The sequence below is a fragment of the Pyrus communis genome, chromosome 11, assembly GCF_041283825.1.
Source record: "Pyrus communis isolate YQ-2024b chromosome 11, ASM4128382v1, whole genome shotgun sequence".
Lineage (NCBI taxonomy): Eukaryota > Viridiplantae > Streptophyta > Magnoliopsida > Rosales > Rosaceae > Pyrus > Pyrus communis.
The window spans coordinates 25,426,630-25,498,718 of record NC_142575.1 but is presented as its reverse complement, the minus strand read 5'-3'; the positions used below and the strand labels follow the sequence as shown (position 1 = coordinate 25,498,718).

Below are 72,089 nucleotides of genomic sequence, written 5' to 3'. Positions count from 1 at the left end.
CCATCACCACAAAACCCATTATTTTCTTATCACCAAATCAAGCAAAATCATCAACTAGTAGTAGTAGTAATCATCATTCTCCAACACCAAAGCTATCTCTCTCCTCACTCACTCACTCGCTTCCTCATAAAGCTTAACAAAAAATATGAACATAAATAAAGCCCCCAGATCAGGGAAAGAAGCAATTAAAGGTACAAAATTACTCATGCCACTCAACCCAAATGACCGAAAAAAAAAAAAAAGGATTCTTAATAAAACACTCCTGGTACTGTTCATTTTTAACGAAAATGACATTTTTACTCTAAAAAGTCACTCTTGATACTATTCACTTACACCACCTTTTTGTCATTTTGATTAAAACTCAAAGTTTTCAAACATTTTTCATTAGTTTTCCTAAAAATAAAAAAATAAAATAAAATAAAATAAATCTTTCTCTACCACTACTCCTGCTGGTCTTCTTATAGAGGCAAGTGGTGAAAACTCCCAAATTTTTTTTTATATTACTTTTTTAAGGAAAATTATGGATTTGTGTGTGCGGGTTACCAGATAGCTAGTGACAGCAAGTTTAGATCTGGGCGATTGTCATGCCCCGAATCCGAAGTCGGTAATAAAAACTCGAACCTGAATCTGAAACGTGAGTTAAAAACTAAAGGGGTGTTTGTTTGCCCTCGCTAAGTCTCACTGGATTGGACTAGACTAAGGGTTAGTCTAGTCCCGTGTTTGGTACCCGCTGGGACTAACTTTAATGGCACTAACCTTCACTCACCTCAACTAACCATGGGATTAGCTGGTCTTAGCGAAACCCCTCAAAAACTATGGGATTGCTAGTCCCGTTTTCAAAACTGTATGCATGTTGTATGAAAGCTGCAAGTCTGCAAGCATGCTTCTGGGCAACTCCATTTGCCCTCCCATGCCCAGATACCCAAACCCACTCACAACCTAAATCTCAAAATCTAACCACCAAAATCCGAAGAAAAAAAAAAACACAATAAGATCAACAATCTCAATAGAAAAATTCTACCTTATTTTCGAAAATTCCCATAAAGGTTCCTTTTCTCTAGAAAATTCCGAAGAGAAATGGATAGAGAAGGGGAGAGAGTTGGGGACAAAGAGAGATTAAGAGACAGAGAGGGAGGAGAAGGTAGCTTTGGGGACGATTTTGCAGGAAACTTGGTTTTGAAGCTTTTTGTAGGAAAAAGATGGGAGGAAAGGAAGTATTGGGGACGGAACCAAAGAGGAGCAAAAGTAAAGAACTCTCTAGAGAGAGGTAGAAGTGTGTGTTTGAATTTTTAGGGAAAAAAAAAGTTGAATTAATAATAAAATATTAGTAGATATATATTAAATAATATAATATTTTAATTTGTTATTTTTATCCAGTTTTTTAGTCCGAGACTGCACCAAACGCTTTACTAAGTTAGTCAAGTTTAGTTTAGTCTAAGCCAGTCCAGCTTAGTCCTTGAAGCTAGTCCAATCCGATATAGTCTGGTGTAACAAACGCACCCTACATAAATAAAATAAAACTGAAATAATGGAGAAAAATAAAATTCTTCTTATAAAAAGAAATCCAGAATTCTTTACAAGGCTAAAAATATATAATTACAATTCTAGCCTCACATCTAATTTGTTCTCATCCTATCTACCCTCTTAGATTGTTTAGTTCATAAACCTACATAACAATAGAGGGGTGAGCTTCAACAGTTTAGTAGAGATATAACTTTATCACAGTAAATTGACAATATTAAATTAAGTGTCATGAAATCATATAGCCAAATATCAAATCATTATTGATAATAATGCATGAATGCAATGCAATACTCTTCATCTCTACCCGTTAATTTATATAATAAAACACGCGGACCTGCGCATCCTATACCGTGCGTTTTACCTCTGCAGTGGTGGTTCGAATGTTCTAATATACAAATTAACCCCCTGTAACTCAATCATCCAAATTTCCCCTTTTGTTAGTCATCTTGCCAAAACCCTTCGTCGCCAATCCCAAATTACCCAAAAGAAACTGTGCATTGCGGGCTCCCCTGAGACTTGGTACCTACTAAGAGTTTGGCTCAACTACACAAAAGATATTTCCAACCACCCTCATTTCTAGAATTCCTTCTTCAACACCAAACTTCCAACTATTCTCACACGAGTGATGCACAAATAATCTTATTTCATATTCCACATATATCTCCATTGAACAACATTCCAACAACAGTTCACAATCACAACTCTATGAACATTCGAATCAAGCAATGATACACTTATAACCAATTATCATCCAATCTCAATCAGTTGATCAAGATTAACAATAATATAATACTACACAAAATTTAATATGATCAATTTCAGTTAAGGTCTGCCGTATTTCCCCTACCTGGATTCCAAAGTATTACTCCAGGTTATTAACACAAGAATCGACCACCTTGATAAAGTCCTATTCACATGTATAAGCAAATCACTAAATGCACAACCACAACTCTAATTCTATTTGAATAATTACTTGTGACTACTAATTCAACACAAATAGATACAAATACTTCTAAGAAATAAATAAGATGTGTCTGTATAGTTGATAAAGGATCAGTACATCAAAATACTGCTTTATCCGAAGTAGATATATGTAGCTCATATAATCATTCCAACTCTAAACATAAGGTGGTTTATTAATACAGTAGACATATACGCAAATAGCTTGAAAACGTTAACCATAAGTTGGGTTCTAACTCCAATACATATATGCATATATAGTCTTTGTGATGAAAATATGGATAGTGGAATGTATATATTACCAATTGCAACTTCAACCAGATGCTTTACTTGAAAGATGCATAGATGGTGTAGATATAAAACCAGTTGCATATACATTATCCTTTAAAATCGAAAACATGCTTTCTTTTGAAATTAATCAATTCATAAACTGATGAGCTGATGTCATATTTATACAACTGTTTGCACAACAGCTCTTCTAATAAAATATGCAGTAGAAATGGTATCCATATAAGCATAACAGTCTTTTGCATTCAACCAACAACTTTTATACATGGCAGATTAAAGAAAGCATATGCATAAAACTAGCCCTAAATATTAGTGGCTATATATATAAGGAATAAATTTACTCCACTGCAACAATCCATCATATCATACAAAATCCATGTTATGATCAGGACTAGTGGACAAAACACACAATGAATCACAACATAAGAAGAGACCAACTACGACTTTGGTAAATTGGTAGTTAATCGAATTCGAATTGAACATCATACCTATTTCAGACACCGAATACTCCTTCGGTAAAGTAGCATACGAGAACAAGCAGTGGCTTACTGATTATACAACACCTCCCTCTCTTGCATTTTCATCTGTCCCTAAGAGTTGCCTTCTCAATACCACAGCCTCATAAACAACTTAGCACTTTGTATTTTCCAGCAAATTAATCTCTCCCTCTGTGCTTCTACATCTTTCTCTGTAAACATTCCCTCTTTTATCCAGTTATCACTTCTCTCTCGCTCTCGCAGACCGCACCGCTCTATATCCCTGGGTTTCTACTTATAGTCATGCAAAGTCGGCAGATTCTTAGATAGGAATGAACTAAAAGCCCTTTAGTTGGCTATGGTTTTTGGTCCAATTAGAATAGAACAAAACATGCAGCTTAATAAAATAATGTAAAAGGAAAAGAAAATGAATAATATGAATATATAGTTTAAATACTACTGTAATGGTGTTCTGGACTCATTTGGTTCAAAATAATAGTAAATTAGAGTATAGAAAAATGAAATAAAGGAATTAACGATTAAATAAGAAGTAATACAAAACTTTCTGAAATTAATAAGCATACACAACACATAATTATATATGATTATTTTTGAAAATACGGGTCCTTATAGCAAATGTGCTCAACATGTGCAGTCAAAGCTTCAATCACATAAATGTCTGATATATTTTTTTTGGGTTATTGATATTCAAAGTAATTTTGCTCTCTTTAACTCTGCATGCGTGTGTATGAGTGTGGGCGCGCTGAGTATGAAGGGATTTGAGGTTATAGAGGCAGAGAATAGCAGAGAGATCTAGAAAGAAAGAGGAATGTTAAACGGGGTTGTGGGCGCGCCAAGCGTTGAAAGATTTAAGGGTAAATTGGAAATTCAATGTTTGGGCCATTTTAATTGGACTGATTCAATATTGGGCTTTGTCATAACCATTAAATAAAGTTATTACATGATTTTTAATTAATATTCAAAGTTTTTAAACTCTTATCATTAGTTTTTAAGTCTAGTTAATAGAAGCCTAAATAATAAAATAACAAGTCACCTCCTAACTCAAAGTAATCGCTACCCGCTTTAGAATCTTGTCATGTGTATGAAAAAGCTAACTACGGTTACTATTTCATTTAATTAGTTATTGTGAGAAAGAGAAAAATGATTTACTAATTAAGAAAATAACTTACCTTTTAATCTTTTCTTAATATGGCAAAATTGATTGATATTTTAATAGTCAAATATCCCTTACATATCTCCTCCATCATACGTTCGAAAAGAATAATCTTGCAGTTCCATATCATGACTTTAATTATATACGTCGTATCAGGACTAGCTCCAATCCCAACATTAAAGTACTGGAAAAACTCATTTAAGCGATCAATATCTCTAATATTCTTTATCACAATAGATTTATAGCTTAATAATTAAAATTATGTTATTCGTTCATGTAAGGTGTCAACCCTAGTTTCATTCTTACAAATATTGCTTTTATTAAGGGAATAAAATTCACTTTGAACTTTGTTACTTTCTGCTTATTTAAAATCGTGTTGGATGCACATAATAGCAAAATTTTGGAAATCATTAAGATTATTTTTGTATATGGTTATGCAATTTTAATAGTATTATTCTTAGGCTAATGTTTCGTATGTTCTCGTGGTCCGTGCTGCAATTTAATTTTTATTTTCTCAAAATGGAATAAAAAATATTTGGAATCCTGAATCAAATGATGCATCTCTTTAGGAAAAAAAAAAACATAGAAAAGAGAGGACCAACTCTATGTTTGGATGAGAAACTCTCAACATATCAAGTAAGTGAGGAACGCTAGACTCAATTATTTGGAAAAAAAAAAAAAAAAAAAAAGAAAAAGCTCTAAAAATGCCAGTAAACCTAAGCACTACAAAGTTACTAATTATACATGCAATACAAAGACACTAGTCAATTCAAGGATCTTTCAAATGCATTGTATCTCGCCATTTTCAAGTTTCCCTTTCTAATCCTTGTAGTGCATTCCTAGAGAGTATAGTCAAGTTTTAAGAAATTTTAAGGTCCTTCATCCAAACATAGTAATGATAGTCTTATCATATATTTATACCATCTTTCTAATAGATATAGGATCCACATACGTTGGTGGGTCCGACCTCTATTAAAAAGATGATACAAATATATAATAAATGTAGCACTACGCATATAAATACGGCAGCCACACGTAGGCAATTTAGATCGATGACGTAGAGCCTAGAGCATTTGCATATGTGTCCTACAATTTAATGACATGTTTAGCAGGAATAGAGGACTTAAGGAATCCTGGAACGTAGAAATAAGAGAAGTAAAGAATGAGTATCGGATGAGCAACTCCTCTTCTTAATCTCCATTAAAAAAAAAAATAAAAAAAAAATAAAAAAATAAAAAATAAAAAAAAACCCTCCACTACTTAATCTCGTTCCTGGATTAGTGTTTTATTACTAGTTCTAATTTTGAGTTCAGACCCACGTACATTTTGATTCCTAACTTATGTGTTAATAAGCATGGAATAATTAGAAATTGAAATAATTTTCATCCTTCTCATTTGCATTCCAAGTAAATAAACATGTCACTAGGATCAGCAAACGAAAATACGTAAGTTGTCTATTCCAATATGTCAAAAAAAGGCATAGACGCTAGTAACGGAAGTTTTTTCAAGAATGCCTCCACAGGAATCCTAGAGCAAATCAGACGAACCCTAAATGATATTGGGAGATGGAATTGATTTAAATGAAGGAGGTTTAAGGTTCTAGACTAAAACCAGTTGATAACATTTTATCGAGGGTTTTGTAATAGCAATCCATCACAAATATTCAGATCAAAATAGAATTGTGTATTTTCTCATTGAAATTATTCAAGTTACATTATACAGCAAAACCAAAGAAACTCGGAACATTACATAAAAAACTGGTTTAAGTCCTTCAAGAAATTTGTAACAGCAGACTTAGGCTGTTCTTCCTTTGGTTGGCGGAAGCCTCTTTGGCATCCGCCAACCAAAAAGCATACTGCTTTTCTAAGCCTTCTCTATAACTGTGGCTGCCCATGGTCCTTTTACTTTTACGAAGACGGTTCTTTGGTTTGCTCATTCATGGCAGCAGCATTAAAGCTTCAAGTGCTTGATGGCGGTTTGAACATCCTTATCCCCTCTGCCACTGCAGTTAAGCACGACTTTGGCCCCGTCAGGGAGAGTAGGGCACAGCTTCTCTAAGTACGCCAGCGCATGAGAAGTCTCCAGAGCTGGAATTATCCCCTCCAGTCTAGATAATCGTTTAAAAGCTGCATAGACGAAGAAAAAAAATTATTTTGTACAAAGGTGAAAAGAAATCCATTTGAACCAAGACAATCGAAAGACGGAGACTTCCTTCTACCAGAAATATAGTTAAAATATGAAGAATAAGGGATAATGAGTGAATGGTAGAAGCATTATAGGATTATGTCATGATGTAACCAAGGACTATGCGTTAAGCTTCAAACGGAAGGCAAAGATAAGTATGGTCAAAGGACTTACGACAACGAGCATCACAAGGACACTGCTACTATGAAACAATGGCAAACATCAAAGCTTATTTGAGGTCTCCACTTCTTTGCAGTGTCAATACATTAAACTTAAGATGGAATGGCAACCAAGGACAAAACACATCAATGCTCGATATGTAAAACATATATTCATCTATAAATAACAACATGATGCATAACAGGAATACTTCCCCACACTGAACAACCAATTAAGAACAGTCAAATGATAAAATAAATCCAAGGTATACCTTCTAATGCTTCTTCATCAGTAATGCTATAGTATTCAGCCCGTCCCATGTCTTTCAGAAAACTATGCTCCGGACCAACTCCAGGGTAATCCAGGCTAAATGCCACACAAAAACCATACAATTAATAAATTACAAGTCGTACAAAAATTGATAGACAAAAAATCCAATTAATTGTCATACCCTGCACTTATAGAATGAGGCTCAATAATCTGTCCATCATCATCCTGTAACAGGTAACTCATAGCTCCATGCAAGACCCCGACTTCCCCTTTGGTCAAAGTTGCAGCATGCTTCCCACTGTCCAATCCAAAGCCTGCCGCCTCCACCCCAATCAGCCGGACATCTTTATCGTCAACAAACTCATGGAAGAGTCCCATGGCATTTGAACCTCCACCAACACAAGCTACCAACACATCTGGTTTCCCTCCCCACTTTTCCAGCGCTTGTTTTCTTGTTTCTCTACCAATCACCTTGTGAAAATCCCGAACCATCATAGGGTATGGATGTGGACCAGCAACAGAGCCCAAAATATAGTGAGTTGTCTCTACATTAGTCACCCAGTCCCTTATTGCTTCTGAAGTAGCATCCTTCAATGTGGCTGTCCCAGAATGGACTGGTCTAACCTGTATTTCAAAACAGGAAAAGAAATTGCAGTTCAAAGGATTAATAAGACCAATATATCTGGCTTATGTAAAGATTTACAGTTTACACCTTATCGCAAAATGTTCAGATTCTCAAGAAAACGAATAAACAAATTTAAAAGTACTCGTCATCAGTGTTAAATTCAGTTATTTGTGCTATAAAATGAATATACATTTTCTGTATACAGAGAAGATAAAATTTGTATGATGTTCATGTTCTGATCAGCAACCCTATCTTGCTAAATCACGCCAGACAAGATATAATGTGTGATAAATTTCATTACTTGTAAATATGAGAGCTTTAAGGTAAAATATATATGCACAGACAAGATATTAACTACAAACACTACATATTAATAGTATGGAACATTCCACAGAAAGATCAAGAAACATATGCACAATCTGTCGCCTGTCGGTCCATTCCAGTTTTGTAAAACATTCAATGTTCGGCTTATAAATGTAGGCTAAATTAAATAATTGAAATTACATTGCTTAAAAGAAGTTGCAGAATCATGACAAACCTCAGCCCCTAGAAGCCGCATTCTGAAAACATTGAGGGATTGCCTTTCCATATCTTGGGCACCCATGTAGATGATACACTGCAATCCAAACCGAGCACAAACTGTGGCAGTGGCAACGCCATGTTGTCCTGCTCCAGTTTCAGCAATAATACGTTTCTTGCCCAATTTCTTAGCAAGCAATGCCTGGGCAACGGCATTGTTGATCTTATGAGCCCCAGTATGGTTAAGATCTTCCCTCTTCAGGTAAACGTGAGGCCCTTCGCCATTGGGGCGTTTGTAGTGCTCAGTCAGCCGCTCCGCAAAGTAGAGCGGAGTCTCCCTGCCAACATAGTCCTTCAAAATTCCATTCAATTCGTTCTGCAATATCACGCATTCTTCGTCAGTAAAAATACTGTATAATTCCCAAAGCATAAATATATCTTCGTCCCAATTTTAATACTTAGTGTATGCATCCTACAATATATCGGATCGAAGAAAAAAATGTGAAAGATAAGAAAATCATCAATCACAACAATCTTTGTTAATTAGTCCTAAATTGTTCCTACAGACGCCACACAACAACAAAAAATCGCAAACATTTGAATAAAACAAACCGTAAACAGAAGAACAACTGCTACAAATTGAAATTCTCTAACAAATTGGATGCAACAATGAGAATTTCCAAATCCCAAAAGTTGAACAGAGCCAGGTACTCCACAATCGAGTTTCTCCATCCACAATGCCTTCCCAGTTCGATTCATTCTTGAAAAACATTGCGGAAACTTGATTCAAATAGCTCTATTTCATTCATTCCTCTCACAATTTTTTCTCTCGAAAACATTTCCAATGCGAACAAGCGCTTAAATTTACTTCTCCAACCATAACTTACAGAATCGAATTTCGAACCAATTCATACAAAATTCTCAAAAAACAAAAAACAAAAATTCACATTCATTTATAAAAAGAAAAGAAAAACAGGAACGGAAGAAGCAAACTTGACAGGACCTGAAAGCCTTCGTCATCAGCGAGAGCGTGAAACGCGGCCTCGAGCTCGGTGAGCGCGTGCATTAAGGTCTCGGGGACGTACTTGCCGCCATACTTTCCGAACCGGCCGAACGAATCGGGGCGAGGCAGAACCGGGAAGGCGCCGTTGTCGTTCTTCTCGTCCATCCGAATAGCGGCAGAATCCCGGGTGAGAGTGCAGGAGATGGAAGTAGGGGCAGCGGTGGCGCGGGAGGTAAATTTGTAGAACTTGAAGGGTAGTTGGGTGGAGGAGGAGTAGGGTTTTGCGAGCGGCAGGGCGATTAGGCAGTGGGTTTTGCAAGTAGTGGAGGCGCTACCGGAGGCTGCTGCTGCCATTAATGAGGTTTCGGAAGTGACGCCCACACAATTGAGACAGAGAGAGACTTCGGTTTTTTTTTTATATTTGGAGTACAGTTTTCAGAGAAACGTCCGAGTCTTTTAGTACGATTTTTATAGCCGCTCGGACAAAAGGTAAAACCAATCTGCAGATTCTCTGCCGAAATTTCTTGAAGGATATCGAAAATTTTGCAAAAATGCTCTGTTTACTATTTATTAGTATTTGCCTAAGTTGTGTATGAACATATTTTTTTAGAAAATGAAAATGAGACGCAACATATTTTTTTAGAAAATGAGAATGAGAAAGGTAGAGAGGGAGAGAACGTGGAAGATTTTTGTTTTTGGTTTTTTGTTTTTAAATTTAAATATTGAAAGTATTTTAACATCATTTGTATATGATATTTCAATAAAAAATAGTAAAATTTGGACGTGAAATTACATTATTGTTCATCATTTTTTTTGTGTGATAGAAAACTAATTTGTTTTTTCACCCTTCTTTAGTTGACAAAAAAATGTTTCATTAATTAGTAGAGAATTGGGGTGTGATATTCACACACTATTTTTTACTTCACACACAATCTTTTAATTTTAACCGTTCAAATCACATGAATTGAAGAAAATCAAAAGATAAAATCAATAAAAGGTGTGTGAGAAGTAAAATGAGTGGTGGATATCACACCCCTTTGTACTATTTTTTGTACTCTCTCTATTAGAGATGAGACTTGAATATGTTGGTAGGTCCTACTTCTATTAGAGTGATAGTAAAAATTAGGATAAATATCAGTTTACTACTTTCATGTTTTGTGGTTTTCAACATTTAGTATATGAAGCTTTTTTCGTCCCAGAGTCATACCTAAAGTGTTAATTTTGGAATAGTCTCATACATCCGTTAGTCAAACTGTTAAGTCTCCCGTTAACTGATGACATGTCACTCATGTGGACAATGATTGGATGCCATGTGTCATTAAAAAAATTTAAAATATTAAATTAAGTAATTAATTTTAAAATATATATAAATAAATAAATAAAAACCAGAACATCTTCGTCTTCCCCACCCGACACCTCTTCATCCCCTCCACCCCCTCTACCCCTTACCCATCGACACCATTCCCTTCCTTGATACCCACCCTTACCACCAAGCCTTTTCTCCTTCCCCAGAAACCCAACCCCTTCCCTTCCCCCAAAATCCCAGGTGCTGTGATGGGGTTTGACGAATGTCCAAATTAGTACAACGGTTGAGGAATGGAGCGAAGGCCATCCCCACCGCGCCAACATCGAAGACTGTGGAGGTTCCGGCGGTACCTGGGATCTTCCCCAATTCCTTGATCCTGGAGCTCAAAGTTTGCCTTGTACTCACTTGCCGTGCCAAATTTTCCTCCACAAACTTCTCCTCTACAGCTTAAGTCTTCAAAATCATAGCTTTGGGTGGTCGACCCCTCCCTTGTCTGCAACCTTAATTTTTTTTATTTGTTCTATGTAAGCAACCAAAACCCGCTCTCTTTAGAAAATGAGAGATGTCTCTCATTTCTCACACATTTTTTAAACCTTCACAGGCAAATGAGAGATGGCTCTCAGTGCTCAAATTTCTCTCAACCCTTCTCTCTAGAACATTAGAAAGGATTCTCATTTCTCCAATCTCACGCCCAGTGCCCAGCATTGCAAACCTTCCATCTCATAGCAGCTTTGTCTTCCTTTCTAAATGTTGCATCCGTTCGCAACCAAAACCACGCAACATACACACCCCCATGTCTCTCTAACCCATCATGAATTCGAGCTCAGACTGTCATCACCGTCATTCCTTGAGCAAAGATATGCTTAGAGATTGGACTTCCATTCATGCAGATCGAAACCATGTCGCATATGCAATGGTAATCATCTCCCACTCTGTGCAATTACATGTTTCTTAGCTTGCGAAAAATCCCCGAGAGCTTTTTTTTTTTTCTTGTGATTCGCCCGTGTAGAAGTTCACATTGATGTTCTTATGTGTTAGGTACTTGAGATCCGCAAAGAGACTGATGATATACATACATATAGTCCCCAAACTCACAGATCTGCAAATTAAAAGGTATAAACCGCAACTATGTTGACTGATTGAACTGTGATCTGCAAATTAAAAGCTCACACTGAAAGTTCCATTTTTGGCAGAGAAGAAAGGAAGGGAAAAAGTTTTTGAGTTTTGAAATGCTTTTTAGAGTGAAGGAGGAGATCGCGAGCTCGAGGTCCCAGGCATGGGCTATCACACCCCAGTCCCGAAATATTTATTTTCGGGAAATAGTTCCAATGATAGGCCTAATTCACATTTTCCTGTTTGATTTATTATACGTTCACACAATTTATAACTAGAATTTAAATTTACAAAACATAAGATTTCCTTTTATAATAAAATTCCAAACTCCTTTCTTAGTTCAATTTCTCAATCAAAGCTTTGTCTCATTTATTTAATCTCACTTATTGTATGGTTGCATCTAACGTCTCGTTAGACTGCCTACGTACCCTAAACAGGGATCAAGTCATTCGTAGTTCACATATACAAAAATTCAAACCAAATTCAAATATATTCATTTAATCCAACATATACCACAATCGTATTAATATTCAAACCATAGTAGTTAGGTCTCAAAAGCATAACGAGAATAACGAAATTCACATAAAAATACAATGTCGGCTCCCTGGCCGTGCGCCGCCGCACCCGTCACTGCGGGTGGCGGTTGGCTGCCCTGACTCGCCGGAAAATTCAATTATTTCTAAAAATTACCAAATTTTACAAGTAAATAGATCTCAGTGAGGGGAACAATTTTTATACCTGTGACCAAGTCCAATTTGGGTGGGAAACACCTGAAAACTGCCTTGAATCGCCGGAAACCCTTGAATTTAGGTGTGTTCGATTTGACCTCAAACGAACCCTAACGCCCCCAAACTTGTTTGCGCTTTGTTTCTGAGCTCAAGAGGGTACTAAAGGTGGTGGTGATTGAGCAAAAACGTTTCAGATTTGGTGGATCTCCACCTAAGGCCGACGTACCCATTGTGGATATTTTCCTCAAAATTGAACTCCCCCTCGTCGGTTTAAGTGTAAAAATGGAAGAGGGATCGATTGGTCTTGGAGTGTGGGTCATTTTGACACCATTGCCGTCATCAAAGGTGCTCGGAAACGAAAAATTTGGCCGTGTCGGGTCGGCGAGCTGAGGGAGGGTTCGGTTCTCCCTTTCTTTTCTCCCTCATTTCCCCTCCTTTTCTTTCCTCCCTCATTGGCCAGTTCTTCCCTCCTTTTCTATCTTTTCTCTTCTCTCCTTCTCATCCTAGCCGTTCATTTCTTTCTTCCCTTTTTTTTTTCCTTTCATCTTAGCCACACACGTGCCATATCACATGGCTCTAGATTTTATGGAGCCTTCCAAAAAAGTTTAAAATTACCAATTTATCCCTAACTTTAAACGTTAAACTTCTTCGTTATAACTCCGTTTCACGAACGATTTGCGCCCACACGTTCGTGAGATCGAGCTCTATTCAAAAATATAAATTATGATCTCAAATGGTTCATGGATTTTAAATAATAAATTTTCAAACTTCAAACTTCGTACATTATAATAATTTCTAGAATTAAAACTTTAAAAATTTCCCAATTTCTATTTTCATAACCATAAATCGATTTATTTTTTTTTTATCTTCTCCTCATATTCATATATTTAAATTTTCAGGGTATTACATGGGCATTGAGGATCTCCACAAACAAATCGAAGTCTTCGAGGCTTGTGATCGCTTGGAAATACGCTAACTTGTTCACATCGACCATCTCTGCACGCAGGTTAGGGCTTTCCTTGAGAGCCGTGTAGGGGATGAAAGGAATGGAAGGGTGTCGGATGGGGAAGACGAAGGTGTTTTGCTTTATTTATTTATTTATTTATTTATTATTTTAATAATTTAAATTTTTTAATGACATGTGGCGCCCAGTCGTTGTCCACATGAGCGCCACACCATCAGTTAAGGGGAGACTTAACAGTTTGATTAACGAATGTACGAGACTGTCCCAAAATTAACACTTTAGGTATGACTTTAGGACAAAAAAAACTTCATATACTAAATATTGAAAACCACGAAACATGAGGATAGTAAATTGATATTTACCCTAAAAATTATTATACAAATAGCAAAGACAGTAAATGTAGCACTTCGACGAAATTGAATGAATTCCAAAAAATTCACCACTTTTTTCATTTTTTATTTTTTTGAGTTGTCAAATATTTCTCTCAAAATATCAAACATGTTGAAGATATTTCAAACACTAAGTATATTGTTAGATAGAGAGGTTTTTAGCATTTAATTCCCCCCACCCCAAATGATAAAGATGCTAAGATTTACTAAAACGTGTGTCATGTACATTGGATGTGTTATGTATTCACATTGCTAAAATTAAAATTTACATTCACTTTGTGTAGCACCCGCAACATAAATATGACACCCATTGAATGTACAATAATTGTCATTCATGAAATTTGAACTTGAAAACAAGCATTAGACAATTAATATCATAATTTTTACGTTTGTTATTTTGAAAATTTTCAGTAAAAAGGTAATAGTTTTTGGTAGTTGTGGTGTTGAATGTTGTAGTCATATTTAGAATATAAATGTGATTGTGTAAATCCTAGTGTATCTAGGGATATCTTTGAATATTCCCCTTAATAGTTAACATCCTATTAGAGTTGTAATCCTAAAAGGGTAGGGATTTAAACTACCCAGTCTGAAATTGAGGTGCGATGAATTATAGATCTTCAGAGCATTGCTCAAAGCATGCCAAATGCTTTTAATGATCTACCTAAGGTGACAAGATCACATATACCTGTTGCAAACGCACTTGCAAGGATAGACATACCTCGCGTACATCGTAATCCTGCCTGGTAAGGCTGGATCGTCCCCAAAGGTGGGGGGGGGGGGGGAGGACGCACCTTTCACGCAGCCCGGAAGCGTGGCAGATCCCTTGGTTCAAAGGATTCATAACCCCGAAAAAGGAATTGGCATGAACTAGTGACCCTAGTTTGAATCCGACCATTACTCACTCATCTGTTCCAACGCATGAAGTTATTCTAGATTATGGTGATGTCTTAGATGAGACAACTCGACCTCCCAAGAATCACGAGATTTCGGTCCACTACGCAATATTGGATGAGGTTTGGAATCGGAATGAGATGATCGTCAACGATGTATTTGTGTACACAGTAACTACTGACATCATGCTTAGCGATGACATTGAACCACATTTCGTTGATGAATGCATACATAGAACGAATTTGTCAAACTGGAAATAAGCAATCCAGGTCAAACTCGATTTGGTTGCAAAACGTAAGGTGTTTGGACCTATAGCTCCTACCGCACCACATGTGAAGTTAGTGGGCTACAAGTGGGGTTTTCGTGAGGAAACGTAATGAAAATAATGAAATAGTGCGATACAAAGCATGCCTCGTAGTGCAAGGCTTCTCTTAGTGCCCTGGGATTGATTACAAGGAGACGTATTCCCCCGTAATGGACGTTGTAACGTTTCACTACCTAATCAGTTTGGTAGTTTCTGAAAAATTGAATATGCAGCTTATGGACGTGGTAATCGTGTAGCTCTATGGGGATCTAGATATGGAAATATACATGAAAGTCCTAGAAGGACTTCATTGACTGGTTCAAATAGTTCTAGACCACGGAACACTCTCTCGATTAGATTAAGGAGATCACTCTACGGATTGAAACAATCCAGGCTGATGTGGTATAATCATCTGAGTGAATATTTGACAAGTCAGGGTTATGTGAACAACGAATTATGGCCATGCAGTTTATGTCGATGACATGAACCTTATCGAAACTCCGACAGAGCTTGAGGAAATTGCCGTTCACTTGAAATCAGAATTTGGGAAGAACGATCTTGGGAAAACTCGATATTGTCTAAGCTGGAGATCGAGCATTGTTCGGATGAAATCCTAGTACATCAATCAAACTACACCTAAAAGGTGTTGTGACGTTTTAATGAGGACAAAGTGAAGCCTTCGAGTACTTCTATGGTCGTTCGGACTCTATATACTATACGAGATCCCTTCCATCTAAAGGAGGATGAAGAAGATATTTGGGAGCCTGAAGTTCCATACCTAAGTGCAATTAGGGCTTTATTGTACTTGGCTCAATGCACTAGACCTGACACCTCATTCGCTGTTAATCTTTTGGCTAGATATAACAATGCGCCCACACGCAGACATTAAATGGTGTTAAAGACATTTTCCGCTACCTCAAGGGTATGACGGATTTGGGCTTGTTCTACACCCACGAATCCTCGAGAGGTGCTGCCCCCTTCGGTACTCAGGTTGATTCCCGCCTTATTGGTTACGTAGATGCTGGATATCTGTCTGACCCACATGGGGCATGTTCTCAAATGGGCTATGTCTTTACCTTTGGAGACACCGCTATATCTTGGAGGTCTACCAAGAAAATGCTAATTGCAACTTCTTCAAACCATGCTGAGATTCTTGACCTACATGAAGCATCGCGTTAGTGTTTTTGGTTAAGAGCAATCATGGAACATATTCGAAGCACTAGTGATCTTACTTCCATCGTTGACTTTCCTACGACGATCTTTGAAGACAATGCAGCATGTATCGAGCAATTAAAGAAGGGATACATCAAGGGAGACAACACCAAGCACATAGCGCCAAAGTTCTTTTATTCTCACTAGCAACAACAGCATCAGAACATTGAAGTCAATTAAATCCGTTCCCAGGACAACCTGGCCGATCTCTTTACCAAGTCATTGCCCAAGTTTACTTTTTAGAAGCTTGTCTAAGGAATTGATATGCGTAAATTATCTGAGTTGAATCGCTTGTAGTTCTCTACTTGGAAGTTATGTCTAACTCAGGGGGAGTATCCAGAAGCATACTCACTTGATCTTAATGTACTCATTTTTTTACGATTAGGAGCATTTTTCCCACTGAGTTTTTGCTACCCTACGAGGTTTTGATGAGGCACCCATCCTGGGATGATCATACTCCAATGAATTAACCACTTTCGTCCTGTTTGACGTTTGTTTTAGATATTATGCATACTTCTCACTTTTCTTCTTAGTCTATAAGTTTTTCTCCCACCTTGGGTTTTATCATAACGAGGTTTTGTGAGTTTTACTACCAATGCATACTTTCTTTAAATTTGAGACTCACATTCGCCCGTTGTGCTGCCAACTTCATCAACTGTTCTACCTTATATGCTGAAGATCTGATGCGATGTTTTGTTTGAGTATTTACACACTCAAGGGGGATTGTTGCAATCATATTTAGAATAGAAATGTGATTGTGTAAACCCTAATGTATATCTTTGAATATTCCCCTTAGTAGTTAATATCATATTAAAGTTGTAATCCTAAAAGAATAAGGATTTAACCTATCCTACTACTATAAATAAAAGCACAATTGAGTGATACAACACATACCTTACAATTAAATCTCTCTCTTATTTATGCCGGCCTCCCCCTATAATAGTTTAGTTAAATAGGCCTACAACACTGAAGCGTTTTTTCTTCTTTTGATTAATTTTTTTAAAGGCTGTGAGATTTATTAGCTTATTGAGAGCAAATAAAAAATGAAATTTATGTCTTGAAAAACAACGAAAAAAGGTTACTGTGACAGAAAAAGAATTGGGAAAGTTAACCAAAAATAAGAAGAGGGGAGCAGATCCAGTTTTTACCAAAACAAGATCATGAACTGAGCCCTAAGAAAAAAATTAAATTAAAAATTACTTAAAGAAAGAAATATCCAAACACAAAGTTAAAAATTACTTAAAAAAAAGAAAGTGATTTCCGCGCTTCCCTCCATTTTTGGCCTCAATGGTCACGGTCTTCAAACAAAATTCCAATTTGTACTTCAGTCACCCTTTAGTATACTCCACGACTGCGGCAACATATCATGCATCCTTTCTAGTAACATCCTTGTAAAATCTACTCATGTCCACACATCTGATTTGCCAAAAACTATATGAGGTCCATACGTTATACATTCCGCATGTTAGAAAAGTAGGTACGTCGCAAATTGTAGCCGTCAATCCATCGAGTTTTCGTGCAGCAGAACATACTCTCGGCTGCAAGAACCAAATTATAAGGATGATGTCAAAAAATGTGACATAAATATTAGCTGTACAGAATTGATTACAAATCATATCAAACGAACGAACAAATTTGAAGAGAGATATACAAAAGTTTTGCCCAATCAACCAACATAACCAAGGAAATCATCTTTCAGGCTTGAAAATAAAGCCAACCAAGAAATTCGAATCACTTGGGACTTATAGCAGTTGTGTTTACTTGCAAACACGTAAGTGTGAATATTTGACTGTTCTTGTGTTTCAAACTAGTTTTCTAGAGCTCTGGTTTGTCACCATGCGTGTCATTCTTAAACTGATTTCAATTAGTTTGACCGTTCATGAGAATTATAGTTGTTTCCTAATCGCCATACCCACCATCTACAAATAATAGAATGGGAAGGGGAATGGAATATACTCCAAAGTAACCCACTCCACGAAACAAATGCAACGTTGTAGCCAACTCCAATTACGAGATGATCTAACAACTTCACGAATCATTCAGTATGTTACAAGTTTTGAATTTAACAAGCATTACACAGACACACAGCGCATACTGAACCAAACAAAACTTATTGAGTTAAATTGGCTTATAAAACCAATTATTTCAACTTAATCCAAAAATAGTAACCTCCTAAATCAAACAAATTCAATTCAGTCATCCAACTGCAAGTATCGCTACAGCAATCAGTCAAGAAGAAAAAATTAAAACCAACATAAAGATAAGATAATATCTGGGAGACAACAATCTAAGCATTGCAAAGCTCTTATTAGATTATGATTAGTGACATACCTACTATTACCAAATTTGATTGTATCCTTTTCCATGAGTTCATAATATCGTTGAGGTTCGATTGCATTTTCCTGCAACGGCAAAGCAAATGTTAATACAAGTTCCTGCAAATACAGTAAAACCAAGCTTTCTCTATGCAACATAAATGCAAAAACTATTATTAATAGTAAAACAATATAATCTATTGAGCCACTTACATTGAGAAAAGTTTTATTTGTGCTTCCAAGATCCATCAAGTAAGGCCTATGGTGGTGCACACAAGAAGTTAGATATGAGATTTGAAAAATTCACTCTCAAATTAATGGAATTAACCGCAAGGTAACTTTGTCTTACCTTACTTCCTTTGATAACATACCATCTGGTTGCTCCTTTTCAACTTGGCTGGTATGACAAGAAAAATAAAATAAGATATTAGTTGCTAACCAAGAATGTAAATGACAAATATAGGACTGCAAAATTCTAGATTTACCGGTATTGTATAACAGCATGTTGCTTGCTGCAGGATGGGTGATCTGTAGGTATGTCTGCCACCCTTCTTTCCCTCCCAAAAAGGTAACAGCTTTGACGATGTATGTAAAGGGGGTCTGCAAATCATATATAAACATCTCAGAACCGAACCATAATTCAAGGAGAACTTTTTTTATCAACATAAAAAAAAATCCCCAAAGACATGGACGCAGAAAACCCAGCAGAGAATATGGAAAAGCCCACCTTGGGAATGGTAACCACTACACACCAATATGCTCACCTAAGTAATGGAACTTGACTGGTCTACTCAGTAATACAAAGTCAATAAAGTTTAAACAAAATATTGTGTTAAGAGCAATAAGATGCAAAAGCATCAAGAAAAACAGTTATCAGTATATTATATAGATTTATATTTTTCTCTTTTGGACAGAAAACTAGCATTGTCTCAAAATATAAAATAAACTTCGAGGAGTAGTAAACACAACAATGTACAACCACCATATGTGCAAAACTTGCAATTTATTACATTTTAACGAAAAGTCTGAAACAATCAAATATTTCTTGAACTGTCCAATATTCATTACTCACACCATTGCACCCAAGTCAATCACTGATTGGAACTTTAAAGATGTTTCTATTACAAGGAAAATAATTACTACAGGCTGCTGGTCTCATATTTCAATGTTATCTGGAAAGTTAAATGTGTGATAGAAGATACTGTATGGATATTAAGAACACACGACATCTACCTCCTCTTGAGCAAGAGCAATTATCCTTCTTCACATAGAACTAGTTCTCCCTACAAGCCTATGGCCCCTTGATTAAAAAAAATGAAGATTGATGCCTCATGGTGGGTTTGCAGCCTGGATCTTAAGAAAATCAGAAAATCATTACTTTTCCCAAAAAGATTACTTTAATGAGACATGACACATTCGCTCTTTTGAAGCATTGCACATTTAAAAAGAAGAAACCCGTCAGTACTTAACAGCTCCCTCATTATCACTAGTCATAACCTCTAAGTGTGTCACCACTAACAAAGCACATGAAGGTTGCAAACAAGGCACAAGAACAAGTAGATAATTTACCTTTCAAAACTTCACCACCCTTGAAAACATAAAGCCGCCATCTCACAGTAGGTTTTCGTCCTTCTGGAGGCTCGGTGAATAATAGCGTTACACCTGACAAAGTAATAACCACATAAAAAAAGATAAATTTCGTTTTATTTGTTATAATAACAAACAAATAGAAATGCAAAATCTCTACAATTTCTATGTGCAAAATTTAGAGACACAAATATTTGTAAATAGGATATAAGTAATAAGAAAATTTGGCATCCTTGTTATGTCAGGGGCTGTCATTTAATTTCTCACTGAGACATATAGGTTCCCATATAAGTGATTTGGTTGTTATTTAGTTTCCTAGTGTGACCAACTTGTACTCTACTAAGCCCTTTATGGGTTCTGAACTTCTAATTAGTGGATCTGTTTCTTCCCATTTTCAACACAAATATTTTCAAAACCATAAGATAGAAAAGTTCAAATTTCTGTATCAAACCCCAGAGAAATGGAGATCTCACCATTGACTCTATTGGTTTCCGCAGCAAGCTTCCCAGATAGCTCAAATGAAGGTTTTTGCTGCAAGTAGTAAAAAGAACAAAAGGTAAATACAACTGCAACTTTCCACACAATCAATCAAATAATATGCACTAAAATGATACTTGGAATTAAAAGAAGTAGGGTTATCTAACACAGCTTGCAACTGGAGCTCAAAATATTTAGCATGAATAATAGAAAGTAAAAGATAGTTATGATTCAAGAAAGAATGCTATTTATGCATTACTTACCTTTTGCTTTGCTTCCAAGGCTTCCTCTGCAGCCTTCATCATTGCTACTGCATCATTCTCAGCATCCCTGCCCAAGAAAGCAACCAACCGCTCATCAAAATCTACACCCAGGCTTACTGACATCAAAATGCGAGCACTCAGTCTTTGAAAAAAATTGAATCAACAACGTCTAAAGTGTAGAACCTATGTTTAAGTGAAATCTAGCCTAGAAAATTGACATACATGAAGGTTCACCCTTTTAAAATTAACAAACATTGGCTTCATATTTCTTCCATCGACCCCTGTATCTTATTTATTATTAAGAAACTGACATGTTTTATTACTTTTACTACATCATGAAGGTTTACTCTTGTTAATTAAGAACGTATTGCTTTATTCACCTTTATCTCTTCTCAATCACCAAAACTAATAAGTAGAATGACTAAAAATACCAAAGTGCAATAAACAGAACATGAAAAGTTTTAACAGATCAACTCACCCTTGCTCAGCTCCTCTTGAATTTGGCACCTGAAGATATTTACCTCTGGTTAGATACTTTACATAAGAATCAATGCAAACCGAAGCAGAAATCAATTAAAAGCATCACAAGATATTATTCCACAATTAATGCCAAATAAATTAATGATTTTCTTTGTCAAACTAAAGTAATTAATGACTAACTGACTAATCTTTTGTGCTCTGCTTCATTAAAATAAGTCTTAAGACATACTGCCACTTCCACTTTTACACTCCTTGGTATGAGTTAATGGGTGGGTTAAAAAAAGAGATTAAATGTTTTGAAATGGAAGTTACTGAAACATAAACCTATGCAAAAGAACCTCTGCCAATCTAGAAGCATCTTACTGAAAAAAAAATGAAATTAAAGAAGTAAAAATCTTCAAAGACGGAATAAAACTATCAGGGGAGGGGGGCTTAAGACATTTGAAGGTGTGGATATCACCAGACACCTCATCACGAATTCTGGTATTGGCAGCTTGTTGAGGTGAATGAGATCTATGTCTGTTCTTGTGGTGCCGATCTAATGGAGACGTAGACCGCCCATGTCTTGATCTTGAAGACCTGTGATCAGCACTGTCTTTTCCTGACTTTCTCTCCACTCTGTCACTCTCAGTTTCCCTATCTGAACCCTTTTCCCTTTGCATACTTCTAACACTTCCTCTGCCATGATTCCTTTCACGTTCTTTCTCAATTACTTTCTCCTCACCTCTAGTATCACCAGCAGGTTGAGGTGAGGAAGATCGATGCTTACTCCTGCGCTGTCGATCTGACGGTGAAGTATCATCTCTTCCCGACCGTCTCTCCTTTCTATTGCTCCCAACATCTCTCACTGAACCCCCTTCCTTCTGTAAATCCCTATCAGCTCCCCTCCCATTGTTCTTTTCAGGTTCTCTCTCAGCCTCTCTTTCAGCTTGAGCTCTTCTTAACCGTCTTGTTCGGGGAGAAGGAGAGCGACCAGGATGAGACGGGGACCTTGCATGCTTCGGAGACTTAGGGTGACTCGAATGTTTCTCTCTTGCTGGAGGACTACCCCTGTGGGACCTCCTATGTCGAGTAGGTGATCTTTCTATTTGAGATGGAATCTTCCTAGATGGGCTCCTCCTACGACAAGGAGACCCATGCTCTCCAACAGGAGATTCTTCTGAATGATTTGAAACGCTACGCCCCATCAATCAACTCGCAAATGCACAAGCGAAGAATTCACCTGACTACGAAAAATTGACGCACAAAGTAGAAATTCAGATAAAACAACAACACCACATTGCAAAAGCTCAAGGTCATGTACTGGTCTATTGTGCATCTATATCCCCATCACCCAACATTTGTTAGTGGAAATGCTAAATAAACAAATACAAAAATCAACCATAAATTATATTCTACACAGAATTTTCAAATGGTGAAAATTTCAAATTACTAGTGCACAATGCCATATGCAACGGAAGAAAAGAAGTGCTCAGCAAGTACTAGCACACAGGGTACACAAAAGAGAAACAATTTCACATAAACAAAATATCAAGACTGGAACTTTCAGTAGAGACATTTTATCAAACAGTTGGTGTGCACATTAGAGTTTATGATACAACGTCAGCGAACAGAAAATCAAATATGCAGGATACAGAAATGGAAGGTACGATTTGGGCAACATATTTTTTGAATTTCCCAACGGAGAACCAGAGAAAAGGTAGGGTTTTGCTATCAAACTTGTAAAAGGATTTTCCTGAAGGAAAAATGAAAAGGGGAAAATCTACCAACCCGAGAGAGAGAGAGAAAGAGGCAGAGTAGTGCTTTCACCGTCGACGGCAATGGCGAGGCTGAAGCTTCTCAACGGAACGGTTGTCAGTGAAAAGCCTCGGCGTAAACCACTATCAATTGGAAACTGTGGAGAAGGAGATTGTATGATAACGATTAAATTTAAACCAGAAACCGGTGGAGCATCGGAATTCGGAAGTGAGTGGGAGAGTATGAGATCGTGCTAGCCGAGCCCTAATGAATATTATTGTATGCTGATTTATCTCTTTCTTTTTTCTTTTCATCCGCAATCGATATTATCTAAACTATCCTATAGTGGGTTAAGTTTTACATATATTAATAATAATGTTATTTAAATTCGTGTTTAACAAGAATCAAACCTAAGATCTTACAAGTAAATCTTACATTACAAATGAAAAAAATATCACTATACCGTAATATTAACTGACATTTTTTCTTTTCTTTTTATACTGTCCTTTTGATCCCATGTGACAATAGAATTTCTATATTTTAAACTTTATTTTTTTTCAAAAAATATTAATAATTATTAAAATAATAGAGAGTTTTGAGTTTAAGGCAACGTTTGGTACTCGAGAAAAGAAGCTTGACAATGGGAAACTGTTGCATTTCCCATGATTGGTGACTGATAGAAAACTAGGGGAAAGTGAAACCCTCCTCCCTCTTTGGTATTTGAGTAAATTATAGCAATGATCTTTTAATTTTAGCTTAATTAGAACAATAGTTTATCAACTAAAAATTCATTACTATTGATCCCTCAACTTATTCAAACATGCAGTTATGGTACTCAGCTAAAAATGCATTACTATTGGTCCCTCAACTTTAATCCAACCGGAGAAATGGCTCCTCAACTTTAATCTAATTGGAGCAATGGTCCCTTAACTTTAACCTAATTGTAGCAATGATCATTCCAACATAACTCATTTTGACAAAATTATGATCAAGTTGACAAAAATAACCATAATTTAGAGAGACCCCAATTGTAGCAATGGTCATTCCAACATAATTTAGAGGGACCCTAATTGTAGCAATGGTCCTTCCAATATAACTTATTTTGACATAATTCTAACAAAGTTAACGAAAAAGACCATAGCTACACATTTAGATGAGTTAAGGGATCAATAGTAATGCATTTTTAATTGAAGGATCATTGTTCCAATTTGATTAAAATTGAAAAATTATTGCTACAATTTACTTTCTTTGAGGAATAAAAAGGCATTAATTGTCCTTTTTTTTCTTTTTATGACAAAGATATCCTGTTAACATTGACGAATGGTAATTATATCCGCAAAAAGTAGTATTTTTCAACCTAATTTTTCATCGTAACCAACAGAGGAAAGAAATTTTGCATTTTCCTTCCCCGAGGAAGAGACATGGGAAATCATTTGCTGTGAGTTCATTTTCGCGTACTCAATGCGGCCTAATTATGAAATTTTAGATAAGGGGTTTCCATAAAAAAAAAAATGAAGAGATCAAAGGGTCTAGTGGTCTTCTTATTGAAAGCGTTTTAATCTAGATCAATGTAGCTCCAAATCTAAATCGTACCAATTTGTGATTGAGCCAGCATTAGAGTATGTCAAGTTGATGTTATTTTAAAAGCATTTTCAACTATTTATCTATTTGTTACAATTGATTGACTAAAAGATTTTAGTTTTAACTGGATTTTATTTTTTATTTTTTATAGAGATGACCTCTACAAAGTTATTTGTAATATGAACAGTTTCAATCATAAGCACGAAGTTCTGTAAAAAATCCATAAAGTATTTTGAGGACGAAGTTCTTCTCAACTTTAAGGAGCCAATACCTTCTCTTTTAAATTTAAATACCAAAGCTTCAATTGACTTAAACTTTAGACACCATTACTCCAATTTTCTCTATATAAATTAATGAGTTGGGATTTTACTTTATTTTTTGAGAAGTTAATGAGTTGGGATTTAGATTTTCTAGAAGAAAATGAGGGGGAGAAATTAAGAGCAGGGATAGAAAGATCTAGGTGTTGGATTCTGTTTAAATGAATTAACGGTCTGAGGTCTATCAACCAATATTTTCCGAAGTTTTTTTCAACAAGCGATATAAATTAAATAATTAATACGCTCCATAGTTTGATTAAACTTATGTCTGCATATTTTCCAAGTTTGATAAACCTATTTTGTTATGTATTTACCAATATTAGATCGATGTCAACCATTAAGGGGTGGTTTAGTTGTTGGAGACGAATTTCAGGCCTGTATTTCATCGCGGCAGGTTTTGTGTTTGATTTTTTACACTGGTGAATCACACGATGGTGCCCAGAAAAGGTTTAAATGTCTCTGTGAGTTTTTCCAGCCGCCGGAAGTGTGGACTGCCGTTGCGAAGCCACTAGTTGATTCCCTTTAATAAAGAAAAATAATAATTAGGTCGACGTCAAAATTACTAGCCTAACAATCCAGTATCCATTGCAGTCCACTTTGTTGCCCTTCCAAAAATCAACGAATTGAGTTGAGTCATTTAATTAATGCTGTTAAATTTTAGTGTTTAACTAAAATGTTTTGGCTAAACGAATTTTGATTTGGTTCATTGTGAAGATGGATTTTTAGTGTAACTTAAAAATGAACACTCCTAATCATGAGACTACATGATAGGATGGGAAATTTGGCTAACATTCCTCCCTTGTCTATCCAACTCGTAGTCTCCAAGTTTATGCTGTCCAAATGAAAAAGGTCTCCAAATTTTTTTTGTTTTGCATTTGCCATTTAGCGAAAACTAGCTTCTTATTTTATTTTAAAATTTAATAAAAAATCATCGTTTAGACAACATGCATGATTTAAATTAAAATGCACAGTCGCAAAAATTTTGTAGCAAAGATGATTAAAAGCACTCACTCTAGCAACCAATGTCCCAAATTTGAATCTCTCTCTCAATTATAGCACGAAATAAAAAAAAATCACTGTCCATAATTCATTGATGCAAGCATGTGATAATATAGGCTTATGTATGATGAATTTCACATGTTTATCTTATTATTTAGCATGAAAGACCGTTAAATCAGTAAAATAAAAAACACGCGAGACAGACTTATGAATGATCAATTTTAAGTGTTTATCTAATTGTTTTAGCACGAAAGACCGTTAAATTCGTTATCCATCCAAATTCAAATAATAGTTATTTTTGTGACAGCCGTTATGAATATAAAGAACTTGTCATATAAACTTGGATTAATTAGTTTCTATTATTATTGAACGTTTCCTAATCTTCCTCCAATTACTTTGTTTTTTTCAACATACAAATCACCTAGACAACACATTACACACCCCATTGAACCCAACTCACGGTGTCTCCTGTCTCCATATAACCCCCCCCTCCTCCGTCGTCTTCCAGCATCAAACAGGCACACAACTTGAGCCAACCCGAATCGGTGCCTCAAACGATCCTCTCCTATAAGATCATCCCAGTCCCTTCCAACTTTTTTCAGTGCAATCCCGCCACCCTAAAAGCCAAAAACACAACCATGGACCGCCTCTCAAACCTCCCTAATCACATCCTCTCAGACATACTCTCCTTCGTGCCCTTCAAAGAAGCGGCAAAAACCTCCACCTTGTCCAAGCATTGGCACCACCAATGGCAGTCAACCCGAAACCTCGACTTCAACCACCTTTACTTCGCCAACCGTGATTCTAACGGAGATGTCCAACTCCAACCACAAATCTTCATCGATTTCGTCCAACAATTTATTGCAAACAACAAAAGTCCCATCATGGACAAACTGTCCCTCACATTTTCTCAGCCGGGAGACTTCCAAGAAATGGTGGAAAAATGCATCACATTTTCTGTCGACCGCAAAGTCAAACACCTGAAGCTTGATTTCTCCGACCCCACATGGGATGAAAACGACCTCGATGGCCTGGCACATCCAATGTTCGATTTGCCTCAGTCCTTTAACAACCATCAAGTTCTTGAATCCGTGACTCTCTTTTCTTGCAAATTTGACGTTTTCGGATTCAAGAATTTCGGGTTGCTGAAGAGCATTTCGTTGGGTTGGATCGAACTCAAAGTTTCTACTGTCAAGGCTTTGCTGGCCAACTGTGCGTGTCTCGAGAGTTTGAGCGTGAAGAGTTGCTGGGACATGGACAGCCTTTCTGTTTGTGGGAAGGACTTGAAGTTGTCAAGTTTGGTTGTTGAAAAGTGCCATTTTCTGGATCCGTCCTTTGAAATCGAGGCTCCAAATCTCAAATATATGAAGTATTGTGGCACTGTGGTTTTATTTACTGTGAATGGAACTAGCTTGGAGGAGGCAGACCTTGATTTTGGACCTGAGTTTGAATGTGACGAATCGTTGGGAGATTCTCTCTATCAATCACTCAATGGAATTTGCCCTACGAGGGCTTTGACCGTTTGCACTTACATGCTTCAGGTAATTCATTTCACTCTTCAACTTTTTAATTTTACATCTGTATAATATATGGTGATAACCCTAAACCCTAAATAGGAAAAAGCTATATAGTGTTCATCATTTATCTAAATAAGTTATATTTGCGTTTGTGTGGAATTTGATTAAATTTTTGTAAGATTGCAACTTGGTCGAAGGAGAAAAGAGTGTCCCAAAATAACATTATGACTTAAGGCTATAAATATAAAATCTTTTTTCTTTAACCGTGAGTATGCTTCTCTCCTAATTAATTAAAGGTTGGTTTTATAGTTAATTTGTGGATTTTGCAGGTTATTCCCATGGGAGAGGAACCAACTGGTATGGAACCTAGGTTGAATGTTACACACTTGACCTTAAGAACTGCCATGCACAACTATGAACAAGGTGGCATCCGGTTTTTCTTGAATAGTTGTCCTCGCTTGGAGACTCTTACAATCGACATAGACCGATCACGCAGAATATGCAATGTGAGTACTCGTTGACTAATTACTAACGAATCCTTTTAATTAACTGCTTAACACTAACTAATATTGTGTAATTCTTATGTTTGTTGCATCCATCTCTTCAGGAATATAGACCCCCATTCGAGGATAAGTTTGAGGATTTGTGGAGGAGCAGCGCGATAATTTTCCAGTGCATAACTCAAACTTTGAGGAAAGTTGAGATCAAGAGCTTCAAGGGGACGCCAAATGAAGTCTATATGATGCTTTATCTTGTCAACCATGCTCGTGTGATGGAGAAGCTCACTGTGATCACCTCAAGTGAAGAAAGCAATAACCGCGGCCCAGAAACTTTTCGAAGTATAGCTGAGCAAATGTACGGTTTTAGAAAAGCATCGGAGAATCTGGCCATAGAAATTGTTTAATGATTTAAATAATAGTCTTATAGATACTGAAGTTCGAAGCTAGCTTTTAATTCGAATATGTTGTGAACCCAAATAAAATATCAAAGATTGTGGCTACAATTTTTACTTGAGAGCAGTTGTGCTCAATCCGTGATGTCATTTTTATTCAATAATTGGTGTCATGATGATTTGTAAACCCTAATTTGAAACATTGTGTGTGTTTGGATTTTTTTCTTTTTACTTTTTTTTTTTTTGGAAACTGGATTTTTTTTCTTTTTGATACATATTTGAAGACCAAAAGCTTGAGCTCACAAAAAACGAGCCAAGATGAAACCGAACTTAGTACACTTTGAAGACCCTTGATCCATTGGACAAAAGGTGGCATAATACGGGTCAATGTTTTCCTTTACACTAAAATCTGTCTGGCAAAGTTTACTTTACCTGTCTAAAGTTTTTGTTGCCTAAAGTCTCCGAAAAAAACCAAAATGTTGACCATTTTTTTTTTTTTTGGGATAAAGTTATTTTATGCGACAAAATTTTGTTCATCAAGCCAAACTGTCGTGGGACAAATAGTAATTTCTCGTAGTGTAAACTCATCTTAAGGGGAATGTAGTTATCCATATAGATATAGATAATGTAGGGAGACTAAATTTCTAGACTATATTTTGTAAACTCAATGTTATGCATGTTGACAATTGAATTATTACTTAAGTGTTGATTAACGTACTTATTTTTTGGGATGAAAAGGGTTTGGGTTAAGTTTGTTTTAACCAAAAAATCATCTTATAACTTTAATGAAAATGGCTTAAACTTTAATGAAAATGACTTAAATTTTAATGAAAATGACAAAAGTTTAATATAATAAAAAATAAAATAGAAAAAAGTAATTAAAAACTGACGTGCTGGTCGCAATGCCTCCATCATGCACTATTTCCGAAATTGAACGGTACTACATTATTTTTTAAATTAAACCGTATTACACTATTTCTGAAAATGAATGGTACGACCCTAGTTCTAAAACTGAACACTTTCTGAAATTGAACACTAATTATTTTTTAAACTAAATATGAGCATTACATTATTCTGAAATTGAAAATCAGTAATACACTATTTGTATTATTGAACATAGGCACTGCTTTTGAAACTAAATACAGGTTGACATGCACTGACTATTTCTTAAACTGAACATGGTATCTCTCCCGGAAGTCTAACGACCATTTTTCTCTCATCTTCTTAAATTTTCTCGGCACTTTCTCACCATCCAAACACCTTTTATTCTTCTAATTTTCTTCAATTCTCATCAAATTTTCTCTAACCTTGAAAAAATATTTATTGAATTTTGTAACTGCTTCATGTGAACTATATCCTTTCCGGTAAGTGATCGGACCCTGATCCAATTACAATATATCTTCAGAAAACCTCTCGTCGGCTAATTGCTTTAACAATTTCTGCACTTATTTGGGATGAAGATTTGAATTTTGTAACTGCTTCATGTGAACTGTATCCTTTCTACCCATTTTCACCCCAACAACAATACGAATTCCGTATTTTTAAATGAACCTGAAATTCAAATTATTAAACATCAATTCACAGTGGCACAAAATTGTCGTTCCTTATAAATAACCATCCAACAAGAGAAACAATATTCATTCAGATTTCACTCCTCTATATTATCATCCCCTGATATGCAAGCTATAACCACACTTGGGTGCTTATTTCAATACCTAGTCCTGAAAAAATATTTTCAAGGTCTTTTATCAGGTAAACATTTTAAAATTGTGAATGATTGGTTAGCGTTGTTTAACGAGTCGATATTATACCATATATTTTATCCTATTCTTGGTTATAATTTATTGGTTATTTTGTGTAAATTTTGATACTTTGAATTATATTTCTAATGTAGAACATTCAATTTCCTTTTGAGTATAAAGTAATCAATTGAATTAATTTTGGAGTGATTCCAATTAGAGGATGTTCGTGGGTCTTTCAAGATGATTGTATCAAAGTTCCAGATTTTTCTACCAAACCGTTTGACCGTGGCAATGAAATAAAGGTCCAGCGTGCAGCTTTCTCAAATTGACGTTTTTGGACATTTTGGATATTTTAGAGGTCAAAATGGCATATTTTGAGGAAGATTCATTCTGAGGATTTGTAGGGACGTCTTCAGCTTTCAAAAGAGACGGGACCAAATCAGAGTTGATTTGGTCGATCAAAAGTCTGATTTTCTGAGAAGTCAAAATTTCAGTTCAAATAGGAAACCTTTTATTTGCTATTTTATTATTTTATTATGTTTCCTAGTTTTATTCCAAGACATTTTCTAGGTAGGGTTTTATTTTGTATTAGTATAAATAAGGCTATTTAGCCATTAGTGTCACATCCCCGCCCGGGGCGGATCACTTCCCGGGCCCGCTCCACTACCGTAGCACGATATTGTCCGCTTTGGGCTTACCATTCCCTCACGGTTTTGTTTTTGGGAACTCACGAGCAACTTCCCAGTGGGTCACCCATCATGGGATTGCTCTAGCCCCCTTCTCGCTTAACTTCGGAGTTCCTACGGAACTCGAAGCCAGTGAGCTCCCAACTCGTGCTAGGTAAAGATGGAAATATACATTTAAGGATCACTCCCCTGGGCAATGTGGGATGTCACAATCCACCCCCCTTAGGGGCCCGACGTCCTCGTCGGCACACACGCGGCCAGGGTTAGGCTCTGATACCAAATTATCATATCCCGGCCCGGGGCGGATCACTTCCCGGGCCCGCTCCACCACCCTAGCACGATATTGTCCGCTTTGGGCTTACCATTCCCTCACGGTTTTGTTTTTGGGAACTCACGAGCAACTTCCCAGTGGGTTACCCATCATGGGATTGCTCTAGCCCCCTTCTCGCTTAACTTCGGAGTTCCAACGGAACCCGAAGCCAGTGAGCTCCCAAAAGGCCTCGTGCTAGGTAGATATGAGAATATACATTTAAGGATCACTTCCTTGGGCGATGTAGGATGTTATAATCCACCCCCCTTGGGGGCCCGACGTCCTCGTCGGCACACACGCAACCAGGGTTAGGCTCTGATACCAATTGTCACAATCCACCCCCCTTAGGCCTCGTGCTAGGTAAAGATGGGAATATACATTTAAGGATCACTCCCCTGGGCAATGTGGGATGTCACAATCCACCCCCCTTAGGGGCCCGACGTCCTCGTCGGCACACACGCGGCCAGGGTTAGGCTCTGATACCAAATTGTCACATCCCGGCCCAGGACGGATCACTTCCCGGGCCCGCTCCACCACCCTAGCACGATATTGTCCGCTTTGGGCTTACCATTCCCTCACGGTTTTGTTTTTGGGAACTCACGAGCAACTTCCCAGTGGGTTACCCATCATGAGATTGCTCTAGCCCCCTTCTCGCTTAACTTCGGAGTTCCAACGGAACCCGAAGCCAGTGAGCTCCCAAAAGGCCTCGTGCTAGGTAGATATGAGAATATACATTTAAGGATCACTTCCTTGGGCGATGTAGGATGTTACAATCCACCCCCCTTGGGGGCCCGACGTCCTCGTCGGCACACACGCAACTAGGGTTAGACTTTGATACCAAATTGTTTGTCACATCCCGGCCCGGGGCGGATCACTTCCCGGGCCCGCTCCACTACCGTAGCACGATATTGTCCGCTTTGGGCTTACCATTCCCTTATGGTTTTGTTTTTGGGAACTCACGAGCAACTTCCCAGTGGGTCACCCATCATGGGATTGCTCTAGCCCCCTTCTCGCTTAACTTCGGAGTTCCTACGGAACCCGAAGCCAGTGAGCTCCCAAAAGGCCTCGTGCTAGGTAAAGATGGGAATATACATTTAAGGATCACTCACCTGGGCAATGTGGGATGTCATAATTAGGGTTTAAAGAGGGAATGCACTATTTTGGAGAATTCGGCTTAGAGAGCTTTGACTATTCAAGTTTATTTTCAAGGTGTTTTCTTCCATGTTCTTAATAATATTTTGTTTTATGATTGTTTGTAACTAATTCCTTTTGTTAGGGCGATGCCACAAGCCTTAACAAGAATATGTAGTTTCTTTTCAATTTACTTATGATATTGTGCATGCATGTTTTGGAATCACTGTTTTAAACTAAGTGTCTTAGTGATTCGCGACCATTAGGATATTTAGAAAAGTAATTGGATGCAATTTTGGTTGGAAGGTTCCCTTAAATTGGCGTTGGCTTCTTGTGATTAATAATTGTAATTTCACTTAAGATGAACATCACGTCTTAAGAGTTGCATGATTTTTGAAAGGTTTTTCATGAAACTTAATGAATCTTTCATGTTCATATTTGATCTAAACGTCTGGACGGGTTGTATGTTAGATATACGTTCTATGTTGGAGGTTTCAAGTAGGATATATATTAGGAAAATCTAACCTTCAAAATATGCATGAGTAATTTATAAGTAATTGGAATAACTACGTAGAATTGTTAAGGTGAAAGCGGAACCCTAGTGTTTCTTTAAATTGCTTTCTAGTTTATCTATTTAATTGTTTTATTTTAAAATTTGTTTTAATTATTTTAAATTCCAAAATCAAGCTTTTCCCAAACTTTGTTTTAAATAATTAATTAAGAGTTGGTTTTAAATACAAATTATTCATTTAATCCCCGTGGAAACGACCTTGCTTAAACCGTTTATACTACAACTACCTTGTTCTCTTGCAAGTATTTTTAAGTGTTTTTATCCTTACTTTTGCATGTGGTAAAAATCCTATTAGTGTTCTTTGCACACGCTTTAGTTAGGTTTTCTTTGTTTTTCAGTTTTTCTTTCTCTTGTTCTTTTTTGTTTGTTTTTTTTTTGAGTATTCTCTTGTTCTTATAATTAAATAAAATTATAGAATGACTTTTGGTTAAAATTCAAAATTTGATGAGAAGCAGCTTTTATTTTATTTTATTTTTGAATGTTTAGCAGCAATTACCACCAAAAAATGGTTTCTTGAACTGCTTATAACCAGTTCAGGCAGTAAAGAATTTGGTCTTCAAGGCTATTAAAAAGGGACTTCATAAATTTGATTCCTTTAAGGTTTTCTGAGAAAGTGAGAATGGCTCTTTGTTATTAATTTGGGTAATTTGATTACATATTTTCATGAAAAAAATTGCCAATCGGAGATATGTTTTCTACGAATGTGTTTATACTTTTTTGGTTTTAGTTTTTGTGGGAGTATTACATACTCATTACACATATTTTCATAAACACGAAGTCTTAAAACTAACTATTACTAAACATTCATATTTTAATTGAATAACTTGTATATAGTCACGCAAAGCGTGTGAAATTTTTTTACTTATGTTTTTAAAACTGAAGGAGAGAGGAAGAGAGCAAGAGAGAACGTGGGAGTGGGGAGAGAGTGAGAGAGGTTTGTTTTTATTTTTTATATTTTCATATTTTTTTTATTAGAGATGATAAAATCACTTGTAGGTGATGCTTAAACAAAAAACAGCAAAATTTTGTTTTGTGAAATTACGTTACTGTCCTTAACTTTTTTGTTGTGATAGAAAACAAAAATTGCTTTTCACCTTTTTTTTGGTTGACAAAGAGGATCTTATTAATATGTAGTTTAGATTCAAGTTTTGTTTCATGTGTCCGTTTACCCAGTTTCTTCACGATCTTTTGTTCTCACAATTTTTTAGCGTTCTTTGATTATTATAATCCTTTATTGGAGATTTACAATACAAACATTTTGAATATTTTGGAGAACTTCATTGATCAATAATAACAACAACACAATCTTATCCTACCAAGTGGGGTCGGCAACTTCATTGATCAATCTAGTGACTGAATCTCAATCTGCACCAAAATCTCACCCCAATTCTCATTTTTCTCATAGCATGCTCTAAGTAACCAAATTCCTTTGTGACATGGTGGTGGTTAACCTTTCTGGCTTCCAAGGATTGTCATTTGTTACTTCTCCATGACATGTTATGTGTAATGTAATGTATTGATATATAGTGCAGTGACTAATAATTCCCATACTCCTTATCCCCTTTAAAGTACTTCTAATGGATCTTTCATTTTTCTAGGTCCAAAAAATTCCCGCGTCATTTCAGTGCGTGCAACATTATTTCGGGTCTTATGTGTTTCCTTTATTGGAAGAAACTAGAGCACAACTGCGCTCAAGTAAGCCAAAATTGCAGAGAGTACCTTTTGCTGAAGTAATTGACTTTAGTAAGTTCGAGTCAGATGCAACAAAATTAGGTTCAGCGGTGGGGAACCATACAGAGTTCTGCCTGGAGATATTTTTGTTTTAGCGGATTTTAAACCACAATCTGTTTGTGATTTACAAAGGGTAGGGAGGTCATGGGGCATTGTCTCAGTCCCTAAGAAAGCCTCAGAAAAAGTAAACGAGGACAATGGCAGTTCGGGCTTTCTTGGCCAATAGACGCATAACAGAAGAATCCGGAAATCGTTGCACATGTGCAGAAATCTGAAGATTATCAAAGAATGAGATGCAGAACTCTGACTTGTGCCCCAACAGAGGTTGCAATTATGGAAGTGCATGGCTTCCATCTTTATGAGGATAGTGAATGGTGCAAAATCCGATGCTTTGTTTTGTCCGTTGGGAGAAATTCTTCTATTTGGGAATGAAGAGCGTTGGAAAGTTAGTCCAGAAATTGAAGAAATATGTTTAGATTACCATGTTGAAAGGCTTGCCAAATGCTTAGGACCAGAAGAGACTGGTTGGAGGCATTGAAATATTTGTTTCTACTGCATCACCACTGAGGGATTGTATCCTTGTCTTCTGTACCCATCTATCGACAAGTCACATTTTGCTACAAAATTTCCAAAACATGTCAGTGCTTATTTCCTCAATTCTTTTGAATCATTGTTGCGTAATGGTAATGTTATATCTGAAGAACTGGAAAACCTTTTCTCCTGTCAGCAAGTTGCTGAAGATTTGAACATCCCGGAAGTTGCTGAGACAATGGATTACAAATCACTTCAACTTTGCATGAGGAGAAGCGAGTGCCTTTCTGTTCTGAAAGTGCCATTGGTCCCTCCAAACATTTTGTTTATCGAAGAAGCTGCACGAGTGAAAGAGTGTGAGCTCACCATACCGTTGCAAGAAGCTTATTTGAGAGGCTAAGCTCTTTGGGTCACCCAAAGCACATACTGGATATGCAATACAGAATGCAACCGTCCATAAGTTTGTTTCCAAATTATAAATTTTATCATAATCAGATAATGGATACTCCAAATGTAAAGAGAAGCTGCTATGAGAAAAGATTTCTTCCGGCGACAATGTATGGTCGTTATTCTTTTATAAATGTAATTGGTGGTTAAGTGGAAAAGGAAGGTGATGAACATAATCGGAAGAACATTGTTGAGGTGGCAATTGTTATGAAAATATTGCGGTATCTGTTCAAAGGTATGCCTAAATGGAGAATCATTTTCGTTTTCTCATCTCAAAAGTTTTGATTTTCAGTCTAATTCATTTTCGCATCACATCTAAGACAACAGAAAACATCTCAGGGTGTGTAGTTGCGGATGTGTGACTGTATGCAACACATCTGTGGTTTCCCTCTAAGGAACATTTTTTCCGTTTCCTAAAGACATTGTAGCATAGCTAGGTGTAGCTGTAATTTTGGATTCCTAACAGTCGAGCTGTATGAAGTTATATTGAAAGTTTATATTCTCCTGGTAAAATTGAATTTTTCATTGAACTTGTAGACGGTTTATAATGTCTTAGTAAAACTTGACTATGTTTTCCATGGAAATTTTATATCTTTGTTCAGCCTCACTATAAACCCTTTGTCTATACTTATATGCAGAATGGATACGTTCGAAAGAAAAAAAACTTAGTATCGGTGTTATGTCTCCCTATGCTGGCCAAGTAGTTGTAATTCGGGACAAATTTGGAAGTAGGTTTGATAAACTTGATGGTTTCATAGTGAAGGTGAAGATAGTTGACGATTACCAGGGAGGGGAAGAGGACAATGTGCTTCGGATACTGGTCTCGAGTTCTTTCCATAAACATGTGAATGTTCTTGCAGAGGCTTTCGAAAAGATTGATATTACTTTAGTGATTGCAAGCTTTGGGGCTGATTGTTCAAGCTTGTTATGTTCGGATGCAATATTTATCGACATGAAGGCTGAACACCGCAGAAAAGGGACACTGAGAAAACTGTTTCGGAAACTATGTGCTGTACAGGCTGCTGCACAAGGTTAGTTTGGAGCTATTGAAGCAGAGGCAGTGAATCTGAGGGAAATAGCGGCTGTGGGAAAGCGCCTTAAGATATTAATTTAATCCACTGTTATTTAAGATGTTGATAAATGTTTGTTTTGAGGATGGAGTTGCTTGCTCTTTAGTATGGAGGGTCAGTTGGATTGTAGAAGCTATAACATTTTCTACTTCATTTTGTACCAAGAAAAGTATTTAGTGAAGATTTCTTCTGCAATCAAGTAAAAATAAATAAAAATTAGCTAGGTTGAAATTACTATATGAGCGATAAACATTAAATAACTTCAACTACGGGAATGTGGATTCGAACTTGAATGTACAAAGCATTACATTGCTCTAGCCAGTTTAGTTAAACTCAATTTAGCTAAACTCATATCTGCAATTGTTGAAGGTTCAGAAACCCAACAAATGTTAATTTTATAACAAAAAATGCTACTAGGAAGAAAATTATCAAGGTCTCATTTCCAAAGATAAAATTGCATATTTGGGGTTTAATTATATTGTCTTATTCTTCTATCTAGGAGGCAATATATACACAAATTATATAGTTGATTAGGGATGCAAGAAAATTCCTCACAATAAGAAAATCCTAACTAATAACGGAATTATAATTAAAATAGTTGAGTTAGGTCCAAGGTCTAAAATATCGATATTATCGGCGATATAATATCGTTTTTTTTAGATGACGATATTTTCACACTTATCCACTTAATTGTCGTCAATATATCAATATTATCGCGATAATATCAGAAACGATATTTTCAGCATTTTAATGCATATATTTGGGCAATATATCGTCATATTATTGATAATATCGTAAGATGAAATCCAAAAATACTTGAAAAATGCTTTCGAACCCCTCCCATTTTATTCCTTCAACACCTTGACCACCATATCACTTATGTTTTAGTGAAAATATGCTAAAATATTTATATATATGGTTTTGGGGATTTATCATTTGATGACTACTCTTCACAATACACTTACTCTACACATAGAGATGATGAAGATAGTGAAAATTTTGAACCTCATAGGAACTCTATGCGGTACTAAGTCACTCATGTATTTTACCATGCAATGTATAAAGTGTAAAATATTGTACTAAATACTAATTCATTATATATAAATGATTATGGTGTGTTTAAACTTCTTTCATTAATTACTACATATTTTCTACACTCATAATGTTTGCCAGCTTGCTATATAATCAACTTAAATCAGTTAAATCCATCAAGCAATGCATTTCCTTGCAATTTTTTGTGATAAACTAATAGATAATTGACTAAATAAACACCCTGCAAAGTTTCAATAAAAATTTCCAAAGTTTTTCTTACAATTTCCGTGGTTTTTATTCAATTTTTATCGATATCGATAATATCTTGATATTTCCATCGAAATTTCTGTGTTTTTGGAATACCGATATTTCCGATATCATCGATATTTTAGACCTTGGTCAGGCCAACATCCAATGTATCGGAAAGTTCAAGTTAAAGTTCAAGTTAAGTCTGAGAGGTTGTTCATGTTGTTAAGTGTTAAGTTTTGCACGACAGGCATTTAGATTGGAGTGGTTAAGAACATTTACTATTAAACACTTGAGATTCTAGGTTCGATTCTCTTCTTCTACTATTGCTATATATGTATATATAAAGAAAAGTTTACTATATCAAAAGTAGCCCTGTAATTGTGATTAACTTATAAGTGAACACAAACAATCAATTGGTATATAGGAAGTAGTTTGACTCCTTATAAGCATATGCAATGTCATTCTTTTATCAATATGAGATTCATTCTCAACACGCTCATTCATTTTCAAATTTTTGTAACAAGATAATTTAGAGGCTGTTGGCAGGTGAACTTCACACGTAGAATAACCTTGTTCTGATACATATTAACTTGGAGAGAGAAGTTGACAAGAAAGAAGAGAGAGAGAGAGAGAACAAAAACTGATTGTATAGATTGATAGAATTCGTTAGACTTGGTGGATAGTTTAATATATAATCCCAACTGTCATACAATAACGGCATTTCACTGCTAACAAACCCAAGAACATTCCAATAAAAAAACGGAAAATGTGATCATTTATCGTACATCGTGTGATCAATTTTCATTAGGTATTATTTATATTTAATTTTAAATTTTAAATTTTAAAACAATTTCGGACCGCACGATGTATGATGAACGATCATGATTACGAGATTTCTAAAAAAAGGATCCGGCGGGTTCCTTTTCCTAAAAAAACAACAAAATTGTTAGACACATGGCGCAATCCTGACAGCCATCTATGTCCAGCGTGGCATCCAGTTCCACTCAAACAAACTGGACACGTGTAAATCAGTCTGATTCGGAATTTAGACAATAGAGAGGGCCACCTGATTTCATTTCCCGCCTAACGCGAGTCCCAAACAAACCCTCCCCTGTTTTGGGTTCTCTGATCAAGCCCTCCTCTCTCTCTCTCTCTCTCTCTCTCTCTCATCCATTCCTCTTCTCCGATCACTCTATATTAACTGAATTACCGAAAACCCAAGATTAATTTGTTAGTTATAATCTGCCATTGGTCTCATCGTTTTGGTACAAACTTTCTTCTACTCTGTTCTTCTTCTTCGTTCTTCTTCGTTCTTCGTTCTTCGCTCATCGTTTTTTGTTCTTCTTCTTCTTTGAAGAAACTTAGTTAGTACAATAATTAACATGGGTACCATCTCAAACACATCCTCGGATTCCCTTGTGCTCATCATCTCCCTCTTGCCCTTTAAAGAGGCCGCAAGAACCTGTCTTCTGTCCAAGCGTTTTCGTAATCTTTGGCGTAGGGCCGAACTCAACGTCGAGTTCAACGAGCGTCTCCATGTTGTTGCAGCAGAACCAGCACAGAGAGAGATCCAGAGACAAGATTTCATCAATTCTGTGCGGCGCTATATTGCAAGTGCAAACAATGAACAAATCAATGTGAGCAAGTTTCATCTGGTATTAACATTGTCTCAAGATTCCCGAGTGATTGCAGATGAAGGCATCGATTTTTCAGTCCAGCGTAGCGTCAAACACCTAGCGATCGATTTTTCAGACGCCGCATGGAATGCAGACAGGTTCGAGATTGATGAGTGGGCCGCCGAAGAGAACGAGGCTGCGCGGACGTATGTTTTGCCTGAGAGTTTCTATTGGATGAATCTAGTTCTTGAATCCTTGACTCTGATTTCTTGCAACTTCAATATCCCACGACTCGCGAATTTCCATCTGCTAAAGAAAATTTCTTTGGCTTGGATTGAGTTCCCGGACACTAATCTGCACAAGCTGTTGGTCAGCTGTGTGGTTCTTGAAAGTCTGAGTCTTAAGAATTGTTGGGACTTGGACAGACTTGACGTTTGCGGAAACGACTTGAATCTACGAAGTCTCGTGGTTGATCGGTGCTGGTATCGTGTTTTGGACGAGTTTCGTATTGAGGCACCAAATTTGATGTATTTCAAGTATGCTGGTTTCTGTGCGCCCCTGTTTGAGGTAAAGAACACTGGAAGAGTGAAAGTGTTAGATATCGAGTTTGGGCTTGAAGAGGATTGTAGGCCAGAATTAGGTGATTCTCTCAACGATCTCCTTCACAAACTTTGCTCCATCAGCACATTGACAGTTTGCACTTACACGCTTCAGGTACTTATTGACTTACCGTATTTTTTCACTTTTCATTGTCCTTTTGGATATACGAGCGATATTTGGGAAGGGAGGAATCAAACATATGACTTCGAATGTTTCACATTAGGGTTTTACATGTCAATGTCATGTCATCAAACGAAAAACAAGTTCTTTAAATTTCGAAGCAACCCTATTAGCGGTATATGATTAATCATTGATGTATCTTATCTTTTTCTTCAGTTGTTTATCTACTTGTTCCTCTTTTGATGCTGTTTTTTTGCAGGTTATTTCCATGGGAAAGGACCCAATTGGTGTGCAAAATCCTTTGGGCGTGACAAGCTTGACACTGAAAACTGCAATGCACGGCTTTGAGATTTTGGGCATCAAGTTTTTCTTGTGTAGCTGTCCTCGTTTGGAGATTCTTGATATTGTCATACGCCCAGGAAGAATTTTTTATGATGTGAGTGCTCGATCGTAATTAGTGTCTTTAAATTAGCTTTGATGACAATAATCATATATTATCTTCTTCCTGTTTTTGTGGTATTTTTTCAGAAATATAGACCTCCTCAATATGCACTGCAGAATCCTGCGATGGTGTGGGCGGTCGTTGACCAATGCATAACCGAAACGCTAAGGAGGGTTCGAGTAATGGGTTTCAGGGGGACACCAAATGAGATGAATGTGCTCGAATATCTGATCCAAAATGGCCGTGTCATGCAAAATCTCCGTCTCATTATCTCGAGGGAAGTCGACGATGATGGAAGCCCAGATACATACGACCGCAGAGCTCAAGATTTGCTTACTGTAAGAAGAGCCTCACCAGATCTGCAAATAGCAATTATGTAAAACACAATTAAGAAGTTAAAACTGTTTCATGTGCAGCTGGAAATGGAACATAGAAGTTCTCAAATTCAAAGATTGTAACAAAAACTGATACATGCATAAACACAGTTGTAGAAATGAGAAATATGAACGTACAATTTCATTTGGACGAGCTGGTTTATGATTTTGCATACATTAACAGTCTTATCGCTGGTGAAGTTACTGTCTTGGCGCCAGTGAGTTGCAAGAAATTGGCCCATATCCTCCATTAAACTACAGATGAAATAAAAGGGTTTTGATCTGATCATAGATGTAGTTAACAATCTATGCCCTTAGATTTCAAAATGAAGCCACAAATTAAAAACAACAATAGTTTAAAGATCGATACTCGAAACTGTTTACTTGCAAGAAATCTGTGTTTGTTCTTGATTTCAATTCGGTTTTAACCAAATAGCGAAGCAAAAGAAATGCTAATTTGGTTGTTGAATATTTCAATGTATTCTTCTCACATAAGAAGCAAGATATATATTACAACTTTAACTTACAAGGCAAGAATAAGTAACAAAGCCCATCCTAATTACAAGAAATCATATAGGGAACAAATCTCGCTAATTACATCAAGAGGTCAACTCACGAAAACACCCCTTCTTAAGTTGGTGCATAAATGTCATTGATGCCCAACTTATCGAGTGAGTTGTAGAACACTTGACTTGCAACTGTCTTTGTTAAATTATCTGCTAGTTGATATTCTAATTTCACAAACGGAAATTGAATGATATTTGCGTTGGACTTCTCCTTAATAAAATGTCTTTCCACTTCAATATGTTTGGTTCGATCATGCTAGATTGGATTATGAGAAATATCATGGCAGTCTTGTTATCACAAAACAACTTTGTTGCAAACGTCGACGGACACCCAAGTTCTGTTAGCAACTTCCGAAGCCACAATAGCTCACATAATCCTTTTGTCTTACCTCTGCACTCTGCTTCTGCACTTGACAAAGCCACGACCTTACTTTGCCAAGTACCAAACTGCCTCCCACAAATGTAAAGTACCCAGAAGTAGATAGCATATAAGTAATGTTTTGTGCCAATCCCCATTAGTGCAATCATCCACTTTCAGGTTTCCATTCTTAGAAAAAATGATACCTCTACCTGGTGCCGATTTCAAGTAATGATGTGTTCTATCAATTGCACTCATGTGGTCTTCATTCAGAGAGTGCATAAACTGGCTGATAACACTCACTACATAGGAAACGTTTGGTTCGATATGAGGCAAGTAGATTAACCATCCAACCAACTTCTGGTAATGGTCTTTTGCGTTGGAGTCTAATTAGGGTACACTACAAGGTGATAATTTTGAATGATAGGGGTATTGACAGGTTTACAATTAAGCATCCATGTCTCTGCTAACAAGTCCAGAACATATTTTTTTTGAGATAGAAATATGCCCTGTTTTAATTGAGTCAATTTTATAACCAAAAATCTTGAGCCCGCCAAGATCTTTCATTTCGAACTTGATTGCCAACTAGTCTTTCAACCTTGGGGTTTCTTCCTTGTCATCACCTATGATAGTCATATCATCTACATAAATTATGAGTACTTTTATCTTACTTATTCAATGTTTTATGAAGAGCGTATGATTTGAGTTACCTTGCCTGAAGGCATATTTTATAATGACCATACGAAATCGGTTAAACCACACAGGAGGTGATTGCTTTAGTCCATACAGAGCTTTGTTCAGTTTACACACTACTCATGACTATGTAAGTGGTGTATATTCCCGTCGAATGTCCATATATACTTCCTCATTAAGATTCCTATGTAGAAAGGCATTCTTCACATCACATTGTTTTAATGGCCAATCTAGGTTTCGTGCCAATGAAAGCAACACTCTTACTATATTGATTTTTGCTACTGGAGGAAATGTTCTGTGTAGTCAATACCATAGGTTTGAGTATAACCTTTGGCAACCAATCGCACCTTGTACCTCTCAATGGATCCATCTGCTTTGTGCTTGATTGTATACACCCACCTACACTCTACTCTTTTCCTCTCAGCAATGGAACTAGATCCCATGTTCGTTCTCGTGAAGCCCAATCATCTCTTCTTCAATGGCCTTGGTCCCTCTAGTGTCAGATAGGGCTTCTTTCAAGGAACTCCGAATACTATAAGCTGATAGTTGTTGTACGAATGCTTTACCTGGTTTCGAAAGTTTATGTGATGACACATGATTTGCAATAAGATATTTGGACCCTTTTCCTTCATCTGACGACAATCAGCTAGGTGGTTTTCCTTGGTTATTCATGTAAGGGAACTGATAATTTGAATTGTTTGATACATAAATAGGGATAATGGGGCTTACCTCAAGAATACTCTCAGGAGCATGGTCGTCGACCATAGGCAATATATTTGGAGAAGAGAAGGGGTAGCCAATGATAATGGCACGCTGTCTGCGATTGTGTCCAGCAATTGTGCTGTTGCTGCTTGTGTCGACTGCACTGTTAGTGGTGTTGCTGCTGGTTATGCCATGGGCACTGCTAACAGTAGGTGTTGCTGGTGGTGTATCCACTAACGCTATCGCTTTATTAATAAATTTTTTTTTATCACATGTATTATGAATTTTTAACCGTTTAGCCTTATATTAACGATGAATAAATTTTCAAAAGTTGCCTAAATTCTAATGTGCAAAACCATGTTTGGGATTCTCTACCCAAAGTTATGGAGAAATCAAATTCTGAGGTTCCCACAGTTTTTTATAAAACCGCTATGTTTTTGGCATTCTCGAAGCATCTACTCACTCTATAAGTAGCTTAACATGACGAGGTGGTTATTGCCAAATTTAAATTCAAGATGAAAAATCTCTACTAATTAATAAAATCTTATTTGTCAACCAAAAGATGGTGAAAAGACAAATTAGTCTTTTATCACACAAAAAAAATAATGGGCAATAATGTTTCACATGTTCAAATTTTATTGTTTTTTATTGAAGTCTCACCTACAGGTAATGTTAAAATACCTTCAATATTAAAAATAAAATAAAATTAAAAAAAAACCAAAAACCAAAAACCTCCCACTCCCCCACGTTCTCTCTTTCTCCCTCTTCTTCTCATTTTCTACAAAAAATGTGTTTATACACACAAAGTGTGTAGGCAAATACTAGTTTTAATTAAAAAAATGGTAATATTCGCTCCATAAGCCATAATGAAGATGAAGAATCATGATGATGAACCTAGATGATTTTCATTATTCAATCGCATCCATGATTTACTAGAGGTATATACGGATCTTTTACCACTTCTCGTCGTTAAATTTTTATAGTTTGTGTATAACAATTCCGTAGTTAACCTTCATTTTTCATATATATTTTTTTTCACTAAAAATGCATCAAACATTTGCACTAAGAGGTGGAGAAATAAGAGAAGCTTATAAAATCTCAATTACATCGGATAATTTTGAACCTTTTTTCTTATCCCCTCACTATATGCAGTACTGCGCATGCTCTTAAAATCCCTCACGGTTTCAAGGGTTTACCTCTAGAATCGAACAAAAAGATTTGATACATCAATATTACGTTTTATGAAGCGTAGGAATATTTTTGTATGCTTACGTTTTTCGTTTTCAAGAATAATTTTTGAAAAACCTGCTAGTACTACCAAATCATCTTGCACTTGTCTCTATATCAGAAATACAAAACAAGTCCTTAGATTTCTGGGCTTTTACCCTGTGTGGATTCTTGTCTTCCCTTGCGTTTCTCTTGCAAGGTTCTTCTTATCCCTTTAGAACTTCAAAGTATTTCACGCTAGCTTTGGGGCTAGATTTGAGATGATCTGTTGCTTAATGAGTACTTTTGATTTTGTTTTATAGCATATTCTAGCACACCTACGTGTGCCAAACCGAACCTGGTGAATGATGAGGCAAGATGAGATAGAATGACCCACCAAACCCTAATACCAGACAGAACGAGGTATTGAAGAAGGGAGATAGAAGGAGTGTAGAAACTAAGAATCTAGAGAGAGATTTCAGTTATAGAGAGAGAGAGAATTGTAGAGAGAGAGAGAGAGAGTAAAATAAGATTGTGATTTTCATTAACATCAACAGATCATTACACAAGGTATTTATACATAAATATCCTATCCCAACCACATGTGCCAGCCACGCATAATGTACAACTAATCACTTACGATGCTAAGCTTAATAGCTAAGTAAACATCTAATCTGGTACATTGTTGTTGTGAGAGGTTGTACTCTTAACACACCTCCTCATGTTGAAGGTAGGAGACCAAACTGAGAGCTTGTGAGTAAGATCTGCAAATCGATCAGCAGCTAAAGACTTGGTAAAAATATCAGCAATTTGAAGAGTTGAAGCAACATGATACACACCAATATGACCAAGTAATACTTTCTCCCAGATGTAGTGATAATCAATTTCAACATGTTTTGTCCTAGCATGGAAAACAGGATTGAATGCAAGCGTAATTGCACTTTTGTTGTCACAGTATATGGTAGGAGTCTTTAACAAAGGAAAGGAGATATCTTGCAGAATTTTGTACACCCAGGTTATTTCAACAGCAGTTTGAGCAAGAGACCTGTATTCTGCTTTGGTTGACAATCTAGCTATTGGTGCTTGTTTCTTAGCACTCCAAGAGATGAGATTATGGCCTAGAAAAACACAATAACCACTAGTGGATTTTTTGTCCACAGGACAACCTGCCCAATCAGCATTAGACAAAACAATGAGGCATTGAGTGCCTTTAGTGAACCAAAGACCAGAATAAATAGTGCCCTTGAGATATCTCAAAATACGCTTTACTGCCTGAAGATGAATAGTTCTTGGAGAATGCATATGTTGACAAACTTGATTGACAACAAAGGCTAAATCAGACATTGTCCATGTGAGATACTGTAAAGCACCAACTGTGGGCCGATAAGAAGTAGGATTAGATAAGAGAGGGCTTGAGTGATCAAGTTTTAAGGCAGACACAAGTGTTGCACAAGGTTTAACTCAAGCATGTCTGTTTTCTTAAGTAAATCTAAAACATACTTAGATTGATGCATAAACAAACACTTGGATAACTTTGAACTTCAATTCCTAAGAAATAATGAATATCTCCCAAATCCTTAACAAGAAACATAGCTTGAAGTTTGGAGATGATGGATTGACACTCAGTAGTTGAACTTCCAGTGATGATTATATCATCAACATAGACCAAGATGAAGGTAATGGAAGTATCTCTTTTGATAAAGAGACTTGTATCAAAGTAGGAGGAACTGAAACCCAAAGAGACAATAGCATTGTAAAAGGCTTCATACCAAGCTCAAGGAGCTTGTTTAAGACCATAGAGTGATTTCTTAAGCTTGCAAACATGATGAGATTTGGAAAGATCCACAAAACGAAGAGGCTGGATCATGTACACCTCTTCCTTCAAATGACCATGTGGAAAAGTATTACTTACATCCAATTGATGTACAAACCAATTATAGGTGACTGCAATAGATAGTAGAATCCTGATAGTAGTAGGTTTTGCAACAGGACTAAAGGTTTATAAGAAATCCAAACGTCCATGTTGATGAACTTCCCTTGTACCTTTCAATGGTACCATCTGGTTTGTGTTTCTTTGGAAACCCATTTGCAATCTACAAGGTTGTAATTGGAGTTGTGTGGAGATAAATCCCAAGTTCCAGTTGATTGCAAGGCTTGAAATTCAGATTGCATAGCTTCCATTCAGTAAGCATGCTTGGATGCTAGGAGAAACGTAGATGGAGTAGAGGGTAACTTTGTGAAAGGATCAACCGTGGATGGAAGATGGTGTTTGGTTGCAGTAAACACCTTGGGTTTATGAATGCCTGCCTTTGCTTTTGTAACAATTGGATGAGTATTGACAGGAGCTAGAGGCTGTGAAGAAGATGGTTGAGAAGCAGTTGAGGTAGATAAGATAGGATGAGAAGACTTTATGTTAGAAGAAGTTGTTGATGAGGAACTTGATGCCTCTAGGGGAGTTGCAGGTGTAGGGGGATTTGCAGGGTACAACACAGGCAGTGGAAAAGACATAGAAACAATGATGTGAGGATGTGAACATGTATTCTGAACTGAGACCTGAGAAGTGAGATGTTGATAAGCAAACACAAATTCATCAAATACCACATGTCTCGAAATGTAGAGCCTATTAGTGACATGATCGAAGCATCTATAACCATTGTGATTCAAGCTATAACCCAGAAATACACACTGTTTACTCTTGGCATCCAACTTGTCACTTGCAAATGGTTTTAGCCATGGATAGCAAGCACATCTAAAAGTCTTTAAGGTATGATACATAGGAGAGACATGAAATAGAAGTTCCCAAGGACTGATCATAGAAAACCCAGAAGGTAATCGATTAATAAGATATATAGCAGTTTGGAAAACTTCAACCCAAAACTTTGCAGGTAAACCACTATGAGATAACAGGGTTCGGCCCATTTCAACAACATGGGGATCCTTCCTTTCTGCACACCCATTTTGCTCAGGAGTGTGAGGACAACTCAACTGATGGGTGATACCTTGATCATTAAGAAAGCTTTGTAATGATTTATTCAAAAATTCACCCCCTGAAGCAGATCTTATACATTGAACTTTGAGCTCAAGTAAAGTTTGAACCTTTAAGATAAAAGTTGTGAGAGTGGAGAATACATCATACTTGAAGTATAGAAGATAAAGCCAGCTATAGTTAGTAAAGTCATCCACTATTATTTTGTAAAACTTGTATCCTGTACATGAGGATGTGGGAGAGGGACCCCATACATCAATGTGAAGTAATTGAAGTGGCCTAATGAACGTACAAGGTAAAGATGTAAATGGTAGTCTAAAAGCTTGGCCTAATTGACAAGTTGTGCACACAGACAATTTATTAACAGAAATAATTACAGGTAGATGATTTTTAATCACCACAAAACTTAAAATGCCACTACAAGGATGTTCAAGGCGTTGATGCCAAATCTGAAAATCAGCCTTAGTAATCATCAGAGCAGTTAGTGAGATTGCAATACTAGAGACACCATTTGAAGCATTCCAGTAGAAAAAGTACAAGCCTCCTTCACTGGGGCCCTGGAAAAGCATTTTCCGAGTTCTTAGGTCATTGACATAGAATCCAAAATGATCAAATGTTAAAGAACATCAATTGTCATATACAAACTCATAAACAGAGAGCAAATTATGAGATGCCTGAAGAACTAAAAACACATCATTCAATCTAAAGGTAGCATTATTTGTGCAAATAAGAGTAGATCTAGTATGAGAAATGCATAGACCTTTTCCATCACCAACAAACAGTTGATCATTACCAGAGTATGAAATTGCAAAATTGAGTGCAGAAGGGTCAGGTGTGACACGATGAGATACACCACTATTGGTAAGCCAATAACTAGGAGGGGTAGAGGCATTTATAGCAGATATTGCAATAGGAGCTTGTGCATTCGAGTTCGAGGAAAATTGAGAAAGAAGATTGCATGTAGGAGCCCAGTGACCATATTGAAGACATAGCTAATGTTGAATAGAACGCCCAGAAGAGTAGGATCGACCAAATGTCTGACGAGAAGGGCCAGCATTAAGAATACCACTAGAGTTGTTGTGATTCCAATTGTTAGGTTTGTTTTCCCCCAAAATTATGATTCTGATTATACCGATGTTGATTTTGGAAACGACAACGAGAATTACCTCTGTTTGACTGAGCACCAGAGGTGTTAGATTGTGCCGCATAAGCATGAAATGGTGCAGCAGAGGAGGATGAAGCTTTGGTTTTGCATTTTTAGAGCGAGATCTCTTTGCTTAGTAGAAGGCCATGAAGTTCATAGTCATTACAGACTCATTGCGAGTCTCAATATAGTTAACAAATGACTCATAGTCATCAGGAAGACCAGATAAAATCTATACAACGAGATCAGATTCAGAAATTGGTTCACCAGCAGCAGCAAGTTTATCAAGGATATCTTTGATCGAATTAAGATAATCAGTCATGAAAGAGTCACCTTTCTAAATTGTTTGGATCTTCGATCGAAGGCTGTGAACATGTGTGTGTGAAACACTAGAGAACCGTCGCTCAAGAGACTGCCAAAGGGAGTGAGAATCTTCCATTCCAATAGTCAAAGAAAGAAGATCTTCGGAGAGTGTTGAGTTGATCCAGATCATCAGAATTTGATCATACTTGCACCAGGTCTCATAGAGAGGATTGAGAACAAATTTAGGAGGGCAGAGATCCTCACCATTGACGAGGCCAAGAAGCTTGAAACGTTTCAATACAAGAATGAAGAAACTGCGCCAAGTGATGTAGTTCTGAATATTAAGCTTCATCAGAATCATTCTAATAACATTTGCAATGGAAATCGATCCAATCGACATGATCAAAGGATTATAGATCTCGCTGGGAGGGAGATTCACTAGGGAATTAGGTGAAGAATGAGAATTAGAGGAGTTCGCAGCAGTCGCCATAACCTAATTTGGTGAATTGAGGACAAAAAGAAAGAAATCCAAGATGCAATGACCTGTTTGGGAGATAGGAAAATTCAAGAAACGCAAGAAAGTTTCAAGAAAGAGAGGGAAGTGGAGGATCGAAGTCGGTTAGACAATGGTGATGATACCATGTAGAAACTGAGAATCTAGAGAGAGATTTCAGTTATAGAGAGAGAGAGAGTAAAATAAGATTGTGATTTTCATTAACATCAACAGATCATTACACCAGGTATTCGTACATAAATATCCTATCCCAACCATATGTGCTAGCTAAGCATAATGTACAACTAATCACTAACCATGCTAAGCTTAATAGCTAAGTAAACATTTAATCTGGTACATTGCTGCTGTGAAAGGTTGTACTCTCAACAAGGAGGCCGATGTGACTCTCAGTATAAGCATCTACATAGATCAAGTGATTGCAACTCAATTTGATTCCAATAGCTATAATTTGGATCGACTCGAGATCAAATAAAATCAAATCTGGGTAAAACTAAAAAAATCTGATCAGATTTCACACTATTCAAATTTGAAAGGAAAATTAAAAGTTCATACATTTGGTATTGATCTTTGCATGTTTAGGGATTTAATAATTTATGTTATTAAATCTCTTAATTAATACTTAAATTTAACATTTTGTCCTTCAATAAAAGTATTTCACTTAAATAAAGTTTCAATCTAAGATTTTAGTTAATCACGAGCTGGACCAGAGTTTCCCTTTTGTTAATTTCCTATTTGATTAGGATTTTATTTTTTTACTTCCAATTAGAATTAGGATTCTCATTATAACCTAAGTTCTAGGCACTATAAATAGGACCTCAGGTTTAGTTTATTTTGTGTGGAGATCAACGTTGGGAGTCCTGAGTATGTGGCAAATTCATGGCTCATTCATTTGACAACTTGGTGAGACTCAATTTGTGAGTTAGAGAGCAATTTGGGAGAAACTAATTTGTTTTTTCAAGTTCTCTATTCTTTTGGTTTACAGTTTGTAATTTGTGAGATTTGACACTCAAGAGAGGTATTTTCTTATTTTATCTTTTATCAGCGAAGCCCTTTTGTAACAACTGGTCCTGGTTTTGACGAATCAAAAGGGTAAAATGGTAATTTCACACTCAAGAGAGGTATTTTCTTATTTTATCTTTTATGGGATTTGTTGGTAAGATGTAGGGCTCACCCTTGATTTTTGTCCCTCGACCTCTCTCCTCGTAAGGTTTCTTCCTCTTTCTCTCTTTCATTTATGTGCTCTCCCCTCTCCAACTCCTCGAGCACACCCACACACACCAACACTTTCTTTCCCTCTCGGACCTCCCTCATCTCCCTCGTTATTCTTCTCCCTCTGCAAGTGTAGACAAGGATGGTAGCACCACAGAACCAGTGCAAAAGCTTGGAGAGATCCCAGCAAGTTCTCTATCTTCCCAACATGGGGTAAGCTCCGGGATACCTTTGATCCTCACTTTTCATCTTTGTAGCTTAGTTCATAACTTAGGTTTGCCTTGTGAACCACAGAATCACACAAGAACGAAGAATGCTTTGAAACCCAGATTCCGGCGAGAATGACGTGACTTTCATACCACTTTCTGGCCAACTCTGGCCACCACATGCCTTGAAATTGGTATAAATCTCTTCCTTGTTCTTTGGGCTTTATTTTGGTATTTTGTTTGACCTTTGTTGGGTGAGTTTTGAGGTTGAACGGAGCATGGAAGCTTCGGCTTTCTCCTCCTTTTGAAACCCGGCCAACCCAGCCTAAGAATAGGTCGAACTCGACCCATTACCCTTGGTCGGCCCTACTCGTTGGGCCATGGAGGCCAGCCCAATTGCCCAATCCAGAACCCAAGTCGATCATAGCCCAATTGCAAGCCCAAACCCCTTTGAACCCAAGCCCAAACCCATTTAAACCCAAAAAAAACCATGACCTGGGCCTAGGCCTAGTTACCTAACACAACCCAAATGTCTCGGCCCAAAACCCAAATGAGGAACTAGCCCATTAACTCAAACCCAGCCCAGAACCGGCCCAACCCAGCACTAAGCCCAACATGGATGGAATATTCCTGGAATATTCTTTGGAATATTCCTAGAATATTCTTTGTGTTGACTTTTTGTTAACTTTTAAGAAATTTGCCCGAGGATCCCTTTGGGGGTAATTCGACGTCTGTTTTCCCAAATTCAATCATTTTAATAGAGTTTTATTAATTGGACCCTTTATGTGCTTAGGTGCAATTGTTTATGGCGTTTCCGTCTTCGTTAGGTTGCATGGCTCTTCGATGGCGAAGTATTTGTGAGTGGACCCTTTCTAAAATGCATATTTTACTATTAGAAATGAATACATGAAAAACATGATTTAATGGTTATGTTTTATGAAATGTTTATGAGTAAATTAGATTTACACTTCATGAGATGTCATGTTTTACTGAGAATATTTTGGAATACCATACTTTATCAATTTTCACGTTCTTTCGTAGCATATATGATTGTTGACTATATACTACGAATAGGTTTTATGATATGACATTTTAGCTATTGGACTATGATTAAGATAGATATATACTTATGTACTTACTTAATGGTTATTTGAACGGTCCTGCTTACAGGCGTATGTTCTGCCTATGGGCGTATTTCCTGCCTACAGGCATATGTCTTGCCTAGGGCGTATGTCCTGCCTAGGGCGTATGTTTTGCCTACTCGCGATTGATACTTATATGCCTTTGGCTAGGTGCTGTAGGAGACTACGGGCGAAATATATTGATGTTGACTACGGCAGGGCGTTGGTTGGTGCCTACGAGCGAGAGATATTTATGTTGGCTACAGTCGGGTGTTGGTTGGTGCCTACGGGTGGGAGATATTTATATTGGCTTTGGCTAGGAGATGTAGTGCCTACGAGCGAATGATACTGCCTACGGGCGCGTGATGCAGAACCTTCGAATGAATGAAAAAGTGTTCTATATGCTTTCCGACGAATGTAATATTATTTATATGTATATGCCCAATACACACACACACACACACACACTACTAAGCACATTATATATAATATATGTTTTACAAAGGTTTTATGGTATGCTAGGGTTTTCGGAAAACCTATTACATATTATACTATTGAGTTTTCATAAACTTTGGAGGTTAGTACGTTGTTGAATAACTATTTTAGTATTACTATATATCAACTTGGTCCACTCATGTTTTGTTTTGTGTCCCCTCAGGACTTAGAATTGAGGCGTACAATCCCTACGTCAAGGCAATTCTGCATCAGCATCTTCGAATCATCTCGGTTAGGACCCATCTCTTTGTTCATTCAATTTTATTTATTCCTTTTTAGTGTTTAGGATTAGTTGTATGCTCTGAACATGTTCCATAATTCCATAATCATTGTATTTAAATTTATAAGTATTGTTTATATTTATTATTTCTCATGCATCCTAATATGGCTTTGTCTCCTTCAGGTGTCGGCCAGCACGTGCCTACCCTGGTGTTCGGTGAATATCAGGGTCGGGCGTGTCACCTTTTGTTCATACTTAATGTGTTGTTTTGCGCTTTAAGTTTTGAGCCTTTTTTTTTATTTTTTGAACAAACGATATTATTTACGCTAAAGAGGATGGGTTGCGTTTAGCCTCATAATGGGCTTAACAATAATGTGGTTTAAATTCGCCTTTGGCGAGAATTGAACTTAGGACCTCTCACTTACAAGTGAATAAGAATATTACTAGAACGTAGTACTAAGTGGCAGCCAGTTTTATTTGACTTTGTCAATTTGGTGAAAGAAACTTCACCAAGTACTTATCTAAACTACCTATTAGTATAATCAAAACTGCATATTAATAAAACTATGTTTGTCAACCAAAACTTTAGAAAATTACTATTCTAATGCTTTCATCAAAACTAAAAAAAATATGGCCAATTTGGTAATTACATGCAACACAAATTCCGTCCCTTTCTTGATGTCGATCCTCCAGCTTCTGGCATCCTGCCCTTTGTAAATTTTGATCGGGGCTGGATGACGAAGCAGCTGATGGTTAGTTAAGGTAATGGTTCCCATGCTGTGCAACCAGTTCCGGCCGAGAATGGCGTTGTAATCGATCAAGGGTTGATGTTTTTTAAATGCTATGAAAAATGTCTACGGGATTGTCCCTCAAACGCAGCAACACATGACTAATTGATATGTATGGGCGAGCGGGGTTCTTGGAGGAAGCAGAGAGTTTCATCAAAGAAATGCCAACAGAAGCAGACGGCGCTGTTTGGGAGCGTTGCTTAATGCCTGCAAAATTCATGGGAATGAGATGTTTGAGAGCATCCGAACGGTCTCCTCAACAGTAAGGGAGTAAGCATTGGAACTCATGCTCTTTTATCGAATACATATGCCAATCACTAACGGTGGGATGATGATGATTGATCAAAACATCTCCACATTAATTGTAAGATTTTAACGACAAGGAAATGAAGGAAACAAGTAGATTCAAACGATTCTTTTGCACATAATCATTTCGGGAATCACCCCTTTGATCTTTCTCCTTCCAAACTCAGGCTATATGCTTTGGCAAGAGAATGAATATGGAAGAACCACAAATGCGGGCAACAAAACCACTTCTCTCTGAAACACTTGGACAAACTTTTCTACTCCATCATTGGCCTTTATCATTAGATTTTGGCTTTTTGTTTTGACAGGACAATATTCTAAACTTCCATATTCCCCTTCTTGAACTCGAGTGCAAAGGGACGGACAGACTAAGGACTCTACATTACCTTCGAGAAAATCCATAAGTAAACTTCTTTTTCTTCAGCGAGTATCCAAAATTTAACTTGAATGTGTATAAAGTTATAAACACAAACAAACTGCAATTTCATTTGGGCCAGGTTCACACGTTGTCAAATTACAAGCAAAAGGAACAAAGTAACCAATTAATTGTAAACTCAAATCCACACAAAACATTGTAGTTCGGGAATGTCTCGGATCCAAAATTTCCTAAACAAAAACGCAACTAAAAAGTAATAAAACAACCAAGACTCTGGTTGCTTCATCTTGCATGCTGCAAGCTCCTGCCGGGCCAGAACAGAAACAAAGGAACTAAGTTCCATTTCAGCAGCAAGTGCATACATAATACTCCAAAAGCACGAACCTAGCACCCTGCAAGAACAAAGGACATGTTGATTTCTAGCTTATGCATCAAGAAGATTGAGCGCATGAATTCAGTCTTGAATACCTACAAGAACATGTATGCAATAGACATAAAGTTAGAGAATGCAACGTGTCCCCAAAAAAATGTACAACAACAACTACAAAGCCTTTTCCCACTAGGTGGGATCGGCTATATGAATTCTAATATGCACAAAATATATGCATGCCTACAGCTATGGCCCGGAACAAGGAATATATAACTTTTTTCCCGAGCATGCTGAAATAAAAAACGAGCTGAACAGAAAGTGATCCAATTTGTTTTAAGTACCTCAAAAACACTCAGCGCCTTTGAGTTTTTCCAATTGATCGTTTTCCAGAAAACAAGTGCTTTGGTTTTAAAGTGGGAATGACCCTATCAGCCTCTCCACGACGAGCGTTCTTGTTTCGCATCATATTAGATTTCCTGGCCTTCTTTATTGCCTTGGCCTTTTGGGAAGAGTCCTTGAAGCCCTCTCCAGGGACAACTTCAATTGGAGGCCTTGATCTAGAGCGGGAGTGGGATCTAGATACCATGCGCTGCTTCTTGTTGGGCGCATCAACATCCATGTCCATAGCTTCGCCACCATCAGTATCACCCCCATCAACTGATCGTTCCCTCTTCCGACCCCTGGAGACAGATCTTCTTCGGGCTCGATTAATTGCCATAGTAGGATCAATCCCCAACTTTGTAAGCTGCCTCCCCATTCTCTTTGTTGTGAACTCCCTGTCCTTGTCGAATTTCCTTGGTACAATTGGTCGACTCTCTGCGGTACTTTTCTTGATTCTATGTTGTTGAATGAACTTGCTTCTCTTTTTCCTTATCTCCGACAACATCCCTTGCTCTTCTGGAGTCAGTTTCAATGCATCCATCTCAAAATCATCATCACCCTGCTCTTCGTGTCGGAGTCCTTCTTCTCGTTCCAACTCCTTAAGCCTGTGAAATATATCAGGATCAACAAAGTCACATACATTGTACCCATCAAGAATTTCTGGCATGACATCCTCTTTCCATTCGTCATTAGCTAAGATATAGTGCTTCTTCAAACTGGAAGAGTACACACCAGCACCACCATTCTCATTCTCCAAATCCCTTTCTGTACTCCTCTTTTCCTTCTCCGCTGCTTGCTTAGACTTAGCCTCTAAAACTGCCTGAGGTATACACGGGGGCCTTTCCTTGCTGTCCCGCGGCTTTGGCAATGCAACATGAAAACGATTTAAGCATTCATTTATTTTTTTCGATTTCATCTTCAATTCTACTCTCTGATTCAACAACCTCTCACAAGCTGCGTTCTTTACAGAAATCACCCCTTCCTCGGTCAAAGTGCTCATGGTCAAGAGTACCCCCTCATCGTTTGTAGCCTCACCCCCTTGACCAATCACTGTCTTCATTGCTTCATTTTTCATCTCTGCGACCAACTTCTTGTCTTCCTCGGATATGCCCTCCAGTGGCTGCAAGTCAGTCTTGTTGCAGACTATAATCAGTGGTTTGTTCATAAATAGAGACTTAATGCTGTGAAAAAGAGATGCCTGTTGGGCAATGTTGTACCCACAAGACCCCGAGATGTCCAAGAAGAACAACACCGCAGCTCTCAAGTGGGCCAGAGCTGTGATGCTGCACATCTCAATTATATTACGGTCTTCAAAAGGTCGGTCCAAAATCCCCGGCGTGTCAATTACCTGGTACCTCAAGTATTTATAATCTGTATGTCCCACAAAGAGGGATTTGGTGGTGAAAGCATAGGGCTGGACATCCACATCAGCCCTAGTAATCTTGTTAATGAATGAACTCTTTCCAACATTCGGATAGCCACAAATCAATACTGTCCTGGTATTAGGGTCAATTGAAGGTAGCCTTGCCATGTGTTGCCTAATTTGTTCTAGATAAGCTAAACTAGGACCGATCCTCTTTATCACCGTGCACATGCGGCCAAGAGCAGCGACCTTGAGACATTTGCATCGGTAAAGTGAATTACCATACTTCAACAATTTCACGTAGTCTTTAGAAATCTTTCCAATAAGGGTCCTTGCAGAATTGATTTGGCCCAGTGCAAGCTTGAAGTGATCCTTGTTGTAGAGAACATGAAGAAGGTCACCATAGAAGGGGTGGATATCATCAAGCCTAGGAAACTCATCAATAATTGTGGAGAGCTTCTCATGAAAATTCTGTTGGGTATATTTCACCTTGCGCATATAGAACTGACGAAGGCGGGAAATTGCATAACCCTTGTGGACTACAGTTGGGGTCTGCCGCTGGGTGCGAGATAGGATTATGTCAATGAAGTCCTTCCCATTTGGTACAACAGTCATCTTCTTAAAGTTATACTGCACCATGTTTACCAATTGGTCTGTTTGCAGAAAAGAATAAAGTCAAGTTAACACCAAGGTCGACTGCCATACACTAAAAGTAGAAAACATGAAGTATCCAATTCAATTTGAATTCGAAACTGATTTTCACAGCACGTCATTGATTTAAAATGTCTAACTTAGATTCGCAGTAGTTTTTATTAATAATATTAATAAAAGTAACAAAAGTTCACCGCTCAACCCAAAAATTTATAACCACCCCGCCAACACCATAACATCAGACACCAGACAAATGCTAAATAAATGTAGTGAAACTATTCTGATGAAAAATTGAAAATAATTTTTCACTAACTTCATCACCGAAATCGTAAGTTTCATGATGAAAGGGAAATTCATGTCAGAACCCTACAAACCTAAGCTGAATATTAAAAACTATTTCAATATGAAACAAGCATGCAATAATGCAAAGTCAATTGTTAATTACTTCTTCGTAATCTAAGACGAACGTAAATATGAGAGAAATTCAGTAAATAATCACGTTCATCCTTGTAACTGGCCCTTCCTCCCCACCCTGCCATAACCGATAAATGGTTTCCACCCTATCCCGACTTATCCCCATTAACTAAAAGCATTTTACTTCTTTCACCTCTCACAAATTTAACAACTAATGAACAAAACATGCCCAACAAAAATAATCAAAATTACCGATAAGAATCGTATAAATGGACCAAACAAGGTTTGCCAACGAAAATAGAGATATTTTTTTATAACAAATAACACACCCTCCTAATCCCTGAATTAATCAAGCATTTGTTCTATGAAAAATGGTATGATTCGATTGAACAACAAGAAATTTGAACAAAAAATGATTGTTTAATTCGATCCATTAACAAACCCGCCTAAAAAAAGCTGCAAACAAATTGAAAACACAGAATATAAAAACGAAATCCCAACACTAGAAACTACTAGCAAAGGACGCTGCGGTAGTAGAGCTTCGACGGAGAGAGATAGAGGACTTACTTTACAACAGAGTGAGAGACTGAGAGAAGCGGCGGCGGCGGCGGCGGCGGCTCTGGGAAGGAAAGAAGAAAGTTAAAATTGTATAATCAAACAGATTATAAACAGCTATTTCCGAACGGTTCGGGGTTTAGGGTTTAGGGTTTAGGGTTTAACGTTTAGGGTTTAGGGTTTAGGGTTTAAGAGTGAGAGACTCTTTACTCTACCGACTCGACGGCCCCTTACTCGCTGTAGCAGCTCGCCCGATTCGATGTCAAACGGGCCCGATTTATCCGATTTGGTGTGGGTTTCTGCTTTCAAATTGCATAGAGGTTGTTAATTTAGAACCGACCTAAACCGAAACGAACGACTTCAAATTAATTTTATTTACACTTGAAAAACTTGAACCAACGTAGCTAGTTATTTCTCAATGTTTCTTCGTTCTCTCAATCAGTTAAGAAACTTTTGATTTTTCTTCTCCTGTTTAATTTCTCATCCGATGGGTTACATATTATTCAGTCCAATTAACATCTACATTGAAATGACAATCGATAAATGCTATGACATGCAATCCTTGTTCTCCAAGGTAAACTTAAAAAAGGACATAAGAAATATCCTTCCTAATAAAGGACTCTAATATTTACACAATATTTACATTCCTACTTGAAAACTAACTCACACAACACTCCCCCTCAAGTTGGAGCATAAATGTCACACATACCCAACTTGACACGTGAGTCATCAAAAACTCTACTACACATGGCATGAGTGAGGATATTTGCAAGCTGCTCCTGAATTCACAAACGGTATTGACACAATCTTCTTCTCGAACTTTTCCTTAATGAAATGTTGATCCACTTCCACATGCTTCATTTTGTCATATTGCAGCGGATTCTCTGCAATTTCTCGTGTCGACTTATTATCACAATACAACTTTGTCGCCCTCTTTGGTTTGAAACCAAGACCCCAAAGCAACTTACGTAACTAGAGAACTTCACACACTTCATGCGCCATACCTCTGAATTTGGCCTCCGCAAAAGACCTAGACACCACATTCTATTTCTTGCTTCTCCAAGTGACCAAATTTCCACCAACGAACGTGAAATATCCAGAAGTAGAACGCTTATCAGTCACATCACCTGCCCAATCAGCATTAGTGAACCCCTCAATTTCTAGATGACCGGAAGTTCTATACAAGATTCCTTTCCTTGGGTCGACTTTAAATACACCAAGATATGCATAATAGCAGTCATATGATCCACATTTGGTGAGTGCATAAATTGACTCACAACACGCATTGCATAGGCTATATCTGGACGGGTATGAGCTAAATAAATTAGTCTTCCTACCAAGCTCTGATATTTGTCTTTATCCACTTGTTCTTGATCTGGATAAATCCCTAAGTGATGTTTCTCCACAATAGGTGTATCCACAGGTTTACATCCAAGTATACCTATTTCCTTTAACAAATCAAGAACATACTTCCTTTGAGATAAGAAAATACCTTGGGATGAATAAGCCACCTCAACTCCTAGAAAATACTTTAAGTCACCCAAACTCTTCATCTCGAACTCGGCCGCAAGGTTCTTCTCCAGTTGTACAATCTCATCTGAATCATCCCCTGTTATTATCATATCATCCACATAAATAATTAAGGTTGTTACTTTATCGTTCCTCTACTTCACAAATAGAGTGTGATCAGAATGACTCTGATAATACCCATTTTTCCTCATGGTCTACGTGAATCTTTCGAACCATGCACGAGGTGACTACTTAAGCCCATAAAGGGACTTCCACAATCGGCACACTCCTGTTTTTCCTCCATTATCATATCCAGGAGGAAAGTCCATATATACTTCCTCCTCCAAATGTCCATGAAGAAACGCATTTTTGATATCAAAATGTTTCAATAGCCAATTCAAATTTGCAGGTAATAAGATAAGAACTCGTACTGTATTCATCTTAGCTATCAGAGAAAAAGTTTCCTAGTAATCAACACCATACGTTTGAGTATATCCTTTTACTACCAACTGCGCCTTATGCATGTCGAGTGACCTATCAGCTTTGTATTTAACTATGAAAATCCATCCGCATCCAACTGGATTTTCCCCTTCGGCAACTCCACTACTTCCCATGTATTATTTGCAGTGCCTTCATCTCTTCATCCATTGCTTCCGCCCATTCTCGACTCTTCAAAGTGTCCTTTACCCGAATTGGCACTTGGATTGCTTCCACATTATTTACCTAGGCTTGATGTTCCGGTGCAAGGTTCAAGCATGACACATAATTTGCTATTGGATACTTCACTTTTCCTTCAGGAGAAAACCTGTTAGGAGGAACACCATTTGCCTTGGGGGCAACTTATATGTACTCACAATATTATGTTGATTAGTTACATGAGCATCAGTAGTAGTTACCTCAAGAATATTCAGAGACAACACATTGGGTGGCATTATTGAGCTCGAGATAGAAAGGGTGTGGGTTCGATAGCTAATGGTTGTTGGGGTAGCGTAACTAGTTCGGCAGCTTCATGCTGACAATCTGCATCACACTCTGCAAACTGTTGATGAGAAGACTTAGTTAGTTCGGCGCTCGGCGGGTGAATGATACTCAAATTCTCGGCAATGTCTTACTGAAAGCTTTCACAGGGTTCTTTTTCAACACATGCTCCCCCTGAGCTACATATTTCGAACCACCCAAGATCACCATTAGTATTCTCCCCCTGGTGATCGGAAGGCGATGGAATCGAAGCATAAAAATACTCAGATTTAGAAAAAGTAACATCCATGGTCACATACATATAGTAAGTTTCAGGGTGGTAGCACTTATGCCTTTTCTATTGAAGATTCAAGAAATTTTCGGTTCTCTTTCCCGTTCTGTTGGTGTTTGGAGTGATTCATTTTTATGTATCTTCCTTTTAAATGCCTAATAATTGGTAATCTAATTATATCATTGCTTTTGTATAATTAAAGGTTTTAGGATAATTGAGGTTCATCTCTAATATTTTTATTTTATTGTTAGTACCGATTATAACATTATGAACAAATGTTTAAAATGCAACATAATATATATAATAATGTGATTTGGAAATACATAAAAATCACATATTCACTCTGTAGTGGAGCAGTAATGTGGTAGAAGTGGGTTGCAATTTGTGGTATTGTAATGATGAGATGATATGTATAGATTCTACTCTTCACCTTATGGTCATGGAGTAATTGTTTAATGTTTTTTACTCTATTATTTGATTCTTTGTTGTATTCTTTAATAAATTCTTCAAATGTGCTTTCGCGCATGCAAAATCCTTTATTTTTTTTACACATTTTAGGGTAAATGACAAAAAACTACCTCAACTATTGGTGTCACGACACTTTCATACTTCATCTTTTAAATTTGACAATGTCATACCTCATCTTACAAATTTGTGCCAATGTCAGACCTCCGTTAGTTTTTTTGTTAATTTCTCTGTTAAATGCTGAAGTGGCCAGAGAGAGGACCCACTCACTAATCCAACTGGATTAAAAAATAATTAAATATATTTTTAATAATTAAATATTAAAAAATTAAAATAAAATTATTTTTTTTATATAAAATTATGGGATCCACCCTCTCTCTTTCTCCTCTCTCTCCCTCGCCTTTAGCTCTTCTCTCTCTGGACACTTGCATCCCCAAAACCCTTCCTACCTATCCCTCATCCCCAACCTTCCTCCCCCTTACCCTTTCTTCCCCTCACTCCCCGTCTTCCCCAAACTCAAAACCAGAACCACCTAACCCAGATCCCACCCTGCTCCTGTCTCCGTCTTCCCCAAACGGTTTGGACCACACCTAAATCCGATAATCCGTCGACCCAGTGTACACCGTCCTGTCGTTCGACACCGCCAACGCGTTCACGACGTCCTCGTGCACCTTGACCGACTCGACGCAGCTGAGATTTGAGTCCCGCCAAATCTGCAGGTTCTTGTCCCAGGAGACTGAGTAAATCAGGGCATTGTTGATGGCGATGCCAATGACAGTGTCAGCGTGTTAGATCTAGAGGCATTTCTTGTGGCCCGATGCGGCGTAGAGGAGGTTGTGGTTGATGGCGAGGCAGGTGATTAAGAGGGAATGGCGGTGGGGCGGGAGAGTGGCGAAGCAGAGGTGGGAGACGGAGAGGTCGAGGGGGTCTAGAAGGGAGAGTTTTTGGATGGAGGGGATAAATGGCAGCGTCTGGAGGGAGACGTTTCGCAGAGAAGACGGGAGCTGGGGGAAGAAAGGGTGAGGGGGAGGAAGGTTGAGGGGGGAATGAGTATGAAGGGTTATGGGGATGCAGGTGTCCAGAGAAAAAAGAGAAGAGAGATAGGGTGGATCCCACAATTTTATATAAAAAAATAATTTTATTTTTAATTTTTTAATATTTAATTATTTTTTAATCCAGTTGGATTAGTGAGTGGATCATGTCTCTGGTCACATCAGCATTTAACAGAGAAATTAACAGGAAAACTAATGAAGGTCTGACATTGGCACAAATTAGTAAGATGAGGTATGACATTGTCAATTTTAAAAGATGAGGTATGAAAGTGTCGTTTGACCCATAGTTGAGGTAGTTTTGTGTAATTTACCCCACATTTTACATGCGACTTAAATATGTTCTATTTTCTTTTATTTGCAGTTGTATCTTCTATTTCATTTTTATGACTCGATATGAGAAGAAAATAATTAACGATACGTATTAAACGGGCTATCAGTTATCCTAATAAAAAGACATATCTTGAAGTAGATTTCACTTCGAAGCTATCAGTGATCCAATTTGCATCACTGTACCCTTATACTTCATAAAGAAATCCTTTACACTGTGTTTGGATGGAGAATTTCTAAATTATCACAGAATTTTAAATGATGGGAATTACAATTGACAGTAATTATATTCCCGTTAATTGAAATTTCATCGTTTGGATGTTGGATACATAGAAATTACAAAATGAAGGGAATTCCAAATTTCATTGTTTGGATATTCTCTAGAATTTGTATTAAATAGAGGAATACAAATTTGAATAAAAATGTTAAACTGGTTATAAATCATCAAGGTTAATGTCATCAAACAAAAATCATTGAGCTATGAGAAAATACGTTTCTTTCCCTCACTCCCTGAAAAAATCATCAAGGTTAATGTCTCGAACCCAATTAACATACTTAGCCGCACCTAATTGTGCAGAAGCCGAAATGAGACCAACCAACGTAATCCCATCAAGGCTTTTATTCTAACTAAAATCTTACTGGAAAACTAAAATGGGAAATACTAACTAAAATCTTACTGGAAAACTAAAATGGGAAATATAATGAAAATAATCCTATGCGCCTCGTGAAGTAAACAATAATACCATATTCTTTTTCTTCTCGACTGGGAGTGTCTTCAACATGAGAAATTGCTTGTCATTTTCGATCAACCAAGCACATGCTTTGATTTGTTCTTCTTCACTGAGATCTGGTATTGCATTTACTTCATCATATACCTCTGTTGGATCAAGCTTCTTTGTGTCTGCACAAATATATTCTTGAAAGGATGAAGCCATCTTGGCAAGTGAATCTGCAATCATATCTTTAGGGGTGGTTGGTTTTTTCTTTGTATGAGGCACATCAACAAAATTTGTTGGTTTTCTCTTACTTTGAGTCTTCTGAACATTGGCTGAAGTAGGTGATATATCATTAATAATTTCAATATCTTCTAAACCTTGCGTATCACCATCCAAATCAATATGATTAGTTTCATTATGCGGAGGAGTCATAATCTCAACAGCTTCCACACCTGTTTCAGCACCCTCACCCGTGGCTCTATCTTTGCCACACAAATCCACTATATCATCCCAATTTGGAATGACCTTCCAACGAAAACTTTTAGCGCCACTATGTGACTACCAATCAAAACATAAAAATCAAAAAAGCAAACCGTAAGTATAAGAAGAGTTAAAATAATATCACACACAAAAGAAAAATAATGAATTTGTCATACCTTCACATACTCTTGCCAGACATGATCTTCATCTACACTTATCATCTTCTTGGTTGCATCCCAACTAAATCCACTTTGACTTAGTATATCACTCACAATTGCATAGAACTTTTTCCAAGACTTCACACGATTTCGAATGTTATCAGCAGTTACATGAATATCAAATTGAGCAGATAATATAGATGCAGCAGAATTATAACCAGCTGTCTTCCAACCACCATCTCCTTTGTTACCCAATCTTCGTTCTTCACGAAGTATGTCAGCCAAAGCACGTTCCATATCTACATTCCATCTAAAATAATTATTTTCATCTCCTTCATTTTCAATTTCTTGGTTCTCTTTCTTTCTCCTTGGTTTTTGTTTGCATACTGGTTTTGTATTGGATCCTTCCATTGCTCCTAACATTAAACAAATATTAATTGAAATTTTAAGTCATTCGTAAACCCATGCATATCAAGAATCAGAGTATTAACATTCACTAAGCAATATACTTTTTGCCAACTACCTGAAAAAGAGGGATGGATTTGAGTCATACAATTGTTTGGATCATTTTATTCTATTAACAAGAAAACAACAGCAATATACCAACAGACAACGGATAAATGTGCTCGGGCACGCAATCAAGTACAGCATTATGTGCCTGGAATGAAGCATCAAAGCATTCTTGCCATTCATGATGATTCAGCACATAAACATCTTAATGCAATGTGCACTGAAGACACGGTTTGGCAGCTTACTGGATGATTATTATACTGAGTAAGTAAATTATAACACTCCAGAAGTCAACATCATGATGTAAATACTCAATTCAGGAAACTAAATATAATAAGAAAATCTGAAAACCAGGGCATTCCATAAAATATAAAAACTAATGCATTTCATAGCATGCATATCAAGAATCAGAGTATTAGCATTCATTAAGACAATATAATCAAACCAAAATCTGAAAACCGGGGCATTCCATAAAATATTCAGAGTATTAGCATTTCATAGCATGCATATCAAGAATCAAAGTATTAACATTCACTAAGACAATATAATCAAACTAAAATCTGAAAACCAGGGCATTCCATAAAATATAAAAACTAATGCATTTCATAACATGCATATCAAGAATCAGAGTATTAGCATTCATTAAGACAATATAATCAAACCAAAATCTGAAAACCGGGGCATTCCATAAAATTTAAAAACTTAATGCATTTCGTAGCAATAATGTCATTGACAAAATTATTAACTGAGACGTTAAAGATAACATGCTAAGAAAAACAACTAAAATTCGATTAAGAAGTATTGGCAACTCTCTGAGCTTGGTAATCATGGAACATATGCAATGCCAATGTATCACGAAATGCTGTCCATTCGGCAGTAGCTTGAACAGATGTAATCCCATCAGAGTTATTTTCATTTTCCTCTCTTGTTGAACGATTTAACAACTCTGAGTCCACAGATGCTAAAAATTGTAAATCTTGAGCTTCTAGAACTGGATCAGCTGCCTGCTCAGTTCTAATAAAATTATGCAAGATACAACATGCATTTATAATCCTAACTTGTGTTTTAATATCAAAAAAGGATGGTGTGCGCAATATGCTCCATCGTTTTTTTAACAATCCAAATGCCATCTCAATAACATTCCTTGCCCTTGAATGACGCAAATTATATAATTCTTTGTAGTTTTCAGGTCGACGGTTTCCAACCCACTCTTTTAAGTGATATCTAGTTCCACGGTAAGGTGCTAAAAACCCCGGTCCATTAGTATAGCCAGCGTCCACAAGAAAATACTTATCTACAATAAAAATTTAGAGAACAAATTTAGATACATTTTAAAGTTTTGTTTTTCTAACATATAACTAATTGGTATCACACATTACCATTTGGAACATGAAACCGGTTATTCCTATGTAAAGCATCACGCAAAACACGAGCATCAGATGCAGAGCCTTCCCATCCAGGTAACACATAGAAAAATCTTAAATCTGGACCACAAACTCCTAACATATTAGTGGATATATCACCCTTTCTATCTCGATATCTTGGTCTTTCCTCAGTCGTTATTGTTACCGGAATGAGAGTTCCATCAAGTGCTCCAAGACAATTCTAAATAAAAATTTCATGCAATGAAAAAAAGATTAAAGTCTAAAAAGCCAGTGAAGATATCAAACAAACAACTAATGCATTTCAGAATTACCTCAAACCACCGCCACTTCTCTCTTTCAGAATTACCAATAATGCATGGTTGATATTTCACATATTCTTGACTTATTTTCATCATTGCATGCAACACATTGTGAAATTGCCGACTAATTGTTTCCTTGGAACGATAATAGTGAAAACCGACGACTCTAAACTTCAAGTTGTGGGCAAGTATATGCAAAAAAATTGCAACAGATTCTTCAATGGACACATGTCTAGTGCGAACTAATCCACCAATCCCTTGTAAAATTTCACATAACCGTTTAAATGCACTCTTGCTAACTCGTAATTGTTCAATGCAAGTTGAATCTTTTCCATTAAACAATCGGCCGAGGAAAGATTGTCTTTCTTGATCCCAATCATTTGAAGGTTCTTTGAGAAGAACACTCTTACTATACCAATGCATGACAATGACAATAACATATATAATCGTACCGACAATAATTTTCCTCTTTTTCCTATTTTCCTCTTCATTTATAGCACGCTTTCGCTTTAACCTCGTTACCATGTCTACAACATCAGTATTTTCCATACCTGTTTGAATATACGAACAAAGATATAATGTGACATGCAACAACAGTTATGGGATATGCAACTTTCTGCTTTAACCAAAAGAGTAGCAATACAAGTCACATTCAAATTAAAGATATTAGGACTAGGAGCAGCATCATCCATGAACTGCATTAGAGACATGATCAATGTATTAATTATTAAGACCTCTGGAACTGTGGATTTTCATGTTTTGTGTATGAAAGTGTCGAGGTAATAAGTCTATCCTTACTTATTCATTTTCAGGACAAGTAAAAGAAAATAACCAGCTGTTATGATGTGGGTAGACCTTTGGAATCAAATTGCATCGCTTCAGATTGCACCCTTTTGCGGACCAAAACAAAATAAAAAAGAATCAAACCCAAATTTTCAGAAACTAGACAGCTATGAACTGGTTATTAATCTTTTGGCTTGAAATGTGATATTCTAAATCTAAACTAGTCTAATTTACGAGGGACTGATTTGGGTGCAAGCAGGCGGACACACCTGCCTTTCGCCAAACTGACCTAACTCACATGAGTTTCCTGCGCTATGACAACGAGAAACAAAGGATTCTAAGCATCAACTTGCAATATAGCTCGGCATGACCAAAATATGCTTCGCGGGACTAAATAAGACATCTTAGGGGAAGTTTTGACAGGAATTGAATGTGTCACCTGTTAGCTTTGGCACCGGTATTGGATTTGTAAAATAGCATTCAAATGCAAAGTAGAAAACTAACAAAAATGAACGGATATTACTGCAGATTTATAAATCTCTCTCTTGCCCCCCTCTCTTTCGAAAACTACCTCTGAGAACAGAGAAAAAAACTTAAAGAGTACAGAGAAGTCTCAATCAAAAGTATATATACAAATAAGAGAAACAATATTTTTCCCTCAAAAGTATCTGGAAGAGAATGAAAGATTCTAAGGGGCTAGAACTGAAATTCCAGGTGAAATTGCACCCTTTGAAGCTAACCTATGATCAATCAATCCCAATACAACTATATGGGTCAGTCAATGTCAAAATTTCTTCATGATTTGATCACAATCCCCTGATTCTGTGTGTACCCAGATGCTAAAAATCGAGATCACATTCAAATTTATGATTTTGCAAAACAACAATAACTAAATTCCAAGTCTTTCAATTTGGGTTTTAACATATTTTCCAAGGAAACAAACAAAATCCAAAGCAAATAAGCATCGTAGATCCAAATCAGAGTGAAACAACAATCAAAGGAGAACAGAAGTGCAATATAAAGATGAGAAATCGGACCTGGTGTTACCGGCTTCAACTAATGGCGGGAAGAGTTATCGCCGGACCGAAAAATGGTCGCCGGTGAGTGGAAGAAAGAGAGGTCAGGTGTGTGTACCCAGATGCTAAAAATCGAGATCACATTCAAATTTATGATGTTGTCAATCGGATAAAAAAAATTCATAAGCACACCAAGCATATGACTATCACCAAAATTCACAATTGCTATAAAGAGTATACCCAAAAAGCTTAAAATAATTCAAGACAGAAGAGAGAAGAGGGAAGAGGCTGACCTAGAACGAAGGAAGAAGATGAAGCACGAGCGCACGAGCGAGAATCCCTTCGAAGATTGGTGAGAGCCCTTTTTACTGTGAACTTTGGCGGTTACTCCCAGTTTGGCGCCCTAATCTGCAAACTTTGGCGCCTGTAAGATTTCCCCCCGATGGATTTGGGATTCTCTCTGTCGTTGGAATTGTGAAATTCCACCTATTTAGATGGAAATTAAACCCGGTAATCTTCATCCCCAATTTCCCCTTTTTTTTCCCGTAGAAATTGCCGTTTCTCTCGCAGGAAGGTTCCCAAACGTGGGAAAACTGCTTTCCCATCCTAATTCCCTAGTTTAAGTGAAATTCTGTTTTATTTTACTGTATCCAAACGGAGTCTTATAGTTTATAGAATAATCCATAGTTCCTCTTAGATACTTAAACACTTGCTTTAAAGCATTCCAGTGTTCTTTACTTGGATTATGAGTGTATCTACTTAGCCTTCCAACCGCATAAGCTATATTAGGTCTAGCTTTATTTGCTATATATATGAAAGACCCAATCATCTGAGAATACACCTCTATTTTTAAGTAACCATACACTTGGTTTATATGGTGTCGAGACAGAATTGCAATTGAAAAAATTGAACTTCGTGAGCATTTTCTGAATTGAACTAGCTTGATTTATAATAAAACTTGCTTGTGTTCTTTCTACTTTCATTCCCAAAATAATATTGGTGTCTCCTAGATCTTTCAAAATCTCTTTGATAGATAAGACTTAACATCTTTCACAATTTCCAGACTTGTTCCAAATAATAATATATCATCAACGTAAAGACATAAAATAACACAGTGTCCATTGCATTCCTTATAGTAGACACACTTTTCATGCTCATTAATTTCAAAATCATATTCTAAAATGACTTTATCAAACTTCTAATGCCACTGCTTAGGAGTTTGCTTGAGTCCATATAACGATTTAACCAACTTACACACTTTATGTTCTTGGCCTTTCACTATAAAACATTCGGCTTGCTCCATGTAAATTTCTTCATCTAAGTCTCCATTCAAAAATGCTGTTTTAGCATCCATTTGATGAACTACTAAATTGTGTACAGAAGCTAATGCTGTAAGGATCCTAATTGTGGTAATCCTAGACACATGAGAGTAAGTGTCAAAATAATCAATTCCTTTCTTTTGAGTGAATCCCTTGGCTACTAGCCTAGCTTTGTACTTGTCTATACCTCCATCAGGCTTCAGTTTCTTCCTAAATACCCACTTACAACCCATTGGTGTAGTACCTGGTGGTAAATCCGTTAACTCCTAAGTGTTGTTTTGTAAAATGGACTCAACTTCACTATTTATAGCTTCTTTCCAAAATGGAGCATCGACGGAGATCATGGCTTCCTTATATGTTGTTGTATCACCTTCAATTAAAAAAGTATAAAAATCATCACCAAAGTTCTTCTCCACTCTAGTTCTCTTACTCCTTCTAAGTTCTACTAGAGGCTCTTCTTCATTTGTAACTTGATGGCTAATACTTGTGGAGGCTTTATGAGTTCTAGTGCATGATTTATCTACCACTTGCTTTTGCATTCTAGTCTTGAAAGGAAATATGTCTTCAAAATAAGTTGCATCCCTAGACTCTAATACAGTGCTATTCAAAATTTCATTTATTTCAGAGTTGACTAGAAATCTATCGGCACTACTATTATGAGCATAACCTAAGAAAACAGTATCCACAATTTTAGATCTTATCTTTTTTCTCTTAGGTTCTGGGATTGCAACTTTAGCCAAACACCCCCACACCTTCAAGACTTGAAGATTTGGTGTTCACTTTTTCCAAATTTCATATGGAGTAGTAGTGTTGTCTTTGGTGATTGCTCAATTTAATATAAAAGATGTAGTCAAAATTCCTTCCCCCCACAAATTTTCAGGTAATCCAAAACTCGAAAGCATTGCGTTCACCATGTCCAATAAGGTCCTATTCTTCATTTCTGTAACTCCATTTGATTGTGGAGAATAGGGTGCAGTTACTTCACGTATAATACATGCTCTTCACAAAAAACACTAGGATCGGTAAGAGTGTACTCACCACCTCTATCAAACCTAAGTCTCCTTATCCTTTTCTCTAATTGATTTTTCGCTTCAGTCTTGTAAATCTTGAATTTACCAAATACTTCGTCCTTGGTCTTTATCAAATAAATATGACAATACTTCAAACAATCATCTATAAATGTGACAAAATACTTATTACTGGCTCTAGTTGGTAATCTATTTAAGTCATAAACATCACTATGTATAAGCTCTAAAATTTGGGTATTCCTTTCCACGGACTTAAAAGGTTTCGTGGGTTGTTTTGCTTGTACACAAATTGCACACTTATGCTTAAGATTCATATTTGACTTTAGGACTAGGTCCGAATCCATCATTTTCTTCATTTTTAACAAGTTTACATGTCCCAAAAGTCCATGCCAAACATTACTAGATTTAACATTGAGAACTTTTGGAAGATTATTGCACTCGGAAGAAACACTTAACTTAAATAATTCTTCACTGATAAAACCTTTTCCAATAAATACATCATTCTTAGTTATTACAACCTTGTTTGATTCCTTTACAACTTTATAGCCTTGCTAACTAAACAGGATCCACTAATTAAATTTCTTCTAATATCAAGTACATGTCGCACGTCCTTCAAAATTAAGACAATTCCAGATATCTTTAGTTCTGTCTCCAATTCCAAGCACTTACGACATTAAGTCATTTCCTAGAGTTACACGTCTTCCACCTAATTCCTGATAGATTTTAAAAAATTCACGATCAAAATAGGCATGTACATTAGCTCTAGAATCTACCCACCAATTCTTATTTTCATAAGTAAAATTGACAAAGGAATCATACTTAAAATGTGTTTGAGAATATTGTTGCTCCATCAGCATATTCACTTGGGCTTTTGGACCATTATGATTTGACTTAGACTTGTTTTCCACAATCTTCTTGTAGAAACAATCCTTAGCCTTATGATTGGTTCTTCCGCAAACAAAGCAAACCCCCTTCTCTCTCCCTTGATCCTTAGTCTTCTGGAAGTTCTTATTTTGGTTGGGTGATTTGAACTTAAATTTTGTTCTTCTAGGTTTGAAATTCTTATTATTTATGGTGAACTTGTTTTTGTTTTTTCCATTTTTGTTGGTGTCATTCTCAACTAAGTTCACAGTTGTTTGCTTTTCGGTTTCCTTCTTTTGGCTTGACCTATGTTTCTCTTCGATCCTAATTGAATTTATGACTTGAACCAAAGTAAGGTCTCCTTGTTTATGCCTTAATGTTCTAGCAAAGTAATTCCAAGATTGAGGCAGTTTATCAATAAGGCAGGAGACTTTAAAGTCCTCACTGAACTTCGTTCCTTTCTTTTCAACACCTCTTAATAGCTCTTGATACTCATGTACTTATTCCCCCCACAGACTTATTATTAACCATCTTATAATCATTAAAGTTTCTGACCGTGAACCTATCCATGCCAGCATCTATAATTCCATGAGTTTCCCAAAGGTCTTTGGTGGTGGATGTAGTAGCATGATACACATCATAGAGGTGATCATAAAGGGCACTTAAGATTCTGTTGTGACAATGGTATTCTATTAGTTCAGGGGTTACTTTAGAAGATAACTCTTTAGAAGAGGAATCTTTGTTTGATTGAGTTTCTTCAAGTGCGGATACAAGTCCTAAGACTGTTAACCAATATTTCACTTGTTTTTGCCACCTACGGAAATTATGGTCACTAAAATTTTCAAGCTTAACACTATTGGCTTCTTCTAGACTTGCAATTTGTTATGTAATAGTGACTAATAATAAGTGAGAGAGACATAAGATTGCTACAACACTGTAGAAATTAAAATAAGTTTGTCACTCAAAGGTTTTCAACACATATAGAATAAACTATACTATTGTATAATATCCTTAGATCAATTAATAGTGATAATTACAAACAAATTTGATTAAAGCACCTAAGATCAAGTAATATATCAATATGCAATTACGAAATAGT

General features: G+C 36.9%; 5 protein-coding genes and 1 pseudogene across 7 annotated transcripts; 2 read left to right on the top strand and 4 right to left on the bottom strand.

Moving 5' to 3' along the window:
* Positions 1–6,084: 6,084 nt before the first annotated feature.
* LOC137742297 (tryptophan synthase beta chain 1) lies at positions 6,085–9,808 on the bottom strand. Its single transcript, XM_068482128.2, has 5 exons — positions 9,183–9,808; positions 8,199–8,555; positions 7,217–7,659; positions 7,037–7,131; positions 6,085–6,548 (listed from the first exon to the last, which is right to left on the bottom strand). The coding sequence occupies exons 1-5, from the start codon at positions 9,534–9,536 to the stop codon at positions 6,373–6,375; spliced, it is 1,425 nt and encodes a 474-aa protein (XP_068338229.2). The 5' UTR covers positions 9,537–9,808; the 3' UTR covers positions 6,085–6,372.
* A 7,379-nt stretch (positions 9,809–17,187) lies between these two features.
* On the bottom strand, positions 17,188–23,300 carry LOC137742509 (uncharacterized). Of its 2 annotated transcripts, none has more exons than XM_088680062.1 (11): positions 22,982–23,300; positions 21,679–22,437; positions 21,210–21,238; positions 20,732–20,798; positions 20,465–20,522; positions 19,974–20,066; positions 18,890–19,004; positions 18,754–18,801; positions 18,618–18,663; positions 18,421–18,491; positions 17,188–17,627 (listed from the first exon to the last, which is right to left on the bottom strand). In XM_088680062.1, the coding sequence occupies exons 2-11, from the start codon at positions 22,396–22,398 to the stop codon at positions 17,588–17,590; spliced, it is 1,287 nt and encodes a 428-aa protein (XP_088536188.1). In that variant the 5' UTR covers positions 22,399–22,437; positions 22,982–23,300; the 3' UTR covers positions 17,188–17,587. The 2 variants fall into 2 exon arrangements, with proteins under 2 accessions (XP_088536188.1, XP_088536189.1); XM_088680063.1 differs by having other exon boundaries at positions 21,679–22,433; positions 22,982–23,255.
* A 3,183-nt stretch (positions 23,301–26,483) lies between these two features.
* On the top strand, positions 26,484–28,266 carry LOC137742873 (putative F-box protein At3g29830). Its single transcript, XM_068482817.2, has 3 exons — positions 26,484–27,386; positions 27,692–27,868; positions 27,970–28,266. Exons 1-3 carry the CDS (start codon positions 26,484–26,486, stop codon positions 28,264–28,266), a joined length of 1,377 nt encoding a protein of 458 aa, XP_068338918.2.
* Positions 28,267–39,136: 10,870 nt separating this feature from the next.
* On the top strand, positions 39,137–40,544 carry LOC137742874 (putative F-box/LRR-repeat protein At1g56400). The gene is made up of 2 exons (XM_068482818.2): positions 39,137–40,084; positions 40,350–40,544. Exons 1-2 carry the CDS (start codon positions 39,137–39,139, stop codon positions 40,542–40,544), a joined length of 1,143 nt encoding a protein of 380 aa, XP_068338919.2.
* A 13,592-nt stretch (positions 40,545–54,136) lies between these two features.
* Positions 54,137–58,175, bottom strand: LOC137741581 (nucleolar GTP-binding protein 1 pseudogene; annotated as a pseudogene). The gene is made up of 3 exons (XR_015953638.1): positions 57,846–58,175; positions 54,811–56,866; positions 54,137–54,567 (listed from the first exon to the last, which is right to left on the bottom strand). The product of XR_015953638.1 is annotated as a nucleolar GTP-binding protein 1 pseudogene (transcript).
* A 4,973-nt stretch (positions 58,176–63,148) lies between these two features.
* On the bottom strand, positions 63,149–64,101 carry LOC137721928 (uncharacterized). The gene is made up of 2 exons (XM_088679095.1): positions 63,808–64,101; positions 63,149–63,709 (listed from the first exon to the last, which is right to left on the bottom strand). Exons 1-2 carry the CDS (start codon positions 64,084–64,086, stop codon positions 63,149–63,151), a joined length of 840 nt encoding a protein of 279 aa, XP_088535221.1. The 5' UTR covers positions 64,087–64,101.
* Between the last annotated feature and the right edge of the window lie 7,988 nt (positions 64,102–72,089).

Bases quoted from the DNA above. Each gene is read 5' to 3' on its own strand.
- LOC137742297 (XM_068482128.2), bottom strand. From the start codon at position 9,536: ATGGCAGCAGCAGCCTCCGGTAGCGCCTCCACTACTTGCAAAACCCAC. The intron at 7,132-7,216 runs GTATGACAATTA...TGTGGCATTTAG, and splicing joins CCTCATTCTATAAGTGCAGG to CCTGGATTACCCTGGAGTTG. The intron at 6,549-7,036 runs GTATACCTTGGA...TCGTCTATGCAG, and splicing joins TGATGAAGAAGCATTAGAAG to CTTTTAAACGATTATCTAGA.
- LOC137721928 (XM_088679095.1), bottom strand. From the start codon at position 64,086: ATGGAACGTGCTTTGGCTGACATACTTCGTGAAGAACGAAGATTGGGT. The intron at 63,710-63,807 runs GTATGACAAATT...TTTGATTGGTAG, and splicing joins TCTGGCAAGAGTATGTGAAG to TCACATAGTGGCGCTAAAAG.
- LOC137742873 (XM_068482817.2), top strand. From the start codon at position 26,484: ATGGACCGCCTCTCAAACCTCCCTAATCACATCCTCTCAGACATACTC. The intron at 27,387-27,691 runs GTAATTCATTTC...TGGATTTTGCAG, and splicing joins TTTGCACTTACATGCTTCAG to GTTATTCCCATGGGAGAGGA. The intron at 27,869-27,969 runs GTGAGTACTCGT...CCATCTCTTCAG, and splicing joins GATCACGCAGAATATGCAAT to GAATATAGACCCCCATTCGA.
- LOC137742509 (XM_088680062.1), bottom strand. From the start codon at position 22,398: ATGGGGCGTAGCGTTTCAAATCATTCAGAAGAATCTCCTGTTGGAGAG. The intron at 21,239-21,678 runs GTGTCTGGTGAT...AAATATCTTCAG, and splicing joins ATACCAGAATTCGTGATGAG to GTGCCAAATTCAAGAGGAGC. The intron at 18,664-18,753 runs GTAAGACAAAGT...GCACCACCATAG, and splicing joins ATGTTATCAAAGGAAGTAAG to GCCTTACTTGATGGATCTTG.
- LOC137742874 (XM_068482818.2), top strand. From the start codon at position 39,137: ATGGGTACCATCTCAAACACATCCTCGGATTCCCTTGTGCTCATCATC. The intron at 40,085-40,349 runs GTACTTATTGAC...GTTTTTTTGCAG, and splicing joins TTTGCACTTACACGCTTCAG to GTTATTTCCATGGGAAAGGA.